Genomic DNA, 72,089 nt, shown 5'->3' on the forward strand with positions numbered 1-72,089 from the left:
GTACAAATCTTTGATTCCAAAGGGATCAGGAATCCCAATGCAAAAAAATTGTTATTTAGCAAATAATCTATGGAAAATTCCATTTTGAAAGAGTATTTTAAGCATTTATCTGCAAACAAAGACAACTGATATACACACAAAAAAAAAAAAAAATCCATCACGGTTTCCTGCCTCCATGATCCAGATTCAGACAGACACAAATAGACACAGAAAGAGACAAAGAAAAGACTGTAAGTTGTTTGATTTGATGGGCGGCTCTACAGGAAGAAAAAAAAAGCCTGGACACTGCACAATAGATTAGCGGTAAAAAGTAGAGGGAAAATTTTGTTTTTTTAATTTATTTTTAGTTTTTTAATCATTTTTAAGAGTGAAATGACTTAATTACTTTCACATGTTGTGCACATGGTCTTACTTAACAGAAATATGGATGAAATCTATGAAAAACTAATGGTCGGGGGCAAATCGGCTAAAAAAATTAGTTTGAGTCCTTAATTTTCCAATAAAAAAGTTCATGGGAGAAATCGAAAGTTAAGTGAAAGTTGAGAGGGTAAATCAACAATTGACTCTTAAATATAAACTAGCAAAGGTCACATACTCCATATGTGAGAAATATAATTTTTATTTTTCTCAAATATATATATTTTTTTTATGGTAGGAATTATGAAAGGCATAAAAATGTGTTGGCAATTATGGCGAGAGAAAGAGAGAGAGAGATTAGAGGGCAGTGATAGAATGGAGAAAAACTTGTGTAGAACTCAACTTGCTACTAAACTGTGTTGACACTCACTCAAAACTTGCCATTTATTAAACTAAATTAATAAGGGACTCAATACTAATTTTAAGTAAAAGTTAAAAAATAAATTAGTACATAATAAATTAGTTATTAAAATTGAATAACAAACATAAAGGCTTAATTTTCTCAAGCGCACCTCTCCCTTATTAGTACATTTCGACAAAAAAAAAAAAAGTCTCAAGCGCACCTCCTCCCTTCTACTTGCCATTCCCACTTCATACAAATTAATGTATAAAGGGTAGAGTGTATTTTTAACTTGATCAACTACAATCATGGCTCTGGTGAATCAGTCTCACCCCACTTCCCCATTCTTTGGGAGGAGGCTGGAAAACACCCCACAAACAAGGCTCAAGGCCCCCAATCATTGCTGCACCACATCATCAAAACAATGATGTGGTATGACAATCATGGATTTTGAATGATATCGAGGAAAATTTTTGAGTGTGACGGTCGCATCATCATATGATATTATTAATTCACGAGTTACAATAGGAGTAAATGATATAGTTGATCAATAGTGAGGTGTGTCAGTCATGTTCAATTAAGGTTAAATTTAATAACATCACTCAACATGCATGAGTCCTATTTAATATCATTTATCATAAAATAAAATTATTGTACGGTACTAAAATATTGTGGAGAAAAAGTGAAAGCCTGAACCATATAATTTGTTATGAAAGGATAAGGATAGGTATCCTATGATTCGTATCGTGTTGATCTGGAAAAGAAAATCTAGTTGATAGGGTTGGATTTTCATTGAAAACTCGTATGTGGGAGGGTACTAGTTGCTAGTTGCTACATATAGGAAAGGGATCCTCTCCGAATCCATTCCTCCTAATTCACCAAGTTCGGGGATCCGGACCATTGAAATTTGATCTAACGGCTAAAGTTATTATAGCTTTTAAAGTGGACAATTGTTTGTAGTCGTTGAATCAAATTTCAATAGCTTGAATCCCCGAACTTGATGAATTAAGAGGAAGGGATCCAGAGATCCCTTTCCCTACATATATGTTCAATTAATCCCACTAGTTTAATCATTAGCAATATTTAGCAATTTCTATTTGCTTTTTTCTTTTATCTTTTTTTGTCATTTTGAGCCTAAACAAGTTAAGAATAGATAGAAGAATGGTTGTACACACATTGATGGAACATACATGTATGTTTTGCTCTTTCTGGTATGATTGTAGCTAAGCCCAAGGGAAAACAATATAGGATGGGCCGCAAGCATATTGTATCAGACTGCTTGTCTTTTTATAGTTGGATCTCTAAGTTTTTGGAATGCTTCAATTTCAACTTGAGCATCTAAATATGGATCAAGCAAAAACGTTTCTAAACAAAGTTCTAGCATCATGCCGAATGCGTCTGAAAAAGAAGAAATGAAGCATGTCCAAAACTAAACCAACCCCTTGGACTGCTAAGAAAAACATCATCGGATTTCAATATAGCACGATTTAATTAAAAAATCTCACCCAATTGAGCACGTCTAACATATTTTTTCACGGTAGCGGGATCATTATAACTGACTCCGTTGAGTTCATCACCATAGAACTCAACGATTACACCTACTTGGTCTACACTAGATTTAAGTTCTGCCCTGTCTAAAGTAACATCGGCTCTAACAATTCATTCTCAGTCTACCAAAACAACCGGAAATGTTATAAGGAGGTCCTCCTCTAAACATTTACAAACAGGTCCAGGTGAGTCATAAAATAACTGATATCTAAGAGGACATTCAAAGACTTACATGCAATAAATTATTGTGTTTGTACGCGCGTATGCAATACATGAGGGTGGAACTGGAAGGTGGTTAATGAGGTTGATATGTTGATTGATCGGGAGGGTTCACGAGAAAATCTGATTGACAACTTTCATTCTCTTGGTATGAATTTGAGCAGTTGTAGATCAGTGACAAGACACTTAGTAAGATACGAGTTGAAACACATTTTTGAACCACATTTTTAAGGGGAGTAGGATTCTTTCCCTTCATATTACCATTTCCTTCATTCTCCTCCTCTCATTTTTCATTTTTGCTTTTTTTTCTTTCTCTATATAAAAATTTCGAAACAAATATTGACGTGGTTTATTCGTAATTGTTTAAATAGAAGAGAAAGGAAGATGAGAGATATTAGAATGAGAAAGAATCCTACTCCGAAGCAAACTGTGTTGCTGACCAAATGGCGAATTAGAGTTTTAACATGGAGCAACTTTGAGTTCAGTGATCCTCCTACAAAGGTTGGCTCAGCTCTTATGACTGATTTATTTGGTGCTTGTAAATTGCGTTATGCTTGTATTAATGTTTTCTTTTTTAAATGAACTGATCCGTCAAGTTAGGTTTAATTTTTGGGGTTGAGACCAAAAGAAAGCGTACTAGTGGAGACTATACCTACTGACACTAACTAAGCCACACACAACTGTGCCTACTAGCGAGACCGAAATTCTGTAAAATAACATATGAGATTATACCTAATTACACCAAAGATTTTCCAGACGGTCCTCACTTTGACCATGCTCTATCACTTGCTAGCTAGAAACACCAAACAGCAAAATTGCGGTTAATTGAACTTGTAGACATAATAACCACAACATATCAATGGGTTTAATTACACTAACACCCCTTGAGGTTTATCATTTTTTCACAAAACCCCCTCAGGTTTGAAACATTACACCAACACCCCTTCACGTTTTAATTCACTTTCACATCCACCCCTTAAGGATCCCTTAAGGATGATATTACCCTTGTAGTTAATTATTAAAAATAAAATTTATAGATAAATAAATCAAAAATTACATTTAAACATTAGGAAAAAAAAACCCAAAGAAATCCTCTTGTAAGATTTATCAATGTGGGAAATCGGCATCTAGCTTCTCCAGAGGCTATTGATTTTCTAGATAAGCTTTTTCGTTTTGATCAGCAGAAAATCCTTACAACAAGAGAATCAATGGCTATGCATGTTATTGAATCCAATCCTTCAGTAAAAAAGACCTTGTAAAATATGCCCCTTTGTCTTTGGGTGGAGCCTGTGAACAGTATGAGATCAACAAGGGAAAATATTTCTCTTAGGATATCCACTACATCAAAGTTTTATATTATTACTTGAGAGAGAGACACACACTCTAACCAAAATCAAGGTGTGCTGGCCGTCACGTGAGAGTGACGTAGTCATGTGCGCAGTGCAGAAATGATATTGATAAAAAGAAATGCGAGTAACAAAGAACCAAGCCAACTAATTTACAATAAGCAAATATAAGTGCAAGTGTCACATCCCGGCCCGGGGCGGATCACTTCCCGGGCCCGCTCCACCACCGTAGCACGATATTGTCTGCTTTGGGCTTACCATTCCCTCACGGTTTTATTTTTGGGAACTCACGAGCAACTTCCCAGTGGGTCACCCATCATGGGATTGCTCTAGCCCTCTTCTCGCTTAACTTCGGAGTTCCTACGGAACCCGAAGCCAGTGAGCTCCTAAAAGGCCTCGTGCTAGGTAGGGATGAGAATATACATTTAAGGCTCACTCCCCTGGACGATGTGGGATGTCACAGCAAGTCCCGATATTAAAATGTGATACACCATAATCAGAGCATATGTAGTCTAAGTGCAGTCCAACAGGACAAGTACTAATTATACAATACCAGAGAAGTTCCAATTCTTCTAGCGGGGATTTGGACCAATTCTTTTCCTTCCTAAATATTTGCACGCCTTGAGTGTGAGTGTAATGTTTCAAACCTGAGGGGGTTTTGTGAAAAAATGATAAACCTCAAGGGGTGTTTGTATAATTAACCCCATATAAATGACCATAACAATAATATTTGATAAACTGTAACTTCATATAATGTTGACTTTAACAATAATATTGATAGTTTCTAAATGACATGTCAACTGCATGTCTTTTTTCTTTTTTTTTTCTTTTTTTTTAAAATAAAGTTAACCGCAACATAAATATCTCTCTCTAAATAATAGAGTCATTTTCGCAACCTTATTTTATTCTCTTCTTTTCCATCAATCAAAGTCTTCCCACATAGGGCAATGAATTGTTGGACTCTATATATAGTGATCAACTAAGCTCTTACTAGGAACCAAACCAGCCTAGAGTATGACATAGATATATATGTCAAGAGCGGCTGCAACCATTGCACTACTTAGTTTCTTCCATCACTAGTTTATAATTTTTTTTCAAGTATTCCAGGCTTTTTATTGTGAATCGAGAAATGGCTCCAATTGATCAGCCTCTCCGGAAAACCACCCGGCAACCTCCCAAAATCGAAACACATATGATCACAATCCGCAGTCACCGATTTTTTGAACAACAATATTACCCACATGGCTTTTTCAAAAAGGTACAAACATTGTATATATACTTCTGCTTTTGTTGCAACCATACACTTTCATCATGTTCTTCAATTATCCAACTTCGCATATAGAATAGTGTACTTCTCTTTGAACTCAAGTTCAAATATTCTTTCCCACAGTTTTAATGAATTAATGTAACTCAATAGAAAAAATATCCAACTTCATATGTGTGTGTGTGTGTGTGTGTGTGTGTGTGTGTATTTGCAGGTGGTTGCATAGATGATAGCAAGTGTATGTTGGTGTTTGTCACGGCTGGCTCGGCTGGCTCGGCTGCTCTTGCTGCCAGCGACGAACACCAAGTCTCAAAGCTTGGAGCTTCGATTGCAGGAGGGCTCATCTTAACCGTGCGGTCGGCCACATCTCCGGTGCACACATGAACCCGGCCGTCACTCTTGCTTTCGCCGCCGCTGGGCACTTTCCATGGAAACAGGTACACTTACAGCTAGCCTTCTGAGGCCCCCATGTTTCTTTTGTGTTATGGAGCACTTAGAAAGTTAATGGAATTGCAAATTTTTTATTTTATTTCCTCGTTTCGGAACTATGTGTGCAACGTGATTTATGGACAATATAATGCCATGGAAAGGCCCATGAAACTCACATGATAGATGCTCGTGTGTGGTCCAAACTAAGGCCCATTTGGGCCCATGGCCAAGTATATAAAAAATTATTACAAAATTTAGATAAGAGGGATTAAAATAGAGAAGATATCCTCTCCGGATCACTTCCACCAAGACCACCGGATCAAGTGATCTGGACCTTTCAAATTTCATCAAACGGCAAAAAATTATTACAGCTTTTAAGGAGTCAAAACAGGTAGGTCGTTGGATGAAATTTGAAAGGCCTGGATCACTTGATCCGATGACCTTGGTGTTAAAAATGCACTACAAGATCATTTAAAATTATGTAAGAGGAATTTACAAATAACACCTTCCAATGAGGATTTGCAAATTCTTTTGACATGTCTTTATACTGCACAGGTAATGTATTTTTAATCCCTCCAATCTACAGGTAATGTTAGGGAGACCAAATTTTTAAATCAAATTTATAAACCAATGATGTTGTGGTGGATGATCGTATTATTACTTAAGTGTTTATTAACTTGCTTATTTTCTATTGATGACACATTATTTGATTTAAAATTTTAGTCTCTCTATCATTATCCTTTACAATAATAACTCGATTTCAATCTCTTTAATACTTGTAAGTCCCTCACCCGAAGATTTTATAAGGCGTTTATAGCTCAAGTAATAAAGAGCATTTACTTTTATACACAAGATTCTAAATTCAATTCCCCCACCCTTTGAAAAAAAAAACCCAAAAAGTTTATAAAATAATTGTGTGTGGTTTCTTATCTAAGTACAAATGTGAGTTAGTCCAATTAAGTAGACGTGTGTCCATCCCCTTACAAGTTCAAATTCTTTTACCAGCAATTTGAATATTTGTATTCCTCTATACTTATATGTGAAAGGTCGACTTGCTTTTATGACGAGTTCAATACTTAGTTATTATTCTTGGGTAGTGCTATCCATACCTCCATTTTTACTTTTCACACTCTTCTCAATTTTCGACCGTCAGATCGAATGAATTAAAGAATGTTAATGGCTAAAAGTTAACAAGAGTGTGTGGAAAGTAAAAATGAGTGAATGAACAGCACTATCTTTATTCTTAACCCTTTGTGTGGCTTAATCCAATTCGCTTTGCTTTTCGAGAGATACCATTGTATGAATAAATAAAAAATTAAAAGCATATAAAAGTTCCCAAAAGGCTTTTGGAGCCATGGAGTAATTAAAAAGAATTTGGACTACCAAATCTTTATTGTGATTTTAGGAATTGTATATCAAATCGCGCCATGGGTTTTGCTGATTGTGTGACTTGTTCATTAGCTTGGCTGTGAGAGAGGGAGCTTTTGTCGACGAGTGGGATGAGCACCAATACCTCTACACTAAGAAGGAGAAATAGGAAGTGAACATGTGAGAGAAAGTGAAGAGGCCGAGTTGTGTTGTTTGCAAAGTCGTGAGAGAGAGGGAAAGGGGAAGCAATTGTACTGAGAGAGAAAAGGGGAAGCAATTGTACTGAGAGAGACAAGGGGAAGTAGTTGCTTCCAGAGTAATTCATTATCTTCTGAAAAATAATGGTAGAAGATATTTTATAATATAATATTTAGTTTATTATTTTTATAATTTAAAAATGAATTAAAAAAAATAATGTGGGTCTTAAAAAAAAAATTAGTCTGGCACTGCACCAAACACTTCATTGTTCTTGTCCTGCTTAGTCTAAGACAAGCTGGTCCAACTTAGTTTTTAAAGGTAGTCTAGTCCGAGATAATTCAGTACGACAAACGCACTCTCATGATCCACTTTTGAACTTAGTGTAGCGGTTTAGGAATGTATACTATATTTTTGTACCACAAATATTTATGGACCTTTCTTTTCAGGTCCCAATTTATGCAGTAGCTCAAATAGCAGGATCAATATCTGCCTCGTTTACCCTGTATGTACTGTTGCACCCAACTAAACAACTTGGCACCGCATCACCTTCTGCACCAGAGACCCAAGCTTTGATCGCAGAGATAATCATGACATTTTCCATGGTGTTCATAGCCTCCGCCGTCGCAACTGATACCAAAGCTGTACTGTTTCCACAGATAACTCTTTTATATTGACATGAATTTCTAACTCTTTTCTTCGACCAAAAAAAAAGAAATTCAAACTCTTTATTTGACATTTCACTGGGGACTGTTCACAACAGGTAGGAGAACTACCAGGCATCGCAGTTGGCTCCGCGGTTTGCATAACTTCAATCTTTGCCGGGTAAGTAAAAGATTATGGAGATGCACACAAACAGAACTGGTTACAGACATGTAACAAAAAACAAAAAACGAGAGACTAGACAAACATGTCGTGCATATATTTAAGCAAGTGAAACAGCTAACATGGGTCTACGTCGTTGGACCAGTGATAGGAGCCCTACTTGGCTCATGGTCCTACAGCTTCATTCGGGTCAGCGATAACCCCATCCAGGCAGTATCACCACCCTCATTCGCATTCAAGCTTCGTTGAATCAAGAGCGACAGCAACAGACAACTTACCTTCCGAGACTCTCTGGATTCAGCTTGAAATTTCTGTGTACAGATCAATATAATTATTGAACTTGCAAAAGTAAGCAAATCGCGTAAAGCAACTTGTACGCATACCAGAAAACTCTGGATTGAAGATAATGCTCTTCGTGCAATGATCTGTTTTGTATATATATCCCAACCAATCTATCCCCCAACTCAAACATACTGTTCCTTAGGATGCAACCAATATAAAATGTTATGTGAAACGACAGCTCAAAGTGAATTTGACATCAGTAGTTCCAGTTATAATCCATTAACAGCAATCAACCAACCTTATGCTTATGAACTGTGCATCTTTCGCGGTCCTTCTGTTCACGTAATGTCCCACGGCAGAAACATTCTTTAAGTATACAATGACATCAAGCATAAAATGATGTTGGTCAAACGAATACAAAAGATGCGTAAACTGATATGATATAAAATTAGATTTTAGCTCCACCATTCATTGAAAAGTACCTAGGGCGCAACTATGAAGGAAAGATTCGAGAAAACCCTACTGAACAAAGGAAATAAACATAAACAGTATCAGAGATGGAGAGAGGCAGAGAAAGAAATATAAAGTCCATCACAAATTGGAGAGGGAGAGAGAGAGAGAGGCGACAGAAAGATAAATCAGTTGACCAATCTGGTACATTTCCATTAACTTCAACGAGATTGCATTGAATCCTGTCATGAATTCATCTAACCTACGATCACAAAATTTCAGATGAATTAAAATTACTACTTTGGCATGCCTCTGCTAAAATATTTGGGGATTCTGTATAGTGTTCTTCTCCATACGGAGGCCAATATATATGCAAGCTAATTACAAGAGAGTAGGAAAACTATAAGATTGTAGGAAACCCTAATTACAAAGACAAATGAGCCCACACAGGCTGAGCTCACGTTAACACTCCTCAAATTTGTGCATAGATTTCACCAATGCCCAACTTGTCGAGTGAGCTATGATACACTTTGCTAGACACAACTTTTGTAAAAACATCTGTTGGTTGATCTTCAAACTTAACAAAACGGTACAGATTTAGTCCAACTTCCAATTTCTCTTTGATGAAATGTGGATCCACTTCAACATGTTTATTTTGATCATTTTGAATTGGATTGTTAGCAATGTTGATTGCAGCCTTGTTACCACAATGAAACTTCATTGGTTTTCGTGTTCTAAAGCGTCTGAAAGTAAATTTCAAATCCACAACAACTCACAAATGCTATAAGACACACCTCAAAACTCTGCCTCAACATTTGATCTAGCAACAACATTTTGTTTCTTGCTTCGCTAGGTAACAGACTGCCTCCAAAAAATGTGAAATGAATGTAATAGAACCTGCCAACTCTGCATTTGTATACCCAGAAACATCCTGTGACCATGTTTTGAAAACGTAAGTCCTATCCCTGGGGTAGCCTTTAGATCTCAAAATGCGATCAACCACAATATGATGCTAAATACTAGAAGCATGTATGAACTAACTAACCACACTTATTGCATATGCAAAATTTGGTCTGGTGTGTGCCAAATATATTAACCTCCTAACAAGGTGTTGGTAGTGTTCCTTGTTGGTTGGTGTTTGATTTTCTTACTCACAAAACCTGTGATTCATCTTTATAGGCGTATCAACAGGTTTGCAAGCAAGCATTCCAGTCTCCGTTAGCAATTCTGTCACGTAGTTCCGTTGAAATAGGAAAATGCCTTTCAGCGATCTGGACACTTCAATCCCCAAGAAACACTTGAAAGGACCAAGGTCTTTCATCTCAAACTCTTGGGACAAGTATGTTTATAGAGTAGCTTTTTCTTTAAGAACCTCCTAAGTAATACATTTCGTATTCACTGAAAAACACATCCATAGTGACATGCATCTTCCATGTATAGTCAGATCATAGCACCGGTACCCCTTTTGATCAAGACCATAACCCATGAAGGCACACTTCACCGAACTTGGATCCAATTTACTTTCTGGTGCTTGTGAACATAAACGAAGGCTACACACCCAAACACCCAAGGCTCAAGATTTTGCTGAGGTGAAATTTCTACAGGTTGATAAAGAGTCTGAATTGGAGTTTAAAAATAGGAGAGAAGGGAAGATGAGAGAGATTAGAAGGAGAAAGAATCCTACTCCGAAGTGAACTGTGTTGCTGACCAAATGGCGAATTAGAGTTTTAACATGGAAAAACTTTTGAGTTCAGTGATCCTCCTACCAAGGTTGGGTCAGCTCTTATGACTGATTTATTTGGTGCTTGTAAATTGCGTTATGCTTGTATTAATGCTTTTCTTTTTTAAACGAACTGATCCGTCAAGTTAGGTTTAATTTTTTTGGGTTGAGACCAAAAGAATGCGTACTAGTGGAGACTATACATACTGACACTAACTAGCCACTCACAACTGTGCCTACTAGTGAGACCAAAATTCTGTAAAATAACATATGAGATTATACCTAATGACACCAAAAATTTTCTAGACGGTCCTCTCTTTGACCATGCTCTATCACTTGCAAACTAGAAACACCAAACAGCAAAATTGCAGTTAATTGTACTTGTAGACATAATAACCACGACATATCAATGACCATAACAATAATATTTGACAAAGTGTAACTTCATGATGTCGACTTAACAATAATACCGATAGTTTCTAAATGACATGTCAACTACATTTTTTTTATTATTATTATGAATAAAGTTAGCTGCAACATAAATATCTCTCTCTAAATAATATAGTCCTTTTCGCCACCTTATTTTATTCTCTTCTTTTCCATCAATCAAAGTCTCCCCACATAGGGCAATGAATTGTTGGACTCTATACATAGTGATCAACTAAGCTCTTACTAGGAACCAAACCAGCCTGGAGGATGACATAGTTATATATGTCAAGAGCTGCTGCAACCATTGCACTACTTGGTTTCTTCCATCACTAGTTTATAAAAAAAATTTCAAGTATTCCAGGTTTTTTATTGTGAATCGAGAAATGGCTCCAATTGATCAGTTAGTCTCTCCGGAAAACCACCCGGCAACCTCCCAAAATCCAAACACATATGATCACAATCCGCAGTCACCGATTGTTGAACAACAATATTACCCACATGGCTTTTTCAAAAAGGTACAAACATTTTATATATACTTCTGCTTTTGTTGCAACCATACACTTTCATCATGTTCTTCAATTATCCAACTTCGCAGATAGAATAGTGTACTTCTCTTTGAACTCAAGTTCGAATCTTCTTTCCCACAGTTTAAATGAATTAATGTAACTCAATAGAAAACATGTCCAACTTCATATGTGTGTGTGTGTGTGTGTGTGTGTGTATGTTTGCAGGTGGTTGCAGAGATGATAGCAACGTATATGTTGGTGTTTGTCACGGCTGGCTCGGCTGCTCTTGCTGCCAGCGACGAACACCAAGTCTCAAAGCTTGGAGCTTCGATTGCAGGGGGGCTCATCATAACCGTGATGATCTATGCGGTCGGCCACATCTCCGGTGCACACATGAACCCGGCCGTCACTCTTGCTTTCGCCGCCGTTGGGCACTTTCCATGGAAACAGGTACTCTCACAGCTAGCCTTCCGAGGTCCCCATGTTTCTGTTTTGTTATGGAGCACTTAGAAAGTTAATGGAATTGCAAAATTTTTTATTTTATTTCCTCGTTTCGGAACCATGTATGCGACGTGAATTATGGACAATATAGTGCCATAGAAAGGCCCATGAAACTCACATGATAGATGCTTGTGTGTGGTCCAAACTAAGGCCCATTTGGGCCCATGGCCAAGTATATAAAAAATTATTACAAAATTCAGATAAGAGGGATTAAAAATTCACTACAAGATCATTTAAAATTATGTAAGATGAATTTACAAATAACACCTTTCAATGAGGGATTTGCAAATTCTTTTCACATGTCTTTGTATTGCACATGTAATATATTTTTAATCCCTTCAATTTACAGGCAATGCTAGGGAGATCAAAATTTTAAACCAAATCATGTTGTGGTGGATGATTAAATTATTACTTAAGTGTTGATTAATGTGCTTATTTTCTATTGGTGACACATTGTTTGGTTTAAAATTTTAGTCTCCCTAGCATTATCCTTTACAATAATAACTTGGTCTCAATCTCTTTAAAACTTGTAAGTCCCTCACCCAAATATTTTATAAGGCGTTTCTAGCTCAAGTAATAAAGAGCGTTTACTTATACACAAGATTCTAAATTCAGTTCCCCCACCCTTCGAAAAAAAAAATGTGTGTGGTTTCTTATCTAAGTACAAATGTGAGAGTCCAATTAAGTAGACGTGTGCCCATCCCCTTACAAGTTCAAATTCTTTTACCGGTAATTTGAATATTTTGAAATATCGTCTCGTGAAGCTATTAACAAGGTAATTTAGTTGTATTCCTCTATACTTATATGTGAAAGGTCTATGAAGTTCGACTTGCTTTTATGACGAGTTCAATACGTAGTTATTATTCTTGGGTAGTGCTATCCATGCCCCCATTTTTACTTCTTCCAAACTCCTCATAATTTTCGGCCATCGGATCAAATGAATTAAAGAAGGTTAGTAGCTAAAAGTTAACAAGTGTGTGGAAAGTAAAAATAGGTGAGTGAACAACACTATCCTTATTCTCAACTCTTTGTGTGACTTAATCCAATTCTCTTTTCTTTTCAAGAGATACCATTGTATGAATAAAAAAATTAAAAGCATAAAAAAGTTCCCAAAAGGCTTTTGGAGCCATGGAGTAATTAAAAAGAATTTGGACTACCGAATCTTTGTTGTGATTTTAGGAATTGTATACCATATACATTCATGGTCCACTTTTGAACAAGTGAGTCTGTTAAGTGTAGTGGTTTAGGAATGTATACGATATACTTTTGTACCACAAATATTTATGGACCTTTCTTTTCAGGTCTCAATTTATGCAGTAGCTCAACTAGCAGGATCAATATCTGCCTCGTTTACCCTGTATGTACTGTTGCACCCAATTAAACAACTAGGCACCACATCGCCTTCTGGATCAGAGACCCAAGCTTTGATCGCTGAGATAATCATGACATTTTCCATGGTGTTCATCGCCTCCGCCGTCGCAACTGATGCCAAAGCTGTACGCTTTCCACAGATATAACTCTTTTATATCGACATGAATTTCTAACTCTTTTCTTCGACCAAAAAAAAAAAGAAATTCAAACTCTTTATTTGACATTTCAATGGGGACTGTTCACAACAGGTAGGAGAACTAGCCGGCATCGCAGTTGGCTCCGCGGTTTGCATAACTTCAATCTTTGCCGGGTAAGTAAAAGATTATGGAGATGCACACAACAGAACTGGTTACAAACCTGTAATAAAAAACAAGAAAACGAGAGACTAGACAAACATGTCGTGCATATATTTAAGCAAGTGAAACAGCTAACATGCATGGTTTTTGTGAATACACAGACCAATATCAGGTGGATCAATGAACCCAGCAAGAACAATAGGGCCAGCAGTCGCTAGTGCATACTACAAAGGAATTTGGGTCTACGTCGTTGGACCAGTGATAGGAGCCCTACTTGGCTCATGGTCCTACAGCTTCATTCGGATCAGTAATAACCCCATCCAGGCAGTATCACCACCCTCATTCGCATTCAAGCTTCGTCGAATCAAGAGCGACAGCAATGGACAACTTACCTTCAGAGACCCTCTGGATTCAGCTTGAAATTTCTGTGTACAGATCAATGTAATTATATGAACTTCCAAAAGTCAGCAAATCGCATAGAGCAACTTGTAAGCATACCAGAAAACTCTCTGGATTGAAGATAATGCTCTTCGTGCAATTATCTGTTTTGTATATATATCCCGACCAATCTATCCCCCAACTCAAACATATTGTTCCTTAGGATGCAAGCAATATAAAATGTTATGTGAAACGACATCTCAAAGTGAATTTGATATCAGTAGTTCCAGTTATAATCCATTAACAGCAATCAACCAACCTTATGCTTATGAACTGTGCATCTTTCGTGGTCCTTCTGTTCACGTAATGTCCCACGGCAGAAACATTCTTTAAGTCTACAATGACATCAAGCATAAAATGATGTTGGTCAAACGAATACAAAAGATGCGTAAACTGATATGATATAAAATTAGATTTTAGCTCTACCATTCATTGAAAAGTACCTAGGGCGCAACTATGAAGAAAAGATTCGAGAAAACCCTACTGAACAAAGGAAATAAACATAAACAGTATCAGAGATAGAGAAAGGCAGATAAAGAAATATAAAGTCCATCACAAATTGGAGAGAGGCGAGAGAAAGAGAAATCAGTTGACCAATCTAATACATTTCCTTTAACTTCAACGAGATTGCATTGAATCCTGTCATGAATTCATCTAATCTACAATCACAAAATTTCAGATGAATTAAATTACAACTTCGGCATGCCTCTGCTAAAATATTTGGGGATTCTGTATGGTATTCGTCTCCGCATGGAGGCCAATATATATACAAGCTAATTACAAGAGAATAGGAAAACTTTAAGATTGTCCACACAGGCTGAGCTCACGTTAACACTCCTCCTCAAAGTGCATAGATTTCACCAATGCCCAACTTGTCGAGTGAGCTATAATATACTTTGCTAGACACAACTTTTGTAAGAACATATGTCGGTTGATATTCATACTTAACAAAACGGTACATAAATTAGTCCAACTTCCAATTTCTCTTTGATGAAATGTCGATCCACTTCATCATGTTTATTTTGATCATGTTGAATTGGATTGTGAGCAATGTTGATCGCAACCTTGTTATCACAATGAAACTTCTTTGGTTTCCGTGTTCTAAAGCTCAAGTCTGAAAGTAAATTTCAAATCCACAACAACTTACAAATGCTATGAGACACACCTCAAAACTCTGCCTCAGCGTTTGATCTAGCAACAACATTTTGTTTCTTGCTTCGCCAGGTAACGAGACTGCCTCCAAAAAATGTGAAATGAACGTAAAAGAACCTGCCAACTCTGCATTTGTATACCTAGAAACATCCAGTGACCATGTTTTGAAAACGTAAGTCCTATCACTGGTTAGATCTCAAAAGCATGTATGAACTAACCACACTTACTGCATATGTAAAATCTGGTCCGGTGTGTGCCAAATATATTAACCTCCTAACAAGGTGTTGGTAGTGTTCCTTGATTGTTGGTGTTTGATATTCTTACTCACAAAACCTGTGATTCATCTTTATAGGTGTATCAACAAGTTTGCAAGCAAGCATTCCAGTCTCTGTTAGCAATTATGTCACGTATTTCCGTTGAAATTGGAAAATACCTTTCAGCAATCTGGACACTTCAGTCCCCAAGAAATACTTGAAGGGACCAATGTCCTTCATCTCAAACTCTTGGGACAAGTATGTTTATAGTGCAGCTCTTTCTTTAAGAACCTCCTGAGTAATACATTGCGTATTCACTAAAAACACACATCCATAGTGACATGCATCTTCTATATGGTCAGATCATAGCACCGGTACCCCTTTTGATCAAGACCATAACCCATGAAGGCACACTTCACCGTGTTGGTATTTGACAGTTTACTAACCCAATACCAAAATATGTGGGTGATAAGTTTACAAACTCTATCACACCTCTTTCACTTTGCACTCTCAAATAAAATTGGACAAAGAAAGAAATAGAGAAAGGAGGGAAGCAACAAGCTTTGGCAAAACACTTGAACTTTGATATATGAAAAGGTTTACAAACTATTGGAATAAGAAAGCTTACAAGCTTCTTCACAATTGGAAGTGGGATTTGGATGGGATGATTTACAATGCTTGAGAACTTGGGTATTTATAGCAAACCAAATGATTAAACTAAGATTACTTATTACCACACAAAACACATTAAATGCACCTAATAATTTTTATTCAACCATACCTAACATTGCCTAACTTTCCATGCCTAACTTTGACATTGATTTTCAACAATGGCAACCTATTTTGATTTGAATTTCCAACACACCTCCTCAAATCAAAACGCCTTCATTCCTAGCATTTCACGCAGTAGCCGGAATGTTTCAATTGGCAATGGCTTTGTGAAGATGTCTGCCACTTGTTCCTTGGTGTGACAGTAGACAAGTTCAATTGTCTTTTGCTTCACATGGTCCCTTAGAAAATGGAACCTGGTATCAATGTGCTTGCTCCTTCCATGTTGAACAGGATTCTTTGCAAGTTTGATTGCAGACACGTTATCTACATGAATCACAGTCGATTCCACTTGTGGATGACACACTGACTTCAACAGATTTCTTAACCAAATTGCCTCACACACGGTTGAGGCTACAACAACATACTCGGCTTCACATGATGACAAAGCAACAATTGATTGCTTCTTTGAAGTCCATGAGAAAGCTGTTGATCCTAGAAAAAACACATAGCCAGTTGTGCTTTTCCTTTCATCTTGGTCACCTCCCCAATCACTATCTGAATAACCAAATAATTTTGCATCTTCACCAAAATTATAAAATAGACCATAGTTTAGAGTACCTCTTATGTACCTCAAAATTCTCTTGGCGGCCAGCCAATGAGACTCCCTTGGTGTTTCCATGTATCGACTCACGAGTCCAACACCATAAACTATATCAGGTCTTGTGATTGTAAGGTACCTTAGGCTTCCAACGAGGCTTTTGTACACTGTTGAGTTTACAAACTCACCCTCTCCTCCTTTGGACAGCTTCAATCCAGTTGCGACTGGGGTATTGACAGTGTTGCACTTGTCCATATTGAACTTCTTCAATATGTCTCTCATGTACCTTTGTTGAGAGATGTAGATACCATCACTTTCTTGCTTCACTTCTATGCCAAGAAAGTATGACATTAATCCATTGTCAGTCATCTCGAATTCACTGAACATGGATTGCTTGAACTCATGGAACATTGCCTCATTGTTTCCTGTAAACAATAAATCATCTACATAGAGACAAATAATTAAGAACTCCCCTTTTTCACCATTCTTCATGTAAACTGAATGCTCGTATGGACATTTCTGAAATCCATTTTGGTGAAGGTAGTTGTCGATCCTTGAGTTCCAAGCTCGTGGTGCTTGCTTGAGGCCGTACAAAGCCTTCTTCAAACGATACACCTTATCTTCTTCTCCTTGTACTTGGAAGCCTTCCGGTTGTTCCACGTACACTTCTTCCTCAAGTACTCCATTAAGGAAGGCTGACTTGACATCTAGTTGATAAATTTTCCATTTATGATGTGCGGCAAGAGAGATTAGCAATCTTACCGTGTCAAGTCTCGCAACTGGAGCATAGACTTCATCATAGTCCACTCCATACTTCTGTTTGTAGCCCTTTGCTACAAGCCTTGATTTGTATCGATCCACACTCCCATCTGCAGTGCGTTTGATCTTGTAAACCCACTTGACACCAATAGCCTTCTGATTTGGTGGGAGCTTTGTCAGCTCCCAAGTGTCATTCTTCTCGATGGCATGGATCTCTTCTTCCATGGCTTTCTTCCAACAATCTTCTTCCACAGCTTCATTGAATGAGAAAGGCTCGTGGTCTGCATACAAGCAGAAAAGGTTGGTTTCTTCTTCTTCTTCTTGTCCATAAATCTCTGTGAGACTCCTTAACCTCACTGGAGTTGAGGAGCTGCCTTCCTCACTAGATGTAGGACCACTCCTTGCAATTCTGTGCACTGGAGTTGTTGTGATTGTTTGAGCAGGCTGTTGCTCAATCGGTGGTACAACTTCTGGTTCTTCAAAATTAGTGGAGACGATCTTCTCTTTACTGACTTCTTTGTTGTTCCACGTCCATGTCTCTTCCTCACTGAAGATGACATCTCTACTAACCACTAGTTTGCCAGTTAGTGGGTTGTAGAGCTTGTATGCCTTGGACTCTTCACTATAGCCCACAAACACACACTTCTCACCTCTATCATCAAGTTTCCTCCTCTTGGCTTCTGGAACTTGAGCATATGCAACACACCCAAAAATTCTTAGGTGTGTAACATTCGGCTTGTATCCACTCCAAGCCTCTTGTGGTGTCATCCTCTTGACACTCTTTGTTGGACATCGATTCAACAAATAAATCGAACAAGCTACAGCTTCTGCCCATAACTCTTTTGGCAAATTCTTCTCCTTAAGCATGGACCTTGTCATGTCAAGGATGGTTCGATTCTTTCTTTCGGCTATCCCATTTTGCTGTGGGGTATAGGCAGCAGTAAGTTGATGCCTAATTCCTTGCTCCTTGCAGTATGCTTGGAAAGCATTGGAGGTGTACTCTCCACCTCTATCTGATCTCACAGCCACAAGCTTGTGGTTACTTTCTGCCTCTGTGAGTGCCTTGAACTCCTTGAAAAATTTTAGGGCAGCTGACTTCTCCTTAAGAAAATAGACCCAAGTCTTTCTACTGAAATCATCAATGAAGGTAATAAAATACCTATTACCTCCATAAGACATGGGATCCAATGGACCACATATATCTGTGTGCACCAACTGCAGTGGTGCCTTTGCTCTCCATGTATCACCAACAGGGAACGATAGTCGTGCTTGCTTGCCAAGCACACAACCTTCACATACTTGGCGTGTGGCTTGAATCTGGGGTAGACCACGAACCATTCCTCCACTTGACAGCAACTTTAGGCCATTGAAATTAAGATGGCCAAATCGAAGATGCCATTTCCATGACTCATCTTCCATTACACCGATGTTGCAGCTTCCAATCTTTGTGTTCAAATTCAACGGAAACATCCGGTTCTTTGACATTCGAACACGTGCAATAAGCTTTCTCCTTGCATTCCTGAGAGTGAGAAGCATGTTCTCCATATGTATAATGTACCCTTTCTGGAGCAGTTGACCAATGCTCAGAATGTTGCTCTTCATACCTGGTATGTAGTAGGTATCGGAGATGTATTCTTCTCTTCCATCCTTCTGGATGATCTTGATCTTCCCTTTGCCTTCAACTGGCAACTTTGAGGAGTCACCAAGACTTACAGATCCATAGGCCCCTTTTTTGAGTTCGGCAAAAAACTCCTTCTTTCCACACATGTGATTGCTTGCACCAGAGTCCAAATACCAAACATCTTGTTGGCTACTGGAATCATGGTGTGCTAGTAAGACTGTAAGTTCTTCATCAGTATTTCCACTTGATTCTGCCATGTTGACATGCTCACCATTTTTATGTGAACATTCATTGGCATAATGTCCATATTGCTTACAGTTGTGACACTGGATATGCGCCTTTCCTCGAGTAGATCTCCACTCCTGAGACTGACCTTGATTTTGTGCATAGCCTCGACCTCTTCCTCGGGCTCGTCCTCGGCTACGGTTGGATGAGCTCCCACGACGTGAGTTCCACTGCCCACGACCTTTATTTGGTTTGTCAATATTCAACTTTGACTCCAAAGCGTGCTCTAGCGTTGTGGGGCTTGCATTCTTCTGAATGCGTTGCTCGTGAACTAGGAGGGATCCTAGTAGCTCTTCTGCGCTCATCACCTCCAAATCCTTGGATTCCTCAATGGCAGTCACCACATGCTCAAACTTAGATGTGAGTGACCGGAGTATCTTCTCCACAACTCGTACTTCATCGAGTCTCTCGCCATTTCTCCTCATCTGATTTACTATCACAATGAGCCTTGAGTGATAGTCGGAGATGCTCTCCCCTTCATTCATATGAGCAGTTTCAAAATCTGCTCGAAGTGATTGTAACCTCACTTTCTTGACTCGATCTACTCCTTTGTAGATTGTACTGAGTGTATCCCATACTTGCTTGCTCGTTGTTGCTTCTGCAACCTTCTCGAACGTTGAATCTTCCAAACCCTGGTATAGAAGATACAGCGCCTTTTGGTCCTTCTTTCGTAAGTCCTTGAGAGTGTTCCTTTGATCCGCAGTATATACGGCTTCTTGCTCGGCAGTGGGTACAACATACCCACTACTGACAACTTCCCATAGCTCCTGTGATCCAAACAATGCTTTGAATTGGATGCACCATCTTTCATAATTTTCTTTCTTCAATGTGGGAACTTGGAGTTGCACTAAGTTGGACGCCATAACTGCTGCACCTGCCAGAGTGGTATTCTGGCTCTGATACCAATTGTTGGTATTTGACAGTTTACTAACTCAATACCAAAATATGTGGGTGATAAGTTTACAAACTCTATCACACCTCTTTCACTTTGCACTCTCAAATAAAATTGGACAAAGAAAGAAATAGAGAAAGGAGGGAAGCAACAAGCTTTGGCAAAACACTTGAACTTTGATATATGAAAAGGTTTACAAACTATTGGAATAAGAAAGCTTACAAGCTTCTTCACAATTGGAAGTGGGATTTGGATGGGATGATTTACAATGCTTGAGAACTTGGGTATTTATAGCAAACCAAATGATTAAACTAAGATTACTTATTACCACACAAAACACATTAAATGCACCTAATAATTTTTATTCAACCATACCTAACATTGCCTAACTTTCCATGCCTAACTTTGACATTGATTTTCAACAATGGCAACCTATTTTGATTTGAATTTCCAACACACCGAACATGGATCCAATTTACTTTCTGGTGCTTGTGAACATAAACGAAGGCTACACACCCAAAGACCCGAGGCTCAAGATTTTGCTGAGGTGAAACTTCTAAATGTTGATAAAGAGTCTGAATTGGAGTTTAAAAATTTAAGGCACTGGAAGGAACACGATTAGTCAGGTAAGCTGCAGATATCACGGTTTCTCCCCAGAAACATTGTGGCATATTGGCTTCGAATAGAGAAGCCCGAACAATTTCCATTATTTGACGATTTTTCCACTTCTCTACCTCATTATGTTGAGGAGTGTACGTAGTGAACTTCTGATGAACTATTCCATGATCCTGCAAATACTGTGATAGTTCATGACTCACAAACTCACCGACATTATTAGAATGAAGAACTTGAACCATACTCCGAAATAGCACAAAACAAAGCATCTGTGATTTGAGCATAGACAACAAGTTGTAATTTAAGAAGGGAACCACCAAGATGGAGTACATATGCAAAGAGTTTCTATGATAGATTGAGCTCTCCCCAATCACAGTTGCGGGAGTAGCATCAGACGTAGACAACGACTGCCAACATGGATGAAAAGATTCTGATGGAGTAGCATCAGAAGTTGTGTTTGAGATTTGGTTTGTGTGTTGAAATTTAAAGTTTGGGGATCACGTATGTAGTTGAGAGAATGATTCTAGAATCGTCATGCTCACGGTACCATGCTAAAATATTGGGGAAGTTCTGAATTGTTGTAAAACTAACAGTGTGTGTGCAGTGGAATAAATAAACAAGACACAAAATTTATGAGGTTTCTCTACAGTCAGTGTAACTGGAGTACATCCTTGGGGCAGCAGTGGTGCTTTCATTATAATCTGGAATAATAAAATTACAAAGATAACTCTGTCTATTATCTCCTCTCTTCTTCCTCTACCAGCCGTTTGTCTATCTGTGTATATTTGCTCTCCTTTTTCTCATCCATTTTATAGACAAAACTTTAGACAAAGTTGTGATGGGATGAACAATAAATTAGTAGTAGGATAGGTGGCCATCCATAATGAATGGCCAGTGAATTACAACATGAACAATATTCTTCTTTGTATGGAAGCAATATCTATACAAGCTAATTACAAAAGAATAGCAAAACTATAAAATTGTAAGAAATCCTAATTACATAGTCAACTAACCCCACACAGGTTGACCTCACTTTAACGGCCTCTTCTTTCTCCATTCACCATACTGTTCCTTTAGTGGGCCAACCCTTTTCTTACTTTGGGCTTAGCTCTTTTCTTAGTGAATAGAAGGTGACATATATTATTTATCTTAAAGACTTGGTATGGACTTTCTGTATTAGAATTATAAGCTCTCCACATAATTTATTCAACTTTACACCCAAGCAAGTTTGTAATAAAGTGCAATCTAGTTAAACATTACATTTAGGTATAACACAACTAGGTTTAGTTGATTGATCATGTCTTAAAAGTGCAATTCCTTTACATTTGTCTACGTATAGCACACATCATAATTATCAAATCTAGCCGAAAGTATATTTTTGTCGCAACGTTATGCCGAATAAACAATCATGTCGTATTACAATTTTGTCGTATTGATTTACCATTGTCTACGTAACATATCATAACTAACGAATCTAGGTTATCGAAAAAGAAAAAAAAAACTAACAAATCTAGGTTATAAAAGAACACTAACGAACCTAAAAGTAAAATTTTGTCGGAATTTGATCAGTTGTTGTCAGAAAAAATCATCGTGTTGAATTACAATTTTGTCACTGTGAATGGCTACATTTCTTTTCATCCGAATAAAATTACTGAGATCTCTCTAATCATTATGTTATGTATGCGTTTAATTTTTTTTTCATTTTATTTGTACTTTTTTGTAATATTACTATGAATTGCAGTTTCTTTACGTGTGAAGTTTTATCATCGCCCTATGTAAATATCTAATTATTGAGTATTTAAAATTTAAAATACACGTATTTTTGTTTGTTTTAATACAGCAACATATTTTATACTAAGAGGTGAGGAATGCATATTTATTAATTAGTCGCAATACTCACATACACTTTATTAGGGCACCTTCTTGGTCACCCATATATGGTCACATTCATATTCGAATATGAAAGTTAACCATACATAGTGTAATTGCTTATTTTTTTTAACCATCAATATACATCACATTTTTTGCCAAAAAAAAAAAAAAAAAGGATGGTGCTATCCACACTCATTTGTACCTCTCACGCACTCTTTTCAAACTTTAGCTGTTGAATTAATTAAATTGAAGAAGATCATAACAAGGGTATGTGATAGGTAAAAAAAAGTGTGTGAATATCACTAAAAAAAAATGGAGGTCATTAATGTAATTATCCTTATGTATAGCACAAATCAATGATTCTAGTAAAAATTGGCATTCTCATTATGAATCATCAATTTGTTTAATACTTATGTATGAGTGGTACTTTGATTTTGACATTTGTAGAATCAATCTATAAATTGTGATTAAAATATGAATGACATTCTGATTAAGGCACAAGTATTGTGCAGTTGTTAATCATGAAATTCAATATGTATTAATTTCATGGCTAATTATACATGTTAACTTCTCTTGTGGATTCGTGAACACATATCCAACCTTGCGTAACCGTCGTAGATAAAAACAAGAGGAGAAAAAACCATAAGAAATTGAATGGAAGGGCAAATTGCAACACAAAAGCATGGTTATGTGGCACAAACACTGGATTACGCGTCCATCCCCAGCCATGCATGCCGGGCGCCAAATTGATTTCATGAACTTTGTTTCCTTCCGAGCCTAGTCCACCCACTGCGTTATAAATGTGAGCTATTCTAAGCCCTCGATGCAAAGCGAAAAACACGCACGGCTCTGAGAGAGAGAGAGAGAGAGAGAGAGAGAGAGTCTGAGAAGAGAGAAGCTTAGAGAAGAACACCAGTCGGTGGTACATTTTTTCTCTAATCTCTTTCTTTCCTTCAGTTCATTACCCTTGAGCATTCTGTCTAATTTTGCTGTATATGTACTGATTTCGAGCTATTTTTATGTGTGTATATATAGTTCTTTTGGTCGGTTATGCACATATAATATAACATATATAAATATTTGTCTAGGGTTTAAGGAGACCACCTTTCCCAATTTTTCCTCATATTTTTCAAGGATTTGCTTCTGTTTAATAGTTTTCCCCATGGAAACATTTGATGATTTTTCTACATATTCGTGTAAATGAAAATGCTTACAGTTAATTGGTTATTGTGATTATGTATTCTTTTTTTTTTTTTTTTGCATGTTTCAAGATCTGATCAGTCTGGTGGCATCTTATTATGCATGCCCGATCTGCTGAAAAATTAGGCTTTTTTGTGTGTAAAAAAGTACTGATCTGTATGGTTTTTTTTTAAGGTAACGGTACTTAATCTTCGATGGAGACCGGGAGCAAGATGGCAGAGAAATCGGCGGCCTCCGGCGAAAGTAGTAGCACTGAAGCAATGGAGAAAGTAGAGGCATTGAGTGAAGACATAAAAGCAGGTCATGGATCCTCGAATGAGAACATAGAAGAAGGGCAGGGATCTGGTATTGGAGAACAAAATGAATGCAGAATTTGCCAGGAGGAGGATTACCTTCACAAACTCGAAGCTCCTTGCCGCTGCAACGGCACACTTAAGGTACAACATATCATACATGTGCTGTTAATTACTTGCATATGAACATGCATGTAACGCTTTTTATCCTCAAAAAGACGTGTCAGCTAGTCAACTTTAGGTTTGGAAGGTTTGTAGGACCTATTTATTAGAGATGTGTCAGCAATAATGTCAGTTTCGTATGTCCAAATATGATGATTATTTATCTTTTTATCGGTTGAAAAAAAAAAAAAAACCATGCAAATAGCTCAAATAATAATTTTTCAATTTGGCATCAAAAATTAATATGGCTGGCTTCCTTTTCCGCTGTATAGTTTGCTCACAGGGATTGCATTCAAAAGTGGATCAACGAGAGGCTAAGTATGACTTGTGAAATCTGCAATCAGGTATATATTATATAGCATGCTTCTTATTTCATTTCTGCATTTTTTTTTCTATATAAATATTGGTTTTAGGGTTTATGAAAAATGATTTTTTTTTTTTCTTTTCTGTTTCTCTTGTGCCACTGAATACACAGCCCTATGAGGCCGGATATACGATGGTGATACCCCCACCACCGCCCAGTGCTCAAACCGAAAATGTCACTGTTGGCATCAGGCAAGTCCAATGCCCCAAAGCTATAGTTATAACCATATAAATTAACGTTGATCATGTACCTAATATGATATATATGCGTATGGATGCATGTGTAGCAGAGATGGAACTTATATTACGGTGGATACTGATCAGGCGGGGCTGCAAGCTGCGCAAAGGACTGCGCAGATAGAGGCAGCGGCAGAGTTCCTCCGCCAACAGCATGCTATGCTGGCTAATGGTGGTAAATATTTCAATGCAGGTGTACTATGTCGCATTGCAGCTGTTATTGTAAGGCCAAGAAGCTAATCATATATCTTTGTTAAGTCATAATAGTTTCAGTTATATATCAATCAAATTGTCATGAACTACATATACAAATATACACACACACACAAATATAGAAATGAATGCGCTGCTGACATGTCCAATTAATTGCCTTGCAGTGCCTCACATTTCTTGTGATGAAAGATATCTACTACATCTACGAAAATGGAGAGGATAGCGATTTGCTTACTGTCTTTTGTGTAAGTGGGATATCAATCAACACTAAATCTATATATTTTCTTCTTAGAAAATGTTTCTTATTTGTTAAGGTTAAGATTAACTCAGCACCATAACGGTTGATACACACAGGCTTTATTGGGTTTTCTTTTACCATCCTATCTCATAGCATGGTGGGCAGGTACACGAGTAAGCAAGCACTGACTCAGACTCGGATATTTAGTTCCTATTACCTTGAACTCTTCCATGCTAAATTATCTAATAACACATTTCTCATTAATAACTAGTGTTGTGCACAGAACCGAAGTGAAGGCGATTTGGCAGCGGGGGAGGTCTCAGTTGCAGCGTCGCACAGTATGACATGACTTCTCATCGATATTGATATAAAGACTCTTCTTCGGAGTTCGGTGTTTCGAATCACCTTGAATGGAAAGCTGAAGTTATGAGTTTGTAATGTTGGCATATAGTATGTGTCTCTGTTCTTTTTATTTAAAACAATTGTGTATTGTATGGTGAATAACGATGGTTGTATAAACCAGTAAACTCTCTTCTCCTTTAAGAAAAGTATGTAATGTACCTATGGGTTTTATTCATGTGGTTTTGTAATTTTACTTTTCTGTACTATTTTTTTATTAATATCTACAGGAGCAAACTAGTCATTAGGGATAAACTATATAAACAGCCATTCATTTCATCAGAGGAAAACCACTAATATATTATACTTGTTGCCTCATATGATGGCATATATATGGGGTATTGTACGGAGTAGAATTCTCTCTCCTCCAAATTCCCCTTCTCTTCGGTCCTCTCTTATTTGAACAGTCACGATTAAGCATGTCAACATATGGTGTTGACTTCTTCATAGAGAGGGAGAAAAGGGGAGGGTACGAGAGGAAAGGATTGGAGGGAAGGACATTTGGAGGTGAGAAAATCTTACTCTATGTGGTACCGGTTACCGCCTTACTGCTTGCAAATAGGATAGGCCCACATTCTAAAGATAGAGGCCCAAATAATCTTTAGGACTTTTGTTCAAGCTAAAGCTTTTGGGGCTTGTGGCCCATTTTAATTGTAATGATTGTTAACACTCTAATAAAATAATCATGCATTGTTCCTTCTTTCCCAATTCACACAAGGAGACGCGACAAGATGACTTACTTAAAATGTCGATAACGTCTACTTAATTGATTTGGGAAAAAAAAAAAAAAAAAAAAAAAAAAAGAGGAAAAATAAGGCTTTCACATGCAACACAAGGGAAGTCTTATCGCGAAAGTAGACAACTCATATTTTGAGAGAATGACTTATATGAAAAAAGGGGCGAAAATGTTAATGTCTCAAACTATTGATGTACAGAAGACAATGTCAATTCCATACTTTTGTATTTGTAATTTGTTTACCTTTTTAATTTCAAGTTCTAAATGGCGTCTGATACCAATCCAATTGAAAAAAAGGGAAGTACACACAAAAAATTGGGGACACAAAACAGATAATAAGTTGTCGAGTTATAAATCACATTTCTTGTAGTTTTCTACTTTCAATTGAAATTTTGTAACTAATTATAATCGTTCATATGAAACTGCACAAAATCGAGTCTTGTGCTACCCACAATTTTCAAAATGTGAGATATTCTCATGCAACTAAACATTGACGCGCTATCTTTCAGAAATTTCACTCTAAAACATATGTCTAACATTTATTAGATCGGTAACGCCACTAAAACAATGGAAAATCTCTTGTTTAAAAGGCACACAATAGATATGAGTCATGAGTACGCCCTTGCTTCCTGTGGACAACCACCCTCACATTGGGCCGGCCACTATGGGGGCACAAGACTCAAGTAGGATTCCACCCTCCACAATACAAAAGATAGTGCAAATTTTAATATAAAAATTATTCCATTCATAAAACCAGAAATTGCATTCATGACAATACATATTAGGGTTTCTCTAATTCAAACCAAATTCTCAGTGACTGGAAATTGGCAAGACAATGACAAATTCAAGTCTTTCTCAAATCAACAGAACAAACCCAGTTCAAAAGAGAACTCATACATTTCATGTATATATGTAACTTATATTATATATTATTATTATTATATATAGTTAATTAAGGGATAAATTAATCAGGGACACTTGGGTCCTCCTTGCTGGGTCTTCCAGTTGTTGTAGCAAGGGCACACGGCCTTGTTCCCGTAAAACCCAGGAGGCACACATAGGCACTTTTTGCAGCATTTCTGACAGAAGAACATGCAGGGCTTGTGGTACTGCGTCTGGCTGCACCTCCTCGTGCATTCTGACGGGCATTCTGGTCATTTTATCACACACGCAGAGACAGTCAAAAGTCACAAAACCGAAATTGTAACAGTCACACTGCTTTTTCAAACCAACAAGTAAACATAAGAAAAAGTAACGAAAATGGATTAAAACTTTAAGTTTTAATCAAAATGATAAAAATGTGTTGTAAGTAAATAGTATCAGAAGTGACTTTTTAAAGTAAAAAGGTCAAAGATCATCAAGAACTTGACTGGGAAGAGAAATTCAAGCTTTTTTTTCTTCTTCTGGCTAAAGAAAAATCTTTACTTTAGTATCAAGAAAGAAATGTTAATAGGGAAGTATGTTAAGTCCGTTGATCAAAACAATATTTTTAGTGTTTTTGCCTGCTAGTGGCACGGTTGCATCCAAGTTAAAAAAATTTATTTTTTTGGGTACATATTAAAATAGTTTGAAATATCGCCATGTTGAAAAAAGAAGAGAAGAAAATCAGGTTGTGAGATTGTCTACTTACGGCTGCTCTTGAGACTCCCAGGTCCATAGGCATTCTGAAATCACAAAAAAATAAACAACATTTAATCAAAATGAAAACATTTCATCATCATAATTCATAAAAAAAGAAGATAAAGATTCAATCTTTATAGAACAATACACATTATTTGCTCGGTATAAATAGTGGGTCTGTGTGTGAGAGAGCTTACATTGCCCTTGTGATGACCTCCATGCCCATGATTTGCCAAAACCTGCAACAAAATTGATGAACAAAATATGTTAGTTCGTAAATGTAGGTGGCCTTTATTGTCATTGGAAAAAAGTTTTCTTTTCCTTTTTAACTTCTGGGGGGTGTAAAGATAAATATTTGAGTTCATACCATGGTTTGAAGCATGGAGATGGCAAGGAGAGCCAAGAACAAGGCAGCAAAGAACTTAGCCATGGCCATTGTTACAGACAATCCCCTCCTGAAATGGCAAAAATAACCTCGGGAACAAGAGGAGGGAGATGTGAACAAGAAGAGAAGGAAGGGGGAGTTATTTAGATTCAAGCGTGGTGGGTAGTGGGTACTTGGTAGTGTGGGGCTATAAATAGCAGAAAATCAATGAGCATGCAATTGTTGGGGAAAAAACACTCACACAGTGTACTAGGTCTGCTAGCTTTAGCATCAACTGACAAGTGTGCAGGCACATTAATTGAGTGGCTAGGATGAAGCAAAGGTTAAGCATGGCTTAACCTACTATTAAAAAGGGGAAAGAGGTTCAAACATTATCCAAACTTTTGTCTTCTTGATTCATCATTGCTTCAAAATATCCTTCTGAATCTAGTGTTAATATAAAAACATCATCACATGGGCAGCAGGATGTATGGATGAAATCTTTTTTATTTTATTACACACACACACGGATGTATGTATAAACAATAACCTACTTTAAAAAAAAAAAATGTACAAAATTCTAACCAACTTAACTAAGTTTTGACGGATGAAAATATAAAAATAGAAGAGTGTGACTTGTGGGAATGCTTTTTTCTCCATCAGTAATGATACAATTAATTTGAATAAAAATTATGCAATTAATTAGCATACAAATATAGTATCTAGAAAAAGGGTATTTTAGTAATCATATTCATTTTTATTCAGATTCAGGTGAGTTAGTAAACTACTTGTATGAACGCAATTTTATTGTTACTTCATCTCAATTCAATTCCTCATATTTTGATTACAATTACATAAGCGAGGCATAACTCCGGGCGCCAAGCAATTCATAAATTCAGATAGCATTGCATCAACCAATTAATTTAAGATATTACTAAATTGGAAACTTAGAAACAAAATACTAAATCCCTACATTCTACCTAATTCCTTCTCCTGTCCATGGATGGATGCAATTTATTATTTTGGTACAAAAATGGTAAGCCTAAATGGAAGGGAAAGAAAGGTACTTTGTAAAGGTGAACTAGTTGGGTAACTTGGCAGGTCGCTATGGATCAAAGGGGCTCATGCTCATGCTCAGCCTTAAAAAAGGAGGGCAAAGTTGCCCACTAGTTCAATGAAGTTTATGTAGAGTTTTTAATTTCCGCACTTTTATTTTCTCTTTAGGTATATTGTTTTAACTTTGTGATCAAATAAATTATTAAGCAAAAAGTGGAATTATTACCTTCCTAATTTTTCTCTCTTTCATACAATAACAAAGTTGAGAATTTGACTAGATCGTATAATATAACAATAATTCAATATCAAACTCGTCCTTCGTGAAATAATGTGCCCTAATATTTTATTTTTCTTTAAACAAGTAAATGGAGGCAAACGGTGCATTTAAGAAGGGACGGTAGAGGTAGTTAAGGGAGTTGAGGGTCCTCCAATGTCATAATGGACAGAGATTTCAAGAAAACGGAAATTTCATTTTAGAGTATCAATAATAATTCTTTTAGATAAATATATATGTTTTTAATTCTCACACAATACTAAAAAATGAAAACTTATATGAACGGTTCATCACCGCATAATGTTTAGATTAATAATATATTTTTTGTGTTGTTTGATAAAATAGCTATGGTGACAGTAAACCTGCTCCATACAAAGAACAACAAAATTGAAATACAGAAACAAAAAGAAATAGAAGAAAAGCTAAAAGAAAAGTCTTAAGGGTTTTGTATCTCTACTGCACCTGCATGTGCTTCGACTGACGATAGCACATGAGCCAGAGCAGATCTGCATGCGTTTGTGGCTTTGACAAAAGTGCGCATACTGTGCTTCCCATCCCTTTTCGTCTCTGGTCCAAATCTCATGTCTCAGTCTCTCTGTGCCAATCAAAAATGGCTGGGTGAATTATGTTTCAACGCTCTACATTCAACGGATTCACCGACATTTCTGTTTCCGTTTCATCCCTATGGCAACTGCAATTTCTTAGACCATCTCTAAAGAAGATGTTAAATTATAAGTACAAGTTATGTAATCAAATTTGAAGACAGGAGCAAGCTCCAATCGATTCATCAATCTATGTGGATTGACATCTGAGTTTTCATATCTCAAATTTGATATATGAGAAAATGTGATGTCAAATCATTTTTAATTATTTTATTGTGTAAGTCTCATTAATGCTCCAATTATAGATCTTGAAAATTTATTTTAATTATTATTATTTTTTAAATGGGTCCAACAAATATGATTTATAACAAAAAAACATATTAGTTGGAAAAATAGAAAATCTGATATTGCCACGTCAGCCATCAAATTAACATTTGACATTTATCTTTTGACATCTCCATTGGAGATGCTCTTAGGGTTTACATCCATAGTCCAAAATTTTGTACTTGTTTTATGTATCTAGATCAGGCAAAGAGCTTTTAGACAACAAGAATGTCATAATGATGGAACGATAAATCAATAATGTATTGCTATATAGGATAGTTAAGCGCATGATGATGCATGATCTGTGACATATTTATCGTAACATCCTTTTACGTTGTAGGTAAATTTCTCTTGAATGTTAGATGTGTGTGTTACATTTAGTGCTTAATTTTTCTCCCTTGTATATTTGTTTTGGGTTGACGCGTTAGAGTAGTTTACGCATACGTATGGAGGCTTAACAACAACGATTCATGCTTTCACATCACTCAACAAAAATTGATGTATTAGGCTTATGTGAAGCGCGTTGTGAATATAAGAAGACCTCATGGAACAACAATATCTATCAATTAACAAAACCAACAAAGAAAATGAGAATTAAGACCTCGTGTTATGTTTTATCTAAATTTATAAAACATTGCTAATCAAAATTAATAATAACTAAGGTTTGACCATCTTATATGACATGAGAAGTGCATAGGTTTATAATAAATAAATAATGTAAGACCAAACTTGCTTATTAGTTTATCATATACTACTGTATTATAAATTAAAAGGAGTAGATTTCACACGACTGAACGCAAAATAACTTTAAATTTTCTGATAACTCTCTAAATTGAAAGGCATATGTTGTCATATATGCTCGACTATGATGTGTGACATCCTCTAAATTACCAAATCGATGGGCAAACAAACTTGTAGGGTATCCTCAATTTCTCAGATTGGCATTGGCAATTGGGGAGAAATTGCACCACCTTGAGAAACTTTTACAACAAGATTTCACAATCATACATAAATGAAATGGATGATGCCTAAACCTGCAAGAATATAAAAAGTGTCATGCATTGCAAGGTACATCACTGAAAGAAGGACCGAAGCTATGCCTTATTCAAGTACTTTTGTTCTTTCATGTGAACATGATCCAACTTCCACATGGGGAGGGGCTCAATTTTGTTTAAAAGCCACATGCATGATCACAACTAGCACTTTCTCAAAATTCTCTCTTTTTTCCTATTAGAGGAAAGGTTTAATAAAACCAATGTATTTTATTTGAGGGAAGCAGTGAAACGATCCGCTATTAATAACACTAATTTGATACTTAAACACTTGCAAAACTTAACATATCTGAAATTTTATCCCAAAAAAATCTTGATGCAATCATAGTAGAACCCTTCGATATGGAAGTTTAACATTTTTCCAGTACACCATTTCACGTGGTACCACTCTTTTAGTAGCCCACAGTGTAAAGATAAGATGAGCATATAACATTAACAGATTTGCAACATAGTGCTCTTGTCCAAAAGTAAGAAATAAACATGGGCTATCTGCCCAAAAGAAAGTACTCATGGACAGGACTACAAAGAGAGGTGTGCCACGCCAGATATAAATGGGGTTTTTCCCCCTCTTCCGCAAGGTTGTCACAATTCTGCCTTTTGGCGTTTGGTCTTTTTGTATAAGGGTTTCATAGAAATCCCTAAGCCCAAGCTTTTGATTATTTTTGGGTGGGATTAAAAGGAAGCAAAGGTTAGATTAGACAAATACTCCAATAAGACAACTTGGCGATCTGAATTAATGGTGAGATACTCTCATAATAATGTCTCACTATGCTCATTGGGCTGTAGCCCAGGGCAGCTTCATGCCTAATTAGCTTTGGGGCTATGATGAAAGATTTTGGGCTTTTGCCATTTTAGCACATAAAATGATAAAAACTAGGGTTAGACATTTGTGGACAATTGACTATCACCCCATTTTCTACTAAAACCTCCCATTTTCAAACCCTAATTGGTGATTCTTGGTTTTTATTTTGTTTTCCTTTTCTTCGTATCGTTTTCAAAAATTCTAGCTCCGCTCTTGGTGATAAGGCTGCCTGAAACTTTTATCGTTAAATTATTCTTTTTTACATTAAAATATATATGACACATTACTCTTAACCATCGGGAGAGGAAACGAATAGTTATTTATGCACTTGACGAGCCGAATGCATGGAATAGGGGTAGATATGTCTTAGGGATTAGGTATTTTGAGAATTGATGTTGTCAAGCTCTCCTGACTATTGAAGACTCGAGCTACCGAAACCATTCGATCAGGTAAGAGGGGGGCTAAAAAAGAGAAAATGTAAGTAGTTGAGCTTTTTCCTTCTTGTTTGCGGTGAATTGACCCCCTATAGAGTGGTTTTTGCTTTAAAATGGCCTTTGTTTGGGCATCCTATCCTATCTTTTTTGTTTTTTTTTTTCCCTTCATTAGGGGCTCTTTTAGGTTGGTGGTGGTGGAGTGATCAATTGAGGGACCGAAGAATCGTTGAGATAGCCATGGTGAGTTGAATAGTAATATTCCTTCATGATGTCATAGATAGATTTAACTTGAAAAACTGGTTTTCTTTTGTTGTTTAGTGAATCGATCCAGGTTGTTGTACTGAAGTGGAAAACAAATGAATTGAGTTGTGAACTTGTAGCAGTCGAAAGGATGTACTATAGGGTAATTCATATCCATGTTCCTAAGGACAGATGAAGCAAATGGATAGCTCGTCATTACACAACAACTCATGGTAGTGAGTTGGACAATAGTACCAATCTCATTAAGAATCATGGACTAACAATGCAAATTGAGTCCTACGTTTCGAAACGGACCTGAACGGGGGACCCGGTGCCCGATCGGAGCAGCATGCACGTAGGACCACTGGGTATTAGTCAAACAACGGGCTTCTCACATGCCTCATATGAGCTGAGCTGATTCACCACCACCACCCAGAGAAATTATTCAAACTGTGTACAACAATGTGAAGGTCTGTTAGGTAGACTTGTCAGACGCCATTAATGAGATAAGCTTGTGCCCAGTTGATCCTTTCCACTACGTGGCCGGAGCTACATTGGTTTGAGCGGATGTGCTCACTCTCTCCTGAGTAGTAGCTAGTCCATATATATTCCGCATCAGTGCAATATTTAAATTAGTTTCGACAGTCTGCATGTTAATTAGTTTAGTGAATCGATTAATCATGGTATTTTTTTTTGTTAATGATTAGTTTTAGTTATATCTAGGTTTTACTTTCTACTGTTGATCAACTTTAATTACAGCTCTGGGTGTTGATTACTCCAAATGCTTCCCCACTTTCTACCGCATGTTGTAACGATTAATCATGGCGTTTTTTGTTAATGATTAGTTTCTGATTAGGTATCACTAATTATGTCTGCAGTTGTATAAGGCTCAGATGGCTTTCTCTTGTAATGTTAACGAAGAAACATCCGTTGAATTGTATGAGACTAGTTTTGAGTTCTTGATCGTTCTTCACTCTCTGAAACCCTAGGTTTTCCTGTCATCATTACTGCTCCATTTCTCCAATAATATTTCTGGTTTCTTTGTGAGATCTGTAACCTTCGATAGCTGAGTTGAAAATCTTCTATCTCACAGTTTAAATTAGTTTACAGTAGAACATTGTTTGTATTAAACAATTTATAAGTTTCTATAAAAAAATGTTGTTTTAATTATATCTTTGTTTCAATAATATAAGTTTCAATATTGTTTTAATTATATCTGGGTTTTCATGGAATCATTACTGCTCCATATCTCCAAGAATATTTCTGGTTTCTCTGTGAGATCTGTTACCTTCGATAGCCGAGTTGAAATCTTGTCCATCTCACAGTTTAAATTAGTTTACGGTAAAATATTGTTTGTTTAAAAGATAAATATTCATAAGTCTCTATAAAGAAATATTGTTTTAATTATATCTTTGTTTCAATAATATAGGAGTGAAATTTGTGGCAGCAGAGCCATCATAAATAATTATTGCCATGTGTAAGAACCACGAGCAATCGAGTTTGGTGTCGATGATTTGGCAAACCTCATGTGTTAGTGTTTGCTCAATCCACCCAGCTGGAACTTGTGTTTCTTGATACATAGGCCATCATTTTAGACTCCTGCATACTCTTTGGGGGTTAAACTCTGCAATAATTTTTGGTTCACATACCCGTTGGAGTACTACTCACTCGCTGTCACTAGTCTCACTTTATGCATACCTTTTGGTTTTGAATTTCAAAGAGCTTTCAAGTCGGAACTCAAATATATATATCAATGAATTTGCAAAAATAGCTTTCACATTTTAGTTTTGAAAAAAAATGTGGAAACAAAGATATAAATCTGAAAACGAAATGGTTATCGCATTGATAATCTTAATTAATTTGGCATAACTTTGCACTAATCAACTACGATATGTGAGTCCCTCTATGAGTAATCTATGCACAATAATGCATAAATTTGACGAAAATGACCGATCAATTAACCAAATCGACCAAATGGAAAATGATGAAACCATATTGAAAATTCGAGCTAGTGAAACACAGGGATTAAAAAAGTTCTTTAACGTACCCAATAATCTTGATCATATACACATTAATTTGGCCTATTTGGTTATCCCTAATAACCCATGTTCATGTAGGTCATATACTTTACCACCATGACCATTGGAGAAACACGCAACTGCTCTTTTAAAGTGATGCTGGTTGTTGCCTTAACCCATTTAATGGGAAACAAAACAAAAAAGTGCAGAATGTCACATCTATTAAGTACTGATCAATGGTCAATATTGTAGTTTTTAATGTTTCACCGATCTCTGGTAGCACCTTTTAGTTTTACCGTAACAATGTATGATTTTGTTTTGGACCCGAGGTGCAGAGATATTTTATAATTTGTCGAGAACACGGTACACTAAGGTCATATTAAAAGTAGTTGGATCATGATACTTCAAAAAAAAAAAAAAAAAAAAAAAAAATTTTAACCACTTGTATTATGATATTTATGTACTGATCCGTATTTTTGGCACACTAATTTCTCCTAGTTTTGTCAAAGTACAGCTTAGTACTGCCCTACTGAGTAACTTGGCCTTAACCGTAAAAGTTGATGCACCAGTTCGAATGATTAGGACTTAATTAATTAAGCACTAAGATTGGATCTTTAGTGTCTAATAATTGAATTCTTTTTTGACTTTTTCCTCCATAAATAAATAAATTAAATAGTTTGGCACTGATTGATTGGTTGGTTAGGTAAATGAGCAAATCAGACAACATTAAATGGAAAAAGACCAGCATTATTGGGTCTATTGGATACCAAAAGGATAAAGGTTAAGGAGGGTCTTAAAGTGGGAATTTTTTATGAACTTTTTGTCACAATGTCATCTTACAGTTCCGTAAATACATTATAAAAATAGTGTATTAAAAACATGAGGTGACAGAAAGTTCATAAAGAGTTCTACTTTTGAAAGAGTCTTCTTAACATTTATCTACCAAAATACAAGAGAGACTACTTTCTAGACTCTTAGCTCCTCTAACTCAGTCATTGGCGGTTATCAATGCATGCGTAAATTATTAGCATTGTTTTTAAGTTTGACCAAGAAAACAATTACAAGCTAATGCTTGCTACGAAAGAGATAATCCATGATAAATACTTGGCTCTTCTCCGTAATTAGGACCCTCTCTTTAGAAACAAAAACATGGTTTGAGTCGTTTATACATGTACATAATCTTCCGTTTACATGCATTTAGTGGATATTATGCATATTTATTGATCTGTGATTTGTATATAAGAATAATTGTTTTCTTATACGAAATGAGCCAAGTAATTTGCAAATATTTTTCATACCACGATTTAATATCGACACAATATTATATACCGACACCACACAATTTAACACTGCCGAGAAAAGAAGGAGAACTTGAAAAAAAAATGAAGCTACGAAATGCCCTTATAACATCAATATCACATTTATATTTCAATGATTGTGTGATATTAATATAAACGACCATTATATATTATTGGATGGTAGGGAACTGTCTGATGGTCCAAATGCATCACTACTGGCTTTGTTGTATGATTGAAGAAGGTGTGTTGTTTTTCTTCCAAGTCCGAATTGATTTATTTTGGCAGCTGAGCTTTCACATTGTGGCACTATCTTCTGGCACCTGTGCAATGGTAACATGAGGCATTATTAATATTGGTTGGGGAATTTGAATTTTGTACTTCCATTTGTTTAGCAAATTTTAAGTCATCCGATGAATTTTTGTTTACGATTTTTGCATTTTCATTAATTCTTGAATTGTTTGCAAATGAAAATTTAGGGAGAGATAAATACTTAAACATCGGAGATATAAAACCATGTAGACAAGAATCAAATTTTCATCGTGAATGCTAAAATAATCAAATTTTCATCTAAGTATATCATGAGAAATCAAAGTTTTATTGAAGTACATTGACAAACAAGAATCAAACTTTTGTCTTGAATGCCAAAATAAATACCTAAACAACGGGGATATAAAACATATCTGCATTGAAGCTAAGAAACCGAAATATAATTCTTAACAAAACCCGAAAATAGTTACATCAAGAAAGGCAGGATAGATAGGACGTCGCAGGAGTCATTTTCCTATATGTCCAACCTAGTCCATCCATGTATGGGAAGCCTATATGATAAGATTGAAGATGTGACTCACAGCAAATAAGCATATTGACCTGCAATAGTATCGTTATGGAGTTGTGAATTTGATAAACTTGGATCGATCAGCAAATATTTTTGCTACGTGCCAAATCGATTAAGTGTCCTTTTCATTGCACCAAGAACATGAATTTATAACCTAGTCTTATTCCACCCTTCATGTATGAGAAGTTATTAACACATGCGACAGTCGTACACAAGAAAATTCTCCAAAAAATATAACCATCGTAGTCCAAGACAGGCTACGACCAAATTGACATAGACAAATGTAAAAAGTTTAAGAAACAAAAAGAAATTAAGAGGAGCAGAGAGCAAGTAATTGTCATGGCAGTGATACCACTCCACAAAATGTGACGGTGTCCCTAAAGGATGGGAAGTTTGTAGGTGTGAGGGAGGTGGTCTGTCCCTATATCCAACCCGCGGTCATGGTCGGGACATAGGACTGAGGAACTTGGGCTAGCTCACAAGTTGAAAGTTCAAGTCCCATCGGAGTGACTTTTTAGGGTGACACGAATATTCCTCGGTAGACAAAATGTGAAAATACAATTGGTTGAACACTTAAAAAAAAATTCCAACTAATTAAATAAGATATTTAGTGTACTGGGACGTTTTCCCGACATGCTGAAAATTTCTTATCCCATTAAAAACCATGGGCTCCACCAATGAAATCCAGCAACAAAGTCATACAGCTCTGTTTCCCATTAGCAATTTAGCCAGTGGGATTGATGGCCTAAGAAAATTATTGGTCTAAATCTCTAATTAAGGCAATGTATCCTCATATATTGAAATTCCCATGTGCCTTGTTACATATATGGCCCTTACTTTGATTGTGATTCAAGATTTTCATCTCCAAAATATTGATCCTTAATCATTCGTTAAAGGTTTATAGTTGAAAGGGGTAGAAGAACAAGATTAAAATAAGAGTTAAATGTTAATTCGTGAGTTGAGGTATGAACTTGAAACTTTAGGCATATTTGTACAGTTGTACTATAAGATTACACATCCAACAAAGTTATGATACTATGTTGGACAATCATTAATCTCTAAAAGTTTAAGAAGCTTGTTTGAAACTACTTTTAAAATGATTGAAACCCCATTTTGCTAGAAAATGTTTTTGGACTCTAAAAGTACTTAAAGTGCTTTTTGCAAAGCACCAGTTATGTGCTTATTGCATGAAACAATAAAATATTTTTTAAGGATTCACTTGTCATTTTACGAACGATTAATTCAAAAAGTATTTGCATAAAAAAAATACTTTCAATCATTGAAAAACACTTTCAAACGAGTTTATTCAACATCATATTGAAGCTAAAAATCCTCAAATGCTTATGAATTATAATGCTCGAATTTTTTATTTTTTATTTTTTATAAAGAGAATATTAAGTTCTAAGAATTTGGTTAGTTTTGATAACTCTATGATGATTCCGGTGGCTTCAAGTTGACTGTTCTCTAACTTGTCTAAAAAAAAACTAAATTTTGACATTTGAAACAATTTTTAAATTATAAAATGTAAATAATGATAGAGAGACTAAATGTGATATGTCACCATTAGGAATTGATATATTTATCGACATTTAAGTAATAAATCGATCATCAACTTTCATGTTATTTCGTTTTCAATTTTTTTTTTTACAAATTTAATCTTCCTAACATATCTTAAAATATGATCCATTTTCTTTGTTTGGGGTTCGAATTTTTTCTTAATTTCCTAGCCGCGTAGAAAAACTTCAAAGTTGCTTATGCAAAGCGCTCTTTTTCTTTCTCGTGTTAAATCATATAAAAAAGAAAAGAGCAACGAATTGTGAGTTTCGATGCAATGGATGCAACGGCTGTTGATTAATCTGCACGCCATTCGATGTAAACCTTAGCTGCTCATGATTGCCCTGCTGACGTCAGCTTCACCATTCCCGTCGCTAATCCCACCTTTAATCACAGCATTAGTCAGCCAATCAGCCGTTAATTAAGCACAACGGAATCAGTGCAGCCCAACGGTTTTCGGACCACGCTGCACTTCAGTAATCGCGTGCGTAGCGTAACATTCCCCCCTCACCGCGTCTAAATCCATCGTAATCCGATTTTAATTGCTGGATGAACTCGGATTACCAAGCCACGTGGCAAGCGTAAGGGACCAAGTTAGCACACACGATCGACAGTGAGCAGCTGTCTTACACGTGTCAGGGAATAAAGGTGCTTTATTACGTGCTAAGTAAGATTAGGGCCATGCACTAAGCTCCAAACGAGTGTCTAATATTTCTGCGCGGATTTGAAAGTTTCTGCATTTAAAATTCGTGCATATCTATATGCTATTCAGAATTATTTAATGGTTTAAAGTAAGTTCCATCAAAATCACAGTATTTTGAGTTTTTAATTGTCATTTTTTTTTCGGAACTGGCTTACTTTGAGCTATCAGACCATTTTCAACTGTTTATATCTAAATACGGGTAAATGCACGAATTCTAAATCTAAAGAATTATCAACTGTTTGATAAGATGTTTTTTAACAAATAATATTATCTTCATGAAGAGGGTGGGAGAATGAGTTAACTATCACACTAAGTTAGTCATAATAATGTCTTAAAAAGGAGATTAGCTCGTGATTTTGCCATGACAATCCACCATTTCGGGACCGGAAAGACTCAGAGTCAATCTCCCTAATCACCAGGCGATACTCAAATAGAGAACGTGTCATATGAAATACGAGCTTGAAATTCGTGTACAACCACTTAGAGAGGAAAAAGTGCTAAAATGAGAATGCTACTTTGATGGTGTTTAGGTCTTGTAATGATTTTCTTTTCATGTACTCACATATGTGAAAACTACGGTTGGGTTGTCTTTGTAGTTACGTTCAAAATCAATCATATGTTATGTATTTTATATTTTAATTAGTTCAAAACGTTGTCCACAATTTTATTTTTATCGTTGGTAAGTTTCTCTCCTAATAAAAGTTCCCGGGCATGCATTTTGACAATCTATGTACATGGAAATGTTTAAATTTACGAACGCAAGTTCAGCCATCAAATTAAACGATGCATCTTATACACTGATATATGGTCGAATTTTGAACATGGGGAATGAGGTGCCGCAAACGACGTCGTTAGAGTGTGAGAAAATCAAAATAATGTTCTTTGGACAAACCACCATTCACCGTCAATTCTCTCAAAGCTGACAAAGATACCTTTGATTTATAGGGACGTGGTTGCCTAAACACCCTTGATTTGATAAATCCGCTCCCTATCGTCCAAAAACTCAACATTGCCACTGCATATCATCACGTACATTGCAAACACAGAGATCGTGAACAAGGGCAATACTGTCTTTTGATGGTCCAAGAAGCAAATCGCAAAGCTTAACGCACCGTGAAAGCGGTCCAGACCTTCACCGTGCCCACTTGACCTTAAAAAAAAGGGTATATTATCAATTTCCCCCCTAAACTTGTGACCATTAGCCAATTTCCCCCCTCAACTTTAATTTTGGCCAATTTCCCCCCTGAACTCTCATGATTAGTCAATTTCCCCCCTCAACTTTAATTTAGCCAATTTCCCCCCTCAACTCTTATAATTACTCAATTTGCACCCTACTGTTAAATTTTTAATTTGATCATAATTAAACAAGTGTGTGTAAGAAACTAAATAAGATGTATGTTAATCATGTTCCTATATCTTTATCCTATTACAAATAGATTAAAATTTAGAATTTTACAATTTATCATAGATAGTATTATTAGTCATAATAAATCAGTATAGAGTAATTTTATTTGATTTTTGACTATACAAAATTGATAACAAAAAGGATTGATGTGTAAATTTTTGTATGTGAATACAATTTTCTTTATAAAAGTGAAAGCTAAGTTCAAGTAAATTGCGGAGAATCGAGCTTTAGTAAAAAAATGGCTAGTCTATTCATAATTTTCGACTCCTTATTAAGAATAACCCATTTTATTGAAATAGGTTTGATCCATGAGTTTAGGATTATTATTTCTTTTTGTTATTATTTCTTCTTCTACATGCTTTAAACCCGATTCATAACTTTTTCTTATAATCAACCCATGTCACATACTAACTGTATTATGTTTTTGTACATTTTACCCTATATTATGCATGTGAGTTTATGTTAATTTTAGTACTTTGTTGGAAGCTATTAGAAAGATTGAAAATTAAGAAAAGAATAGATGGAAAATTAAAAAAAAAAAAAATTAACAGTAGGGTGCAAATTGACTAATTTTGAGAGTTGAGGGGGGAAATTGGCCAAATTAAAGTTCAGGGGGGGAATTGACTAATTATGAGAGTTGAGGGGGGAAATTGGCCAAAATTAAAGTTCAGGGGGGAAATTGGCCAATGGTCACAAGTTCAGGGGGGAAATTGATAATATACCCTAAAAAAAATGAAAAAAGGTTACAGTCAACGTCCGAGATTTGCAGGCCCTCCTCATCACCCTACATCAAGATTTTGTTAACGGAGTAGGATTCTCTTTTTTTTTTTTTTTTTTTTTTCTTTTCTTTTCCTTTCCTTCCATTTCTATTTGAATAGTCACGGTTAAACCACATTAACATCTTATATTAATTTTTTTATAAAAAGAGAAAGACAAAATAGAAAATGTGAGAGGAGGGGATGAAAAGAGGAGAGGAGAGAATCCTAGTCCTTTGTTAACTCGTTCACTCCAAAATTAAACACCGGGAATTAACACCACCGAGTTAACTCAGCCTATTCCACAACCAAGTCATAACTATTATCGGTCAAAATGCTTATGTACTTTCTTTCATAGGTTACAATGTAAAGACAAACAAGGAAATGAACACGGAATTACAATGTATTTCAAACTAACACTAACATGGGATTCCATCTTACACTTCAAGAGACAAACACCCACTAAGCAACTCCATCTTGTACTTGGAGAGAAATGCAGAGAAATAAATGGCAACGCTAAGCATGACATATCACAAGATTCGAAAAGTTAAACTGTTAGAATATGGAGCAGCGATTCAATTAATCGATCTAACAGAGACTTAAATACACACATTATTACATAAACAGTTGAGGAGACGTAAATAATAATACGTGAAATATAAGCTACAAAGTACAAGATTGATTAAAATTGATATAGGAAAGTTTTGTGGGAAGGTCATTTCTCAAAAGAAAAATGATTTTGGACATTTTTTCTCACATGCACACTCTTGTTTACTTCAAGCCAATACCCTCGGACAACTACATCTTGCACTTAAAAGAGATGTAGAAACAACAAATGACAAAGCTAGGCATGACAACCACTTGGTCCTAAAAAAAGTTTAGCTATCATGATATGGAACATCGACTTATATACGCACATTATTACGTGTATAACCGGTAATGCGTATGATCCGTAAGCAAAGTATAATCTATTGAGTCAAAGAATTAATTAAATCTATATTGAAAAAACTTGAAAAGGTGAAGTCTCGATAGGAAAGTGATCTTCACACACATATTTTCTCTTTGCACATCCTATTTGTCATTAATTATTAGAGAAGAGTCATCGGACCAAAAAAAAAAAAAAAGGGTGTACAAAAGCAGAGTTGCACAAAACAACCATGTATATAAAGCCAACACCACCATGCAACTTCATCTTGCACTTAGAGCGAAATGTAGACAGACAAACTACACAACAATATGACTTAAATACGCACTTAGAGTTAAGTTGTCGAAATATGGAACAATGAAGCAATCCAGCTAACTATGACTTAAATACACACATTATTATATGTAGAGAAATGGTAAAGGGACTTTCGTAAAAGTGAGACTCTTCATGGACTCTCTACCACCTCATGTTTTTGGCACAATGTTTTATAATGTTGGCATGGGAACCATGTTAAACTGTGAGGTGACAGAGAGTCTATGGAGAGTTTCACTTTTGAGAGTGTGCAAAAAGAGAATTGACACAACGTTGTATATCAAGTCACTATCACCAACGGTCCAACTCCATATTGCACTTAGAAAGAAATGCAGACAAATGAACTGCAAAACTCGGCATGACAACCACTTGGCTCTAAAAAAATTAAGCTGTCAAGATGTGGAGCAACGATGTTGTCCAGCTAACAATGACTTAAATATGCATATATAATCGGCGACACGTATGAACAATGCGTGAAGGATAAGCTATTAAATTAGAATCAGTTAAAATCAATAAATGTGAAAATGTGAAAAGGTTAATCTTTATTCGAAGTGATTTTTGTACATCCCTTTGTTTTTTTACACAACTATTAATTTTTAGTCATTAGATTGAATAAATTAGTGAAGAATTAAAGAGACTGAAATAAAGCATAGAAGGAAAAATTGGGTTTATGAAAACTATTTCGGACTGAACTTAGTAGCAACTATAGCATAAGCTGCTAAGGTATATTTATGGAAGCATTTTTGCTTACCATCCTAAACCTTCGTGTATGCTCACTACACAAAATCATCTACCATGTGTCCCTTCATTTGGTTGTGGTTAAATTTTTCACAAATTGAACCACTGAACGTGTTATATGGAATACGAGCCTGAAAGTCGTCTACAATCACTGAGAAAGGAAAGAGTGCTAAAATGAGAATGCTACTTTGATGGTGTTTAGGTCTTGTAATGATTTTCTTTTCATGTGCTCACAGATGTGAAAACTACGGTTGGGTGGTCCTTGTAGTTGCATTCAAAGTCAATCATATGTTAGGCATTTTATATTTTAGTTTATTCAGAATACTGTCCACAATTATATTTTTGACGTTGGTAAATTTCTCTCCTAATAAAAGTTCCCGGGCATGCATTTTGACAATCTATGTACATGGAAATGTTTAAATTTAAGAACGCAAGTTCAGCCATCAAATTAAACGATGCATCTGATGTATGGTCGAATTTTGAACATGGGGAATGAGGTACCGCAAACGACGTCGTTAGAGTGTTGAGAAAATCAAAATAATGTTCTTTGGACACACCACCATTCAGCGTCAATTCTCTCATAGCCGACAAAGATACCCTTGATTTATAGGGACGTGATTGCCTAAACACCCTTGATTTGATAAATCCGCTCCCTATCGTCCAAAAACTCAACATTGCCACTGCATATCATCACTTACATTGCAAACACAGTGCTCGTGAACAAGGGCAATACTGTCTTTTGATTATCCAAAAGAAGTTATAGGGAGAGTGGCAGAAGCAAATCGCAAAGCTTAACGTACTGTGAAAGCGGTCCAGACCTTCACCGTGCCCACTTGACCTTAAAAAAATTGAAGAAAGGTTACAGTCAACGTCCGAGATTTGCAGGCCCTCCTCATCACCCCACATCAAGATTTTGTTAACTCGTTCACTCCAAAATTAGACATTGCGAACTAACACCACCGAGTTAACTCGGCCTATTCCACAACCGAGTCACAACTATTATTGGTCAAAATGCTTACGTACTTTTTTTCATTGGTTACAATGTAAAGGCAAACAAAGAAATGAACATGGAATTACAATGTATTTCAAACTAACACTAACGTGGGATTCCATCTTGTACTTCGAGAGACAAACACCCATTGTGCAACTCCATCTTGTACTTGGAGAGAAATGCGGAGAAATAAACAGCAACACTAAGCATGACATACCACAAGATTCAAAAAGTTAAACTGTTAGAATATGAAGCAGCAATTCAATTAATCGAGCTAACAAAGACTTAAATATACACATTATTACATAAACAATTGAGGATTCGTAAATAATAATACATGAAATATAAGCTACAAAGTACAAGATTGATTAAAATTGATAAAGGAAAGTTTTGTGGGAAGGTCATTTCTCAAAAGAAAAGTGATTTTCGCCATTTTTTCTCACATGCACACTCTTGTTCACTTCAAGCCAATACCCTCGGGCAACGACATCTTGCACTTAAAGAGATATAGAAACAACAAATGACAAAGCTAGGCATGACAACCACTTGGTCCTAAAAAGGTTTAGCTGTGACATCCCACATCACTCAGGGGAGTGATCCTTAAATGTATATTCTCATCCCTACCTAACACAAGGCCTTTTGGGAGCTCACTGGCTTCGGGTTCCGTAGGAACTCCGAAGTTAAGCGAGAAGGGGGCTAGAGCAATCCCATGATGGGTGACCCACTGGGAAGTTGCTCGTGAGTTCCCAAAAACAAAACCATGAGGGCATGGTCGGGGCCCAAAGCGGACAATATCGTGCTACGGTGGTGGAGCGGGCCCGGGAAGTGGTGCCGCCCGGGCGGGGATGTGACATTAGCTGTCAGGATAAGGAACATCAACTTGTATACGCACATTATTACATGTATAACCGGTAATGTGTATGATCCATAAGCAAAGTATAATCTATTGAGTCAAATAATTAATTAAATCTATATTGAAAAAACTTGGAAAGGTGAAGTCTCGTAAGAAAATGATCTTCACACACCTATTTTCTCTTTGCACATCCTATTTGTCATTAGTTATTAGAGGAGCATCATCGGACAAAAAGAAGTAGGGTGTACAAAAGCAGAGTTGCACAAAACAACCATGTATATAAAGCTAACACCACCATGCAACTTCATCTTGCACTTAGAGCGAAATGTAGACATACAAACTACACAACGCTATGCATGACAACCACCTGGCTCCGAAGGAGTTAAGTTGTCGAAATATGGAACAATGAAGCAATCCAGCTAACTATGACTTAAATACGCATATTATTACATGTAGAGAAATGGTAAAAGGACTCTCTTAAAAGTGGGACTCTTCATAGATTCTCTGCCATCTCATGTTTTTGGTACAATGTTTTATAATGTTGGCATGCGAACCACGTTAAACTGTGAGGTCATAGAAAATCTATGAAGAGTTTCACTTTTGAGAGAGCTCCCTTTAGCATTTCTTTTACATGTATAATCAGTTGCACATACGATCGATGGATGAAGTCTACGCTATTAAGTCAAAGAATTAATTAAAGTCCATAACGGAAAAAGTTTAGAAGGGCTAATTCTTATGGGAAATAATTTTCGCAAGCCTATTTTATTTTTAATTTTTTTTACTATGCTCCTTGTTTGTTTATAGCTACCAAAGGAGAATTAACAAACAAAAATAAATAGAGTGTGCAAAAAGAGAATTGACACAACGATGTATATCAAGCTACTACCACCAACGGTCCAACTTCATATTGCACTTAGAAAGAAATGCAGACAAATGAACTGCAAAACTCGGCATGACAACCACTTGGCTCTGAAAAAATTAAGCTGTCAAGATGTGGAGCAATGATGCTGTCCAGCTAATAGTAACTTAAATACGTATATATAATCGGCGACACGTATGAACCATGCGTGAAAGATAAGCTATTAAGTCATAATCAGTTAAAATCAATAAATGCGAAAATGTGAAAAGGTGAATCTCTATTCGAAGTGATTTTTGTACATCCCTTTGTTTTTTTTTTTACACACATTATTAATTTTTAGTCATTAGATCGAAAAAATTAGTCAAGAATTAAAGAGACCGAAGTAAAAGCATAGAAGGAAAAATTGGGTTTATGATAATTATTTCGGACTCAACTTAGTAGCAACAATAGCATAAGCTGCTAAGGTATATTTATGGGAGCATTTTTGCTTATCACCCTAAACCTTCGTGTATGCTTATTACAAAAAATCATCTACCACGTGTCCTTTCACTTAATTATGGTTACTTTTTTTTTTCAAAAATTGAAAAAGTAACATTTAATGTGAAAATTAACAAGATTTAGTTAAAAGGACATATGGCAAATGATTAGGTGTATCGTGAGCATACACTATAGTTAGGTTAGTGAACAAAAACAATGCTACTTTTACCTCATATTTATACCATAATTTATACTATCTCTCTAATAAAGATGGAACCCACATATGTTGGTGGGCCCTACATCTATTAGAGAGATGGTAAAAATACATGGTACGTGTAACATTACTCGAGCAAAAATGCTCTCTATATTTATTACAAATGCTACTCTTACTACATATTTGTACAATCTCTAATAGAGATAAGACCTACATATGTTGGTGGACAATACTTCTATTAGAGAGATGATATAAATGATGATACAAATATGCGGTAAGTGTAGTATCTCACACACCCCTTTTTAATTTATGTCAATTTAATTTTCTTCTGTTCAATCGATCTGGTGACTAAAAATTAAGAAGAGTGTGTGAGAGGTAAAAATAGTAAGTGGAACACTACCCAATTTATAGCACACAACATCTAACCCCGAGTGGGGTAAGCAACTTAACCATGGATTAGAACTAGGGTTAAAAATACAAGTGGTTAAGAAGGACAACCACAAAACCCAGATTTTTATTATGGACAGTCATCACTGCTCATCATCATCATCATCATCCCTCTCTCAGCTAGCTAAACTCTCTCTCTCTATCCCCCAAAAAAAAACTAACCATCTTTCTCACTCCTCCATATCTCCCCTCACCTTCTCAATATCCTCAGAGCTTCCATGGCAGCTCAGAGCTGTAATCTGCACAGAAATCTAACCCTAACGACTTAAAGCAGCTCCCTTTTAACTTTCTCTGTTTTTGCTTTTGATTTTCGTTCTCTGATTTTGGAGACCCCTAGATGTTTGAGCGATGGATATAACCCCTCCCATCACCACCACCACCAACACCGCCAGCACCAAATCCCCGGAAGCAGACAGCGAAACTCCGACACGGATCCAGCAACCCATAAAGCCTCTGTCCTTCGGCAACGGCGTCCTCAAGCGTCACAACCCCACCCACCACCTCCACCACCACAACATCCCCATCACCCCTGTTGTAGTCACCTACAAAGAATGCCTCAAGAACCACGCCGCCACGCTGGGCGGCCATGCCCTCGACGGCTGCGGCGAGTTTATGCCGTCTCCCACCGCCAACTCCGCCGACCCCACCTCTCTAAAATGCGCTGCATGTGGCTGCCACCGTAATTTTCACCGCCGGGACCCCGAGGACCCCTTGCAGCCAAATACCCCCGCCGCTACAACGCATGTGATCGAGTATCAGCCACACCACCGCCACCACCCTCCGCCGCCGACTCACCCAGGCAACCGCAGCCCCAACTCAGCTTCTCCGCCGCCGATCTCGTCCTCGTACTACCCCTCCGCCCCCCACATGCTCCTGGCTCTGTCCACTGCTCACGAAAACGCCTTAGTGGGTGTGAATAACCACGCCGCCGTCATGCCCCCGATCGTGTCGCCGAGCACAAACGCAAGGAAGCGGTTCAGGACCAAGTTCACCCAGGACCAGAAAGATAAGATGCACCAATTCGCAGAGAGGGTCGGTTGGAAGATGCAGAAGAGAGACGAGGAAATCGTACAGGAGTTCTGCAATGAGGCCGGCGTCGAAAAAGGTGTTCTCAAAGTCTGGATGCACAACAACAAGAACACCTTCACCAAGCGAGACGTGCTAAATGGCGGCGGTGCTGGTGGTGGTCTAGGTAGACCCAACTTTCTACTGCAGCAGACCCACCACCACAATGGCACCAACGGCAACGGAAACGGAAACAACAACGATGACGAGGACGAGGACGATGATGATGATCAAAACGACAACGACGACAATAAAAACGGAGTTCCGAATCCGAATCATCATTACCAGGGTGCTGACGGTGGTGCCAACAATGGATCGTCGTCGTCTTCTTGATCCTTTTGATGAATAATAAGAGGAGCTTAATTAGCATTAGAGTAAGGCCAGTGCTATTAATTAGTTGCTCTTAATTTTCTTTCTTTCTTAATTTTTCTTTCTCATCGTGTTTAGTTTAATTAATGAGACTATCAATACTTCAGTTTGCTGAGGATAACCTGGGAACAGATTGATTGGTCCAAAAAAAAGGGAATTAATTTGCTGCCCATATCTTCCCTAATTTATTTATTTTAATTTTTTTCCATTTTCCCAATTTTTGGTATTAGAAGGGCAGTGATATGCATATTTTCTTTTTGCTTAAAGTATCTGTTTATTTCTGACATTTGTATTAAATAAATTTATTGTATTTACACGAAATATGTTTACCAACAGAAGTCAAGAAAGAAACAGAAATAAATCGTAGTGGGCAGAAAAAACGAGAGTGCAAAAATTATTATTATTTTTTTTGTTGTTGTGAAGCTATGTGAAGCTTGAAATGTGTTCAATTATTCGTTACTAAAACAAAGAAGCATATTAATATATCAGAAACTGGATTTTATTAATGTTCTGTTCTGAGAATAAGCTGTAGAAATGCAGGGTGCTCTTTTCTCTTTTTCAGAAGGGGGAGGAGAGAGAGAGAGAGAGAGAGAGAGAGAGAGGCATTGTAATTTGTGAATCTAATGTCTCATCAGGGAGAGATTTTCTTGGACGATGATTATCTTTTCTCCTTTTTTTTCATCTTATTTTTTTCCTTTTCTTATATTTTTTAATTTGTTTTTCTCTTTTTATATAAAATTAATAAAAAATATTTACATGAATTAATTATGACTGTTTAAATAGGAAGGGAGGGAAGGAGAGAAAAGGGGAAAAAAAAAAGAGGAAGAGAATCCTACTCAGAGAGAGAGAGAGAGAGAGAGAGAGAGAGAGAGAGAGAGAGAGAGAGAGAGGGGCATTGTAATTTGTGAATCTAATGTCTCATCAGGGAGAGATTTTCTTATCCTGTGTCTGATACAAAGAAGCAGAAAGTGTTAAGCGCAAAACATAAGATCATTTCATTGGGAGCGGTTGCAAAAAAAAAATTATGCTAGATTATTCCTTTAGCTTTAAGCATTTTCTTTACTTTTAATTATACTAGCAAATTGCACCCACTTCTACAACTACAAATTTGCTTGAGAGAAGTTAGAATAAATTTATTGTTTTTATTTATTTTTTAAATTTTAAATAAGACCTGTTACATGTCTGCGAGAGTGGCGTAGAAAACAGCAAAATTTATGCTGCATATAATTACTAAGTTGCTCGTATAATTTTGTTTTTGTTTAATTTTGATGAAAAGGTTAGAGTGGTAAAAAAAGAAGAAGAAAAGAAATGTTAAGGGTTCTCTGTTACCTCATAGTTTAACTTTAAATTTATATGTTAAAAAGATAGCAAAAAGACCATGGAGAGTTCCTAAGAGAGTTTCTTTAGCATTTCTTTTAGTGGTATAGATAATAATTCTGGCAAAAAAAATTTAGGATGGTGTTATTCATACACTCATTTTTATTTTTTATGCATACTTTTCAATTTTTTAATTTTTGGCTAGTATCAAATGAATTGAAAATGATCAAATGACAGAAATTGAAAGAAAGTATATTATAAGTAAAAAGAAATGTCTGGATAATAACACCCAAAAGATTATATAAATTAAACTAGAGAATGATCCGAGAGATATCTCAAGAAATCAAAATTTTATATTAATACCCACATCCCTATTATTGGCTTAGATTTTTAATCAATTAATTAATTAATAATTGTGGTATGGACCGTCTTGCTGCTGGATCATATATTAATATGCCTCTAAATTAAGAAATCGCTAGCTAGCTATCATGGCTTTAATTATTTATTCCTTCTAAATGTGTGCAAGCAGAAGAAAATCAAGGCAATACATAGAACAATGGACAGAGATCCACTTCGGATCTCACTACCTGAAGTTCAAGATCAGGCAATTCAAACCACTCAAATTGAATTCGACAGTTCTCATCAACTCATTTCATTGACTTACCTCACACAGTGCTCTGATTTTTTATTTTTTTTACACAAACTAGGAGCTTAATTTTTCTGTTCTTTAGGCTCCCTACATTAAGATCCGGAGAGGATACACATCCGTACAATGGCTGCAAATTGTGACCTTTTTGGTGGTGGGGTTTGGATGGTAGGCTTCAGTTGGGGATTACTTTATGATTTTTAACCTTAACTATTCCAAAAGTGTTCATTAATCAATTAGTTTAATCTAATTAAGTTGGTAAGCTTGAAGGTGTGCTAATTGTTTTGTCCCTTGCCTTTTAAGGGAAGCAGATATATTAGTAATAACCCTAATTAGGTTGGAATAAATTATCCGATTCGATGGATAAGAATGATGTGATGATGACTCTAAGTGGAAAATGGTACTTATAACAATCAAGTATCTTTTCCAACAGAAAAATGTGAAAAGATTTTCTAGTGTGTCCAGAACATGGCTTAGTGCACTAAGTGACATAATACAAGTGATTCGATATTTAAAAAAAAGAAAAAATTCTAATCACTTGTATTATGACACTTAATGTATCGAATCGTATTTCTAACACATTGAATTTTTTTTTTTTTTTTCTAAACGTAAGTTTGTTTTGTTTTGTCATTTGATGAAGTCGGTAATCTTGTTTTCGTGGGGGCGGATCCTTTGACTGCATATGACGTTCCAGGCTCCAACTGCCAAGTATGGGTAGCTCATACTCGGTCAATTACCCTCTAAAGCGTTTTAGTGGGGAAATGGGATGGGGCTACTTTAACCTTTCATATAAGAAAAATGTTAACACAAGTCGAGCATGCTGGTCGAACTTACTATTTGTCTATGGGAAATACCAACTCTAGTCACACATGCTGGTTGACCTAACCGTCTCGTGTCGGTCGATCTATTGGCTTTTTTTTTTTTTTTTTTTTTTGTCGAAATGAGGATAATATTAAATACGAATCGAAATGTTTACATCAGTAGTCAAAGTGTTAAACAACCATTCTAGTTCTAACCTATCCATAAATGACTACCCCCCATACGAGTGACATAAGAAGTCACAAGATGCGCAGCCTCATTACAGGCACGAGAAGCATATGGAAATTGAACATAATAAAATTGTAGCTTAATGTGATTAATATCTCATAAAATACCATCTATGACAGCCTCCAGTTGCAAGATCCCATTGATCATATCAACTAGGACCTTAGAATCCGTTTCAACCTGAACCACCCCAAATCCTCTTTCCACACAAGCCACCAAAGCCGCTCTTGGTGCCTCAGCTTCCCCCATGACACTGGATACACATCGAACATTCCCCACACCTCCAGCACCTTGAAAGATCCCCGCAAAATCCCTCACCATCCATCCAAACCCACCCACCCCCGTACTGCTACACCAAGCACCCTCGCAATTCACTTTGAAGGTCCCAAATGGGGGTTTCCTCCATCCTACATGACACACCTTGCTCACAGTATTCCCCCGAGTCTCTGGAAAATGCTGACACGAGTCGTGCATGCCCGTCATCTGGCCAGTTTCTTTTACAAAATGCTGATACGAGTCGAGCATGCCGTTTGATCTGACCGTCAACCTTGCTTTGTGAGTTCCACAATAAATAATCCATAACAGTTATGCCCGTGCATTATTGATTCTGCACTTCTTCTTGTAACGCAACGCAATACTAGACTTGACTATTTATCCCTAGTTAAAACATGTAAATGTTGGTTTTCAAAAAAATTAGTGGAACATGTGGATCTATAATTTTTGTTAAATGAAATACCTTATAGGATTAGTAACCGTTCTTGCTTTGTAGGTCTCATAAGTGTGAACAGTCATAATCAGCTCTCACACGTGTATACGCAATTAATCGTAAACTGGTATTTAGGTTCTAGACTTGCTTATCTATATATCGCTAGTTAAAATATAATATTTTTTTTTTGAGAGAAATGTTAAGAATACTCTCTCAAAAGTGGAACTCTCCATAGATGTTATAAAACATTGTGTCGAAAACATTTTTTGCTACAATTTCTCTGCCAATATTATAAAATATTGTGCCGAAAATATGAGGTGGCAAAAAATCTCCTTTTGGGAAATCTCCTTAGCATTTCTCTATTTCGAAAGTCGGTTTGTGAAAAAGTTTTAAGTTCAAACTCAATATTTCCATGGAAAGATGGACATCTTCCAAATAAAATATGCATTGTGGAGAAGCATCAAGCATATACTTAATAAATATGCATTGTATTTCTAAATGTTGTTTTTGAGGGGTTAGGTTTTATATGTCCCCCTCTTTTATAATTGTATTTTCATTCAAGAGGGTCAAGTTTATGCCCTCCTTTTACTTCTATTTTTGCATTTTGTTTTTCTTTATTATGTGAGATAAGATTTATACCTCTTTAACTAGACGTAATTTTTTTATTTAATAAAATTTCACTTCGTACCACCGAAGTTTTTAATTGAATTGGAACGTTTCGGCCGCTGGCCGTCTGCTGTCCCAAATTTATGTCTCCTTTCTAATTTTTTACACCTCACTGAACTTCAACTCCAAATCTAACATTTTCAAATTTTTATATTATTAATTTAAAACTGTATATTTAACCAAAGAAAAAAGAAACTGAACTACAACGTTCCAAACGCACTCCCAACACCCAATCCCACCCCCACTCCCCAACCACCCCATCCCCTCCCAAACACCCCCCACCCCCCCTCTCCTTTTCCGCTCTTTCGATTTCTCGCGTATCAAATTTTCAGGTATTGTTTCCTCCCTTTTGATTTGTCCCTTTCCTTCTCCGGTATCAAAATTTCAGGTATTGTTTCCTCTCTTTTGATTTGTCACCTCTAGCTCCAAGGTTACTGCATGTACTTGTACATTTGCAATGTAAATGGACAATACTTATACAGTAACTTATGTCGATTTACCGTAAACTCTTTACTCATGCACTCTTAAACGTTGTGTCAAAGTTTGTACGATAAGATTCCTCCATCACTACTGGATTGAGCTGTGACTTGTGAAATAAAAGTGTTACTGTCAAATGGAGTGGTGGGGATCATATGGATTATTCCTAGTCAAAGAAGCATATTTTTTTTTTTTACTTTGGATCAGAGTCATCATGCAATGTTTCATCCCTTTTAAATTTAGGGTTTCCCTCAATTGCCAGTCCAATAAAACGTAAATAGGACACTGTTCTACTGGTTTGCCCAAATTTGTGTCAATAGATGATGCTCCATGTATTGTAATAATAAAAACACGATTTCAATGTGCATGGCAGCTGCATGTGAAGAGAGAACCCGGTACAGGGAACTAGCTAGGGTTAGTGGATAACACATAGAACCACAGGTTAGTTTGACACACATGTTATATTGTATGGTTTCAAGAAAAAAAATATAATGATATATTTACATAAAGAGATTGGAGGAATACATTGTTATTTCGGACTTGTCATTCATGAGATTTAAATCTAAAATCTCTAACTTAGAGGAATATTATTCGGTTGTAATCTTAAGTAAAAAATAATATATTGTATGGCTTCGATTGAGGGTTTAGGGTTTATATTTCATCACGCGCAAAAACTTTATCCGATACCAGAAGTTTTGCCCTTCAAACTCTAATCATCGAGCAAAGGCCTCTTAAGAAACCAAAATGTTGATTGTTTTTGCCCAATGAACATTTGTATTCCGTCGAGTAAAGACTATTTTCTTAAAGAATTATCTTTCATTCATCGGATAAAACTTGATTGGGCAAATGGTAATTTTTGGTAGTGAATCACCATTTATGTTATATTGAATGGTTTTATTCTCTAACTTTTTCACAAGGGAAATTCGATAAGTGATTCCAAGAGCCACGATAGGCTACGTTTTTTTGGTATTTTAATTATTCAAGCCTATTTAATTTCTATGGATTCTCGCAGAGGACCTTTCAAATCTTATAGGCTATTTTGTGTCACTATAGGATTTGACCATTAACACTCTCTAGACTAGTGGATTCTCTTGAATTGAGCACAACCCAAACATGAGAAATAAAGTGGGTAAATTAGCACCAAGCTACTTTTGAAGAAAGCTCCAACAACTAGGGAAGGCCTACCAAGTCCTTTTTGGTAAATCAAAATTTACCCCAAACGTAGGCTTTCTTATCTCATGTGGTTGTTGCTAGACTATCGATTTGAACTAGATTTTCGTTAAAAATCACATATTAAATACAGTAATTTGATAATTTGATATCATATTATGTCTATTATCGGACTACGGATCCAAAACAAAAAAAATCATATCGAGTTACTAAGGAAGCAAATTCAATAGAAATTATGTTAACAAATCAAAGTATGCATGAGAAAAGTAGATAACGGATTGCAAATTATATGATTATTTATTCAGTGACACAAAAAAGAGAGAAGAAAACTATAAAATTGCCAAGACGCCTTCTAAGTTATATACAAGATGTGTGTATTTATAAAGGGACCTAATATTGAAACAAAGAGAATGAACCTTAACAACAAAGAAAGTACGGAATTTTTTTTTTGAAATGTTATATGAACTTATACACCTTTTTTAATTTGTTATATGAATTAAAATTTTAAGCAATTTGTTATATAAACTATCCGAAAGCATTAGTTTGTCATTTCATCTAAATTTCCTGTTAGTTTTCCATCCAAAATAAGTTACGACTTATGTCCTGTTAAGTTCATGGTTAATTTGTTATATCATCCTAACTCTGTTAAGTTATCCTTGGAAATCATAGAATTTTAAGAAAATCAGTTGAAAATGTTGTGAACTTTAACCAATATTTTCTCATTATATTTCCAACATTATTATTTTATTTTTTTTGCAAAACTTTGGCGATATGAGGGAAATTTATTGATATGAAAAAAAAAAAAAAAAAAAAGTTGCACCTAGTAATGGGGGACATAAACCTTACCCCTCATAGAACAAGAAAACAAAATACAAGAAAAGAGGGGGGGGGGGGGTATACACCTTACTTCTCTTGAAAAAGAAAATACAAGAAAAAGAGAGGGGCGCCATAGACCTTACCTCTCATAAAAAAGAAAATACAAGAAAAAAGATGGGGTGGTCATAGGACCAAACCCCTCTATAAAATCTAAAAGGTAAGCACCGACAAAACAAGCTGCAAAACAAAAGGAAAATCCAAAAGGATTAGGTAAAAAAGAAAATCACATATCAAGAAGGGAGACAAACCTGTAGGTCAGCATGCCCAAGAAATTTGAGTGCGGAAAAGGAAGAATATATGTAAGAGGAGCAGCATGCCAAACAAGTAAAGACGATAGAAGCCCTAATTAGTTAATTTGTCAGCAAATGCATTCCCTTCTTGAGATGTATGAGAGCAATGGAATACCATGTTTTGCAATCGGAAAATACAAATTTTATAACGTGTCTGGAGCGACCAAGGAGGAGAAAAAGAATCAAAAGCAAAACAAGATATCACGCTAGAAGAATCACTTTCAAGTCATAAATTTTGCCAACCCCGTGCGTGAGCCAACTTGATAGCATGAAGCTCTGGATAAAAAGAGGTATGATGTCGCAAGCTCAGGGAAAAACCGCCAAGAAAGTAACCTGCAAAATCTCAGAAAACCCCACCATATGCCGCAGGACTTGGGTTACTTTTAGCAAGGCCATCAGAATTCACCTTGACCCAAGTATATGGAGGGGGCTGCCAAAGAGCATGGACTATAGAAGGAGCTTTCCAGGACTCAGCCGAGATTGCAAGAGAGACTAAAAGTTGTTTATCTACAAATACCCCATACATGGCCAGGAGTGAAAACTCCAACCTACCTAATCTAGACTAAGGTGGAATGACAAAGGCGTGAAAAGGAAGGGGACTTACTTTCAAACTTCACTTTATTACGCATCTTCCAATTAGCCTTTGATTTTCAACATGATCAGACAATGGACTAATATTTTTGATATGGTAGCGATGAAATGGAAGAGATGGCCATGACTGACCACCTTTTTTTTATAGACATGATTGACCATGTTGAATTCTCAAGGCTTGCAATCAGCCATAACTCCATATTAGTGTGTCTAATGTATCTTTTTAGTAGTTGACCATATTTTCTCAAACGAACATGACATGTTTTTCAACTAACCAAAATTTAATGATTTGTACTAAAGAGAAGCAAAGGACTTGTGAAAAGTAGGTTAAACGTTTGAAATAACCAGACACAAATCATATGTGAGACACATGACTTATTTTCAATAGAAAACTTAACAATGTTAAGGGTGAAATGAAAAATTAAGGAGTTTGAAAAGTTAATATAATAAACCGCTTAAGTTTTAGTTTATATGACAAATTGAAAACTCATATAACATTTCAAAATCTTTATTCAACTAGAAAACCCTAATATTTAAATACCAAAAATACCCTAACATACAAATAAACTAAAGGGGTGCTATCCATACATCCTAACTTACTTCTCACATACCCCTTATTAATTTATATCATTTGATAATCATTAATTCATTAGTCGAAAATTAAAAGTATGTATGGAAAGTAAAAATGGGTGTGTGGATATCAAATCCCTAAACTAAATTACTAAGGAATATTTTGAAAGTTGTGGTACCTGGGGAATATTTTGAAGTTGTGGTAGCTGTAGTTACCTTACGGTGTACTTTCCATCTCTTTGCATTGCCTCGGGACAGAGATGATCGGTGGACCGTATAAAGATTAGAGACCGATCATGAGATAAAGAATAAAAAAGACAAGCGTGGAAAGCTGCAACGTCTAATTATCAAACCTTTCAACATTTATAATACAACAAAACAAGAGCACCTCAACTTGCTTGATATTAACACTTGTGTTGATCAAATGCTTGATATTAACACAAGCAACTAGCTAGCTGTAGATTCTCCGATGATGTGATTTTCATTTCTAAATTTTGTTTTAGAGTGTATTTTTGTTCATCACTTTCAAGTGGTGATAATGTTCATCACCTTACTTATTATCATTGAATGAGTTTAAATTTTTAAATTTGTGTCTATTCACTTGATGGTGGTGAGCAAAAGTATTCATCTTTCTTTAAAACACAAACCAACAAGCAAATGCAAGTGTAATCATATTAATTACTGCATAAGTGGTTCTCGTGTGCACCCTAATTTTCATTCATTTCTATACATTTTAGAGTAGTTTAAAGTAGAATAATGCTTAGTATGGAACAAAACCTGGCCTCAAAACAACAAAGGAGTTATTTTCCTCTTTCATTTTGTATGTTTGTTATTAAGAACTCAACCCAAAGTTCTTTTTTCAAAACAAAAAAAAAAAAAAAAAAAAAAAAAAAAGAGACCAGCTGGCAATTTCGTCACGACAATCAATTTTTTCATAAACCAAGAAGATTCATAGAGACATCTTTATTACCAGGCTACCTTCGAATGCTTTTTTCATGTCGTTAACATGCTACATATTAAAGGAATGCAATTGCAAAACACATATTTATTTGGAGATAAAACACAATTAATTAATACTTCAAGTCAATGAAGGACCACACAATTATTTGCAGCATAAAGATTAATATATACATTAGTGACTTAGTGGTCCTAGCTACTATGTGATCTAGTAGGCGCCTAACAATCTCCATCCTTTATATATATATATATATTCCTTATTTGTACTAATTAATTAGTAATTATAAACACTGTTATAACTTGTATAAACCCAGATAATTCACCTTAATCTCATCCTATATACTCCTTTAAGTATTTGTGACAGTGTCTTAAAAACAAAAATCGACCCCAATCGAAACTTATCATATTCGAACAAGTTTTTCCTGAAGTCTTGTTTCTGCATAAAAACAACTCATAAAAAAGGATGATGGGTATATACACCAGCTTTATGAGAGAATAAAGGTTGCTGTTGAGAGTTAATCCCACATTGAAAAAATGAGAGACCTTGTATGTACTTATAAGTAAATGGAGTTACTCCTCATATTGCCAATTGGTTTTGCAGTGGACCCTCAACTCTCTTCATGGTATCGAACATGTTATCTTGAGTATGAAGCCCAACTACCACATGTGTTCCACATCACTCAATTTGTGTCATCCATGTATTAGGCTTGAAACTTCGCCATACATGAGGGTGTGAATGAATCCCACATCAAGAAAAGGAGAGACATTACTTGTGCTTATAAAAGAATGAATTACTTCCCATGTTGCCAATTAGTTTTATGACATTTATATTTACCATACTTTTCTGATATCTTTTCATAAGTGGGACAAAGACATGTACAAATCAAAATAATGATAATATTAATAAGACAAGGACTTATGCAAATATGAGCAGATTTGGTTCGTTGTGAAATCTTTAATCCCAATACGAACGAAGTATGGGAATTCACCGATTTATGAAATTTTTTGCCATCTCTTGATTTTCTAATTTGCGGTGAATAAGTTACGTGTGGGTGTGTTCTCACAACATGTGGTACCATCAACCATTTATAGCATTTAACTTGAAAAATTGTTTTCACACACCTTTCTTATTTTCTCATAGATTTCTCTTTCTTTCTAGCCATCAAATTGAATAAGTCAAATAGAATCAATGGCAATGATTAAGAAAGGGTGTGTAAGAGGCTAACTTGAGTGTGTTTATCATTTCCATTTAACTTTACTAGTTACTAATTTCACAAACCATGACATTGATTACCTTCACAATAAAAATGTGCCTCTAATTAACAGAAAGAATGTATATAGCACGTAGTGTACACAGTTATAGTGATTTCTGCTAATGAGAAGAAAAAAAACGTGTAAAGTTTTGTTCACGTCATTATTTTATTGATATGAGACATGACGTAATAGTGTACCCCATGTCATGTAAGTTATTTTCCTAATTAACCTAATAAGTTGGTTGCAAGGGAAATATAATTGTCGTGTACTGAAATATTGATACATGCATGATATCTACTAGGAAAATGCCAGGGAAACTATTTTTTTAGACTATTCTTTGAAAACCATATAATGTTGTGGCTGCTTCTTTTGCGTTAAAAAGCTTGATTCTCTTTCTTCAAATATCCTTTTTATAGAGTCAAGTCAGACATTCACATCTTCTTCTACTAAATACCCATAATCCTACCTCTATCCCGTCATTCGCTAGACTCTATATGATACTAATAGTTCTATCAAGTATAAGTTCTATTACAGTGTGTAAAGCGATTTACAGATTAATCAATTCCCTAAATCAAATGAAAGTTCACGTAAAACTATAGCTACTTCATGTGTAATATTGGATCGTATAGTATGGAATTTGAACCCACGTGAAAACAAAGAATAAAGAGGTCATTTGTCTAACCTAATTAGGAAACCATATGGCCCCATTATCAGTCTAATTCACGAGCTGCCAACTTCAACATTGCCTTTGGTCAATGCGAATGCCGCCCTAGCTATATTGAATTAGGTCAAACTCAATCTTTACTAAAGATTCTAATAACTGAACTTGTTTTTCTACGAGTTTGGTAAAACATTCAATATTTGGGTCTTTCAAAGTTCGATTAGGGTTGTTTTTGGAGATAATGGGAGCAAAGAGTTGCGTGTGACTTACTTAAAAATGTTGTCAAAAGCACATTTACATCAATGGTTATACATATTTACCTAAAAAATTTAAACAAATTAATTTCAAGAAGTTTGCTATTGTAATTGTTGATGAGGCCGTCTAATTCTCTAGAAAGAATGAATTAAACCTCTAATTGTTTATTATACTATTTTTACTATTAGAAAACTAGAACCCCATATTGGGGTCACAAGGCTTCACAACCATTGGCACAATATGTTTAGTGGAAATTCAAAAGTAACTACATATATTTCTATGTTCTTCGCAGCAAAACTTCATATACAAAGATATTCTCAAAGTACTTTACGGATTTACCAAAGGTATAAAGGTATGTATTTTCAAAGTACTTTAGAAATGTATAATGTTGTTGCAGAAGTACGTGTAACGCAAATTGTAGACTTGGCAGGCCAAAGGATATGGAATTTAAGAAAAAGCTTAAGCAACCATTTGAGTTCATGATTGGTCTGCAACGTTTTCAATTATAATATGCTGTAAGCTTTCTGTATAGTGCCAAGATGAAAAAATGACCAAGAAAGAGGCGTTGGCATTCAATTTTAAAGCTTTTCCTCAACATGACAGCACTAGTAAATCCCATTACCTTTTTTTTGGCTAAAAGCATGCAAGTATCTCTAAAATTGATTAAGATGGTTTTTCTTGGACCACAGTGCAAGACTTCTCATTACCTTCTTTTTATGCAGAAGTTCGTTTCCCTTGAGTTGATGGCAGGTGGAATCTTAGATAGGATAAATAATATAAAAAAAAAGGAAGATAGAACTTTGCTGCTAAACAGATCAGCAGCTCAAAATTTAAACACGTGTTCAACCGTAATTGGTCGTAAGCAGCAGCTGCTGCTGATCTTTCAACATCCAAGTCCAGTTTGAAAAAAGAAAAAAAAAAATCCAATTACCAAATTGTTCTTGGCTATGCATTGACGGATTTCTAAGACCCAAAGTTTTATTCGGACAGCAAACTATTTGGCCCATACGCCAAAATGAGTTTGGTCCATTATATAGATTGTGCATTTTGAGCCCTAAAGAAGCCCTACTCAAACACCGCGTACCATTTTTTCACCTAGTAGCAGTGAAAATTGAATGAATAATTTGGATGTACCGGCAGAATTTGGAATGTGCTTGATTAATTGTGAGACCGTTTACAAGCAAATATGTATTTGGGAATTTCTAATAGTAGTTTAGGTAAAGAGATATTTGGCTAATATGATACTTAAGCATAAAATATATATTTTGAGCTGTACAACTAAAATGAAAAAAAAAAAAAAAAAAGAATAAAAAATACATGAAAAATACAGGTGACTAGAAATCGGAAAGAAAATAGATTAATACAAGAGCAGGGAGCAATAACCATCTTTGGTTTATGGACTACGGATTACTAAGGTCACATTAGAGATCTCTAAGAATAGAAGAAAGGCGTGATAGCTTACTTACTTAGTGCTTGCCCCCAGTAAGCTAAACATGCATACGTACATACTGCTTTGAGGGTTTCTTAGAATTGACATCTACCCGTTCAACTCACATATAATGTAATGTATACCTGAATGTTCGTTCCCTCTCCATACTCAAGGCCGAACTTGATTACAACAACTCACAAGCACGATCATGAAAAAACGTCAAAACCCTACGAACATCGAAAAGGAAAAGAGAAGGGAAAAGAAAACCTTGTACATATTTGGTTCGGCAATTGCCATTTTCAGATCCTTTGATCACCAAACGCCAAAAGGGAAACGTTTTCTAAGAGTGTACTACTGCGTAATTATATATTTTGAACATGTTTTAATCATTCTAGTTTATTCAACCTTCTTCATTATGTTCTTTTGAAAATTGGCAGTTGAAATTGCATATGAACATCGTGGAGCGTTCTTTACCGTTCTTTCTTGGCTTTTCGTTCTTGGGATAATCAACAACTTGACCTACCAAAAGAGATTATATTACGGATAATCAACAATTTAATCACCTTTCAAGTACGTTGCTAAAGAAACCCTCCATTATAACAACCAACACGATTAGATATGTGGGCCTTCAAAGTAAATACAAAGTAATCTAAACATTTATGTACTAATTGAATTGGATACAGAAGGAGTAATCTGGCAATATATGAACTATATATATATTAGATACAGAAGGAGGAATAATTCCGGAACGAACTTTTAAGATCAGTCAGTACCACTCATAAATTGATGCTTTATGCATGTCAAATATATGCACCTATCAATGGAGGATCAAACGTGATATCTAGGTACGTACATAATTATTCAGAAGAATTAAATACATGAGAAGAAGTTTCTTTTTACTAATACACGAGAAATTCAGAAACTACTAGCTAGCTAGGTTACTTGAGATAAATTAGCTAAATATTTAGCTAATATAGTTTGTCTATATACCCTTTTTATAATAACAAAACTAAAGATTTAGCTAAACTGGTATCATTTTTTTCACTGCTCCATCACCATGTAATGCACATACACCATAGCTGCTAGCTGTTGTTTTCTTTTAATCTGCACAGACTTATTTTCAAAGAAAAGTACCATATTTTCATAAGGGCATTACAAATAAATATCATGAATAACTTGGTTTCTAAAGGGTCTTTGCACACAAGATTTAAAAATATTAAATAAAGCATCACTAATCGCAAAGCAATGAGTCGACTTCAAGCACTCGTCCAACCTCATCGAAAATAGTAAGATTACACATATCAATAAAACAGTTAAACCTCGTTAGATGGACTTCAAGCACTTGTCCCACCTCATAGAAAACCGCTGGATTACACAGATCAATAAAATAGTTAAACCTTGTGTTACATGAGATCATATGAGAACAAAATTTCAAATCTTATATTGGGACAAGAGTACAATGCCCAAGGGTCGACCACATCACCTATCACCACCACGTTCCTAGAACACCAAGTGAAGTAGATCCAGCAAATCAAATAGCTCTATCCTTCACACACAGATCCAAAAGAGGTAGCACACTAAACGAAAATCAAAATCAAGCAACTCTCTTATAGAGAGCAATCAAACTAGCAAACTCTCCTAGACAGAGAAATCAAAACAAACTTCAAGACAATTCATGGAAATTATTATACATAAACAAATAAAAAGATAAAATCAGGTTGTTGCTCCACATTCTCTGGCCATCTGAGAGCCATATCACCACACCGGCTAAATTCATAGTGTCGATCTGACTAAACTAACATCTCTGACATAAACTGGCATATTTCACGACTTCCTGCTTCAACCCTATATTAAGGGTGATAACTGGATCCAAACCTTGCGTTTACTCTGGATGTGGGCAAAAGACAACTATCATGGCAATTGCAGCGTTTCACATCGACTATTCTACACCAAACAAACTAAAAGGAAAAGGAGAGGAAAAATGCTAAGAATGATTTTGAAGAAGATAGCCGACGACCCCAAAACCAAAGCAGGAGCCTGCGGCAGAGAATTTTTCTTTAATTTTTGCTCTGGACGGCTAAATGAAGAGCATCTGCACACACTTAAATCAACTAGGAAAATACAATACCTTTTAACCTTCCACCCATACATATATAATAGACTGTCTAGGCATATATTTCCGTAATCTCTCAACCCAGAAAAAACTAAAACAACAATATCTCTCAAACCACACACTTAATAATAATTATTATTATATTTAGCTGCTTAATTATTTTAATTAAGCACCATTTGAAGAAGGCGAAAAGCACTCGCAGACGGTCTCTACTTCTCTTCTGTGGAAATTCCTGTGGCAGCCACAGGCAGCACAGGTGAGCGCAGCAGTTGTTCCCTCCTCCCCATTACTTGCCATGAACTCTCTGCACCCGTCAACAGCGTAGCCTCCTACCGCGGCGGCATGGTTCTTCTGGCACTCTCCGTATCTCACGACGGTGAAAGATGAAGCTGCTGAAGCTTCTTCTGTCCTTCTCAAAACTACTTGCCGCTTCCTCATTTAAGTTTCTGATAAATTAGATCCCTGTTTAAGATCTTGGTTATTAATTGCGTTTCTTGATTTCCCCGAACCCCCTTGACACTATATGCTGAATTTACTGACTGATTTTTTTGACTCAGAATCAAAGATGGCAAATTAGAAGTCCGGGGCGGTGAGTTGGTGATTGAGAGAGAGAAAGAGAGGGGAAACAAGTACTTATGGTTTTGTGGTGGTATGACCAAGCCCTAACCCTAGATATATGTTTATAGCATATTAGCACGTAATATTCTCTCTCTCTTCTTGCTTTAGCAGTCTTAACTATTGGTAGGTACAGTAATCCAGCTGTTTTTGTTTAATTAAAAATTGTTTTATCTTATACCAGATATCACTGGGCGAAAAACTAGTCGGTAATTATATTGTTTTATTTTTCTATTGACAGGAAGTGGGGGCATGATCCATGACCAACTTTTTACTATATAACTATTAATGTGTAATCTCGTTGTTTACTTGCTAGCTACTGGTAAACCCAAAAATGTTCTTTGTGAACTGATGGTCCAACAACCTCACAACTCATTAGCATAAAATTGAAAGGAAAAAAATTGTGAAATCTGCTCTGTGTAAATAAGGAAAAAGCCTAGATGCTAAATATGTTGAGAAAGCTTTTTCTATATCAATCGTAACTCCGATTGGTTTAATATAGAAAGACCAGCTAAGCAGAAATATTAAGACCTCATAAAACATAATATGCATGTACTGTGTGGACCCTAAAGTGCTACTAAAGGGATGGTTTTGTGGTGTGCAATTAGGGCCGGTCTAGAGATTTTTGAGGTCCGAGACAACATAAAAAAATGTGCCCTCACTTTATATAAGAAATTTATTTGTTTTTACATGTTAGATATCGATAAAATTATACTTAGAAAAACACTTCAAACTTAATAATTTAGAAACAAGGATAAACTAATTTATTTTGTATCGTGAGAAGAAACAAAAAAACTTCGGGTTCACAAGTTGATAGATATGAGTTTTGTTTTCCATTTGAACTTTTAAAGTGTTTTCGTATAAATCGTGAGACGTTTTTTTTTCTTATTTACTAACCTTGTCAATATGGGACTAAAAAAATAATTATATTTTTGAGTCTTTAATTGATGTGTATAAGTAATAAATTGGTACTAAATTAAACTTTTTGATGTGATTTGCAAATTTGGTCTAAAAATTTGGCCAACGCATTACTCTTTGTGGAAGATTAAACTTGAATTGGAACAAATGTTTAAAAATAACAACCCACATAGCTATTAGCTATTAATTAAAAATAAATTAACAACCAAACAAAAATTCGTAAAATTTGAAAAGAATAAGCATGCACTTAGCATTTTCAGCTTAGGACCTCTCGTTAATTTTAAACAACAAAAACCATTGATTCTAATTAAATTTCTTGATCATTTAGCCAAATTTTATATATTTATACTCTTATGAAACATAATTTGTAAAAATTGAAAAACAAATAAGCACACATGGTGTTTTGAACCTAAGACCTCCTCATTAATTTCAAACAACAAAACCACCAGTTTTAGTTAAACTTCTTTGTCATTGAACAAAATTTTATAAATTTATACTCTTATGAAAATATATACAAATATATCATCCTAATAATTTTGGTGCCCCCAATTATTTTGGGCCCCGGACGATCGCCCTACCCACATTGGGCCTGAGCCGGCCCTGGGTGCAATGATACGATGCCAATGGAAATTGTCTAGCTTAGCTTCATCAACGACCTAAAAATAGTTTAATTTCATCACCCTAAAACTCGATGGAAAATGATATCTTGCCAACCCTGTACGGAAATGCAAATGCTACAATTCTAATTCTCTTCTTGTTCTCTTGCTTGCATGGCATAAAGTGCTACTAAAGGGCTACTAAAGGGATGGTTTTGTGGGGTGCAATGATACAATGCCAATGGAAATTGTCTAGCTTAGCTTCATCAACGACCTAAAAATAGTTTAATTTCATCACCCTAAAACTCGATGGAAAATGATATCTTGCCAACCCTGTACGGTAATGCAAATGCTACAATTCTAATTCTCTTCTTGTTCTCTTGCTTGCATGGCATAAGGTAATAATTCAATTTCATGGTTTATGCAGAATTAATAAATAAAAATAAAAGTTTGATGGTTAAGTTTATAGAAACAGAGAAGGCAATAGTTGGTGCCATGCAATATATTGATAATGATTTTTGCAAAAGGATAATGTTAGAGAGACTAAATTTTTGAACTAAATTTTGAAAACCAAATGATGTAATTGTTCATGATTGGATTATTACTTAAGTGATGATTAAGCATGCTTGTTTCCTATTAGTAACACATCACCTGGTTTGCAAATTTGATTTAAAAATTTGGTCTTCCTAGCATTATTAACATAGTTATTTCCTATTGGTAACACATCATCTGGTTTGCAAATTTAATTTAAAATTTTGATCTCCCTAACATTATGCTTCCAAGAAATTATGTCACGGATTCATCCAATCACAAGCGCACATATAAACAAAGTGCACAATTTTGCCTTTGATTAATTACAAAAACAAATGATGATTCCAACCATATATAAACCGATATGATTTAATTTTGTCTGTGTAATTATAAACTAACATGAGCAAACATTGTTAGCCGTATAAGGTTATACAATTAAAACACAAACGAAGAAGTGACTAACTTGATTCCAATGATGGTCATAGAAGTCGAACACGAAAAGAAGAGGGCATGGCAACACCAAGATCTTCTATAAGCTCCTAGCCGAATACAACTACTCTATGGGAAGCATTATGTTGTGTGTTCTAGGGCTTATAGGGACCAGTGTTTTATATAGGCTAAAAGCTAGGGTTTCCATCCATAAAGGAAACCTAAACTTTACTTTCTTAGCCTCCAAGTCAAGTATCATAATCATATTCAATTAAGGATTCCATCAATCCTATTTCCAATATAAGACACCTTATATAGGATTGATATCTTTAAGAGATCAAATCACAATCAACATTATTCTCCAATATTACATTCCTATTACATGTAGTAGATCACTTAAAGGTTGATTTATATTGGATAAATCCAACATTCTCCCACTTGGTCTACAAAATGTAATATTCATGTTTATACTTGAGATTGGGGACTAATGTCACTTTAGTGGCCATGTAATAGTGATTACATCTCATCCTTGATGCAGTTTCTGTCAAATGCATTTCTTAACATGGATCTAACAAGGTTGTAGGATTGATACAACCTAGAACCTTCATAATTACACATGCTAAAATCCTCATTCACATGAAACACAAATTATGATCAAGAGATGAAACTTTATATTAACCAAAATGTCTTACTTTATATCATCTCAGGTCCACCTTATTGTAACTCACAAGTTACACTTTATGCTTATTCGAAGCCTTAAATCTGTCAATACAGATATCCTTCATCTAATGAAACCACCATAATCTGTAGGTGTGAATACATCTCCAAAACAATCATGCATCACTTTCATTAGATTAGTAACAATACAAACGATGTTTGTAGCCAAAAACTGAAAATACCAAATAGGCACATGTCCAAGTAAAATATCCCAAAAACTTCATAAAACAAATTAATTCAACACTTGTGAGTAAGATGAATTAATATGTTTTTGACACTAGTCTATGCACCATACCAGTTACTTTCATAGTGATTTCCAACACCTGCAGGCAAGATGAAAATCCTTACAACTGAGGCAGTGCACAAACCATGTCATGCCATTTAATATGCAATTTGATAACAACTTGATATCTGATATATATTTCATCAGATAATTGACTAGCACACGAAAAATGTGACTTAATGAATCCAACTGGGGATTAAAATGAATACATGGATTCTATACATACCTTATAGGTTATCTGCAAATGTAAGGCATTACTAACACGAAACTCAAACTCTCACTGATCTGCAACATCATTACTTAATTTGCAAATCAATACTTAAATCATACTTTTGAAAATGCCTTTAGGAATAGCCTTACTTAGTCAATAAATGCGTATTACCTCAATGAAAGGTACAACTAAGCATGAAAGCATTCACTACTGTTACACAAAAAACGTGCATCCAACAACCATCCTATATGTATTAATAAGTCCACATTTATGCTAAATCCTTATGAGCCCCAAAATAAAATTATCAATCGAGAAATCTGAATGATTGCAAGTAACAGAAATATATACACATGTACTAAGTAGCCATTCGTGCAACTTAAACATATTATGGTTATTCGAGAAACAAAAATTCATGGAAGATAGAATAACGCTTTAATATATTCATGCAAATCCATTTAATGCTCAAAATTTTAGAACAACTACCACTAAGTTCTCAGAGTTTATACTTGCAAATAAGTTAATGAGTGTGAAGCCCAAATTTCGTTCACTAATTCTCCCACTTGGGCAAACACTCGTTAATATATTCTTTCAAAGATGTACCCAAAGAAAATTGCTCTATATTTTAGACATAATGAAATAGACATCTCAACCAACATAAAGTTGTCAAACAGAATTTCAGCAATGAGTTACACTTACTTTAGAATTTATCATAATTAATTTACAAGCTTGATTGCTGCCAAAATTATACTGACCAAAATAGACATACTGATCTTCATAAGATAAAAATATGGAGCTGTTTTGGATCAAAATAGTAGTCTAAAGTGACGTCTCAAAAAGACCAACACAATCTGTCAGTAAAAACTGTCTATACGAGCATGGGTTACTAGTAAATTCATCATAATTAACATACATGGCAGAAAATTACAAAAATTTTCAGTCACATAGTAGACATCTATATGTTGAACATATCCAAAATTCAGGTCATTTGGTGACCATTAGACGTGTCATTCACCCGATTTAAATCAAGACACGTAATCTGCCAGAAACAATTATGTGCATTTATCATGAATTTATGCATCCATAACAAATTCAATTTCATATCATATCAATTTCGATGTCTAAAGGAAACTTTAGTAGTCAAATTTCATCCTCTAAACTGACATCATAGTTCAAATTGAAAAGATTTACAAGCGTAAGATTTAAACAATGTGTACCTTAGCAATCCTTGATTAACATTCATGGGTCCAATACTTTGCATCAACAAGTCTCATGAAGAGATACAAAATATGTCATGATGCAACCGATTTCCATGCCTTCAAACCACAACCTTTTATGGGGCTCATTGTGGAAATATTTGTCACTAATGGCATGGAACTTTATCCCAATAAACTTCATGAAACTAAATTAATTTACACCTCTAGGCAAGAAAATTAACAAGTTTCTAGTACTAGATTTTATGTCACAAAAGTACCTTCATGAAAAACTTCAACACATGTAGGCAAGATGAAGATTTTCACAACTTCTGTGAAATAAAACACATATTATGCCATCTTAATTAAACTAAAAGAAGTAATCCACACCTGTAGGTAAGAAGATTATCCCTTTTATTCTAATTAAGATGCAAAGTTGACCGAAGTAATTCAAAAACACAGTCCCATTGGCAACTAAGCCGTTGTGTCTTGCTTAGTTGAAAAGGCATTGGTCAACTCTGCCCTGAAAACAATACAAGAAGTCACATAGATTAATTAACTGTAATAACCTGATTCGAGCTTCGAGTCTTGCCAACAAATGACACTAATTCCTTCATGACTCCCTTTGACATTAAATTAATCTCAAGAAACCTGACAATATACTTGAAAGAGATTAATCACATATAGAACAAGTTTTATTCCACCACAAGAATGTCAATACTTATCATTATGGAGTCAATTACTTAATAGAAATACTTTATGTAATGGGAAAGAACAATACATTCCTTTAATTTAAAAGCTAAATCACTCAAATGTTTTCTTAAGTCAAACATGTTCCTTTCCTTTTATATATTTCTTTCCGTAACACAAAACTACTAAACATAGCATTAAAATCATGCATTAGCTTATGTAAATACCAAATTAAATAAAAGGAACAACCAAAATTATTTTCTTCCATTGAAAACATCTCCAATATGTGCCATACATTAGCCATGAAATGTTTCTTTTCTTCTCCCCTTATGACACATAAAAATTTACTAATCAAAGCACTGTTTAAATTCTTTAGGCATAGGAAAAACCACAAACAATAATACATGTTTGAAATTCATGCTTATCAATTAAGTCACATATTTTGAATGGATTACATACCTCATGCCTTCATATGTTCATCATTTCTTTGTAAACATATATATAATCACATGACCAACCATAATTCTTATATAAGAATAGATAAAAATACAAATGAGAATTGTCACATTAATACAAACCTTATTCATTTGTATAATACCTTTGTTCTTATCACTGGATGCTTCCTGTCATTCTCAATCAATCCATAAGTTATGCATCAATTTCATAGTTAACTAGTCATATACAATTAAATGACTATACTGAGATGGGAAAGCAAAATTGTAGACAAACCTAATTGATTAGTCACGCATATTTCTTGTGCTATTAATGGCATAAAAGTTCATTCACAGCTCGTGAATATTAGTGGAAACAAAACTACAATTCATTATAGTCCAAAACCCACGGCAATATTAAAAATATGTCATCTCATGCTTGAACCAAATTAGCCATACAAGCAACACTATACACGCCATTTGCTTAACAAATGTTGCCAAAATATGTATGACTTACTTTCATGTATAGGAATTTTATTAAAATTCATTAACAGACATGTATATAGTTGACATGCATAAAACATAGCATATGCTTCCCTACAACACAACTGTAATATATGTTATTACAATCATAGGCACAACATATCCCAATAGTATTGATAAATTATAGGATATGACTAATTCCATCTCCTACAATCAGAAAGACGTCACGACATGGTTGAATTTTGCGGGAACAATTTAACACTTCATGATTCCAACACAACCATTCCTTATATAATTTATCATGAAGACCAAAAGAAAAGATCATACCAGAATTTCATATACTGATGTATATATGAATCTCTTCATTGGGTTGTTCGACTGAGGGATTTCAAGAAATTCTCCAATGCAAGGTTAGAACAAATGCAAATTTGTACAAATGCTTACACAACTTGAGAATACATCGGCAACATATGGTAAAACATTCTAATCAAAATTTTCTTTACATCCCTTTATCAAAACCGAATATAATAAGAGCTTTAACAATAACATGCTTGCCACATTTAAAATCCAAATCTAATTATTCATTAAGCAGTTTGCATTCAGTCTCTAAGTAAATTAATTAGGCCACTGTTGTATTACGACTTGAAGCAATTGACATGAATATTCATGTAAAATAGTTAAAAGTGATATGGCAATCAAACCAACATGTAATCACAGGTTCACGATGCAGGCTCAGATTTTATAAACTTTACGCCCCATATGCAGAAAGACCAACTTTTACAA

The 72,089-nt window shown here is 35.6% G+C and overlaps 6 protein-coding genes and 1 pseudogene across 6 annotated transcripts; 4 read left to right on the plus strand and 3 right to left on the minus strand.

Annotated features, from left to right (window-relative positions):
• The first annotated feature begins 4,999 nt into the window (after positions 1 to 4,999).
• Positions 5,000 to 8,257, plus strand: LOC137749265 (aquaporin NIP2-1-like; annotated as a pseudogene).
• A 2,958-nt stretch (positions 8,258 to 11,215) lies between these two features.
• LOC137749161 (aquaporin NIP2-1-like) lies at positions 11,216 to 13,994 on the plus strand. Its single transcript, XM_068489275.1, has 5 exons — positions 11,216 to 11,347; positions 11,564 to 11,788; positions 13,141 to 13,335; positions 13,459 to 13,520; positions 13,668 to 13,994. The coding sequence occupies exons 1-5, from the start codon at positions 11,216 to 11,218 to the stop codon at positions 13,924 to 13,926; spliced, it is 873 nt and encodes a 290-aa protein (XP_068345376.1). The 3' UTR covers positions 13,927 to 13,994.
• Positions 13,995 to 24,157: 10,163 nt separating this feature from the next.
• Positions 24,158 to 25,818, plus strand: LOC137709262 (uncharacterized). Its single transcript, XM_068448353.1, has 5 exons — positions 24,158 to 24,400; positions 24,894 to 24,973; positions 25,069 to 25,240; positions 25,396 to 25,476; positions 25,753 to 25,818. Exons 1-5 carry the CDS (start codon positions 24,158 to 24,160, stop codon positions 25,816 to 25,818), a joined length of 642 nt encoding a protein of 213 aa, XP_068304454.1.
• A 1,516-nt stretch (positions 25,819 to 27,334) lies between these two features.
• Positions 27,335 to 28,758, minus strand: LOC137708850 (gibberellin-regulated protein 4-like). The gene is made up of 4 exons (XM_068448005.1): positions 28,592 to 28,758; positions 28,422 to 28,463; positions 28,235 to 28,268; positions 27,335 to 27,754 (listed from the first exon to the last, which is right to left on the minus strand). The coding sequence occupies exons 1-4, from the start codon at positions 28,658 to 28,660 to the stop codon at positions 27,573 to 27,575; spliced, it is 327 nt and encodes a 108-aa protein (XP_068304106.1). The 5' UTR covers positions 28,661 to 28,758; the 3' UTR covers positions 27,335 to 27,572.
• A 19,062-nt stretch (positions 28,759 to 47,820) lies between these two features.
• LOC137707458 (zinc-finger homeodomain protein 9-like) lies at positions 47,821 to 49,362 on the plus strand. Its single transcript, XM_068446333.1, has one exon. It carries the CDS (start codon positions 48,105 to 48,107, stop codon positions 49,152 to 49,154), a length of 1,050 nt encoding a protein of 349 aa, XP_068302434.1. The 5' UTR covers positions 47,821 to 48,104; the 3' UTR covers positions 49,155 to 49,362.
• A 2,934-nt stretch (positions 49,363 to 52,296) lies between these two features.
• On the minus strand, positions 52,297 to 52,680 carry LOC137709263 (uncharacterized). The gene has a single exon (XM_068448354.1). It carries the CDS (start codon positions 52,678 to 52,680, stop codon positions 52,297 to 52,299), a length of 384 nt encoding a protein of 127 aa, XP_068304455.1.
• Positions 52,681 to 63,451: 10,771 nt separating this feature from the next.
• Positions 63,452 to 64,912, minus strand: LOC137708061 (mini zinc finger protein 2-like). Its single transcript, XM_068447044.1, has one exon. The coding sequence runs from the start codon at positions 64,648 to 64,650 to the stop codon at positions 64,378 to 64,380; it is 273 nt and encodes a 90-aa protein (XP_068303145.1). The 5' UTR covers positions 64,651 to 64,912; the 3' UTR covers positions 63,452 to 64,377.
• Between the last annotated feature and the right edge of the window lie 7,177 nt (positions 64,913 to 72,089).

Source organism: Pyrus communis, chromosome 11 (assembly GCF_963583255.1).
Source record: "Pyrus communis chromosome 11, drPyrComm1.1, whole genome shotgun sequence".
NCBI lineage: Eukaryota > Viridiplantae > Streptophyta > Magnoliopsida > Rosales > Rosaceae > Pyrus > Pyrus communis.

Excerpts from the sequence above, each read along its gene's own strand:
- LOC137749161 (XM_068489275.1), top strand. The coding sequence starts at position 11,216 with ATGGCTCCAATTGATCAGTTAGTCTCTCCGGAAAACCACCCGGCAACC. Across the intron at positions 11,789-13,140 it reads GGCACTTTCCATGGAAACAG|GTCTCAATTTATGCAGTAGC; the intron begins GTACTCTCACAG and ends CTTTCTTTTCAG. Across the intron at positions 13,521-13,667 it reads ATAACTTCAATCTTTGCCGG|ACCAATATCAGGTGGATCAA; the intron begins GTAAGTAAAAGA and ends GTGAATACACAG.
- LOC137709263 (XM_068448354.1), bottom strand. The coding sequence starts at position 52,680 with ATGACGGGCATGCACGACTCGTGTCAGCATTTTCCAGAGACTCGGGGG.
- LOC137708850 (XM_068448005.1), bottom strand. The coding sequence starts at position 28,660 with ATGGCCATGGCTAAGTTCTTTGCTGCCTTGTTCTTGGCTCTCCTTGCC. Across the intron at positions 28,464-28,591 it reads TCTCCATGCTTCAAACCATG|GTTTTGGCAAATCATGGGCA; the intron begins GTATGAACTCAA and ends ATTTTGTTGCAG. Across the intron at positions 27,755-28,234 it reads TGGGAGTCTCAAGAGCAGCC|AATGCCCGTCAGAATGCACG; the intron begins GTAAGTAGACAA and ends TAAAATGACCAG.
- LOC137709262 (XM_068448353.1), top strand. The coding sequence starts at position 24,158 with ATGGAGACCGGGAGCAAGATGGCAGAGAAATCGGCGGCCTCCGGCGAA. Across the intron at positions 24,401-24,893 it reads GCTGCAACGGCACACTTAAG|CCCTATGAGGCCGGATATAC; the intron begins GTACAACATATC and ends CTGAATACACAG. Across the intron at positions 24,974-25,068 it reads AATGTCACTGTTGGCATCAG|CAGAGATGGAACTTATATTA; the intron begins GCAAGTCCAATG and ends ATGCATGTGTAG.
- LOC137707458 (XM_068446333.1), top strand. The coding sequence starts at position 48,105 with ATGGATATAACCCCTCCCATCACCACCACCACCAACACCGCCAGCACC.
- LOC137708061 (XM_068447044.1), bottom strand. The coding sequence starts at position 64,650 with ATGAGGAAGCGGCAAGTAGTTTTGAGAAGGACAGAAGAAGCTTCAGCA.